Raw genomic sequence first — 72,089 nt, forward strand, 5'->3', positions numbered from 1 at the left:
ACTGCAGCGTAATACGGAAGTTTGAATTTCAGGAGTACTTGAAGGTGCTTAAAATGATTTCTAACAAAATGCAGCTAAATAAAATACTTGTTAAACAGGAAACAAGAAAAAAATCCTACAAAGACATGTGGCTGCCTCTGGGAAAGTGTCAGGTACTTGCTTCTTGTAGAAAATAGAGCATTACTTAACTAATTTAAAATCCAGATAATTTTCCTTACGAAGAATATTAGCAGTAAACCGTTCAGAGGCTGGTGGATTTCTTTTTTTCTTAAGGATGGTAAAGATTTGTGCAGAGACATCAGCAAAGAGCAGCTTTCTGAGCTGTTCCCTGCCAATTGCTGACAAAGGCAGTCCTAATGAATCATTCTGAATTGTGATCATGTGCTACCAGCCCACAGTGAGCTGCCAAAGAGGAAGTGCAGCTTGTTTTCTTTCATTTTCTTGATTCCTATGCTGTAGGAAGATGAAAGGAGAAGGAGGAGGAGGCAACAGCGGCAGCCAAACTTAAATAATTCTGACGATTGCCGATATCAAATGGAGGCCCCTGAGTGGGACCCACTGAAAAATGACACCCTTCCGCCGACCCTGACGCCAGCTGTCCCTCCGTATGTGAAGCTGGGCCTGACCATTGTATATACTGTTTTTTATTCACTGCTTTTTGTGTTCATCTACGTCCAGCTCTGGCTGGTCCTTCACTACAGGCACAAGAGGTTCAGTTACCAAACTGTCTTTCTGTTTCTGTGCCTGTTTTGGGCCTCTCTTAGGACAGTGCTCTTTTCATTTTACTTCAAAGACTTTGTCACAGCAAATTCTCTCAGCCCCTTCATCTTCTGGCTTCTCTATTGCTTCCCAGTCTGCCTCCAGTTTTTCACCCTGACCCTGATGAATCTTTACTTCACACAGGTAAGCAACAGATATTTAGTTGATTAAATCTAGCTGAATAGTAAAGCTTATTATGGGAGCATCATGAGAAAAATGTAATTTATGAATGTGCCTTGGCAATGCAAAATGCAAATTTCAGTTGTTTATTTGGGTATTTTCACTTCTGGTCTATATGCAAGTGATCAGTGTTACAATGAAACCGGAGGCTGAAGTAATCACTGTGAGAACATCAATTAACATGTCTACTGTCTGTAAAAATAATTCAAAGGTTGGAGGAAAAATCTGTAGAAGAGCTTGGAATTTAGACACCCAAAATGTAATTCTATTATTATGCCTTATTATTGTTATTAGGGTTTAAAAACCTCCTGGCTTATCAGACTTGATCTCTGTGTGCAGTCAGAATTGTAATGTCTCATTTTGCCAGCAACAAACCCCCAGTCACAGTCTTTTCATAAGTTGGCTAACGTTTCTGAGTGAGATTTCTATTATGTGTATAACAATTGAAACTGTTGATGGAGTCCTACTGTGGGCCCAAATTCCTGTAAAGATCTGTATTACAAACAGCTTTGACTCTGTTTCAATAAGTGCTAGTTACTGTGCGCAGATATATCCTCTGTTTCAAGGACTCTCTGATATGAAGGTGATTTAGCTGTATAGTGGAGTAAAGGAAATAGTATCTCCATTTCAGGAAGAGGTCTGTAGAGTGTATCTGTGCCATGGACATCTAAGAAACCAGATGAGTTAAGCTGCACAGGGCTCCAGGTTGCTGCAGCTAGAAGTGCTTGGAAATATTTATGGTGAGCATGGCTATCTTACACTTGGCTGAAGAACTGGATATTGGCATTCTCAGACAAAGAAAGGTTGCTGGACTTGCCTAAGATCTTACAGGAAACTTTCAGGAGGGCAGAGACTGGGTTCTTTATCTTCCCAATCCCTCTGTAGTGCCTGGAGCAGGATGCCAAGCCTGCACTCATGTGGCCCTGATCAAAGTCCACTTTCCCAGTGCAGGAGCAGTCGGTCAGGAGAGCATCAGCCAGCCCTGGAGCACACCAGCCAGTGCTCAGGATGCTTTGGGTGTTGCTGTGTGCCCCACTTGGAACCAGCTCGGGTTCCTGGGGGTGCCTGGGGCTGGTGCTTCTGTAGTCCCCATGGTATTTAACAGTGCTCTGTAGTGATGACAGGTCTTATCAATTCTGTACAGCCTGACTGGAGACATCAGGCTGCATGCAAGAACTGCTATCCCAGAGCTGGAAGAGCAGCAATGGTAGGCATGACAGCTGTAAGAAAATCACTTGAGTTGTAGAGTGTATTAAATACTTAGAACCACATACCCAGTTTTATGCTTAGGTTTGCTTTTGTGGATTCAGTGTCTGAAATGCCTGCTAACTCACCCTGCTCCACTCCCTGGTACTTGAGATATATTAAGGGATTACAGGAACCTTTCATCTGCATACTACTCAAATCCAGCTCAGGCATGTGGTGACCTATGTTTTATCCCATAGTTATTGTGAGAGTCATTTGATAACTGTGCAGCTTCCTAGGGCCAAACGTCCATCAGCACACAGTCCATCCAATCCTGTGTTGGGACTAAGTCACAGCCCTAGGTCAGACTCTTCCCTCAGACATGCATATAGGGCTGCTGTGGAAGTCTGGAGGCAGAATGCAGCATCCTGGCTCTTGGCCGAGAGAAGCCTGGGCTGGAGTGAGCACAGGGGGTGCACAGCAGCCTGTGCAGTAGTGTCAGCACTCAGGAGGCTTTAGTGCTGCAGGTAACATTCCTTTTGTCTAAGGAAAATCTGAAAAGACAGCACACAGAATGCACACATATGTCATTTTCATTTATTTTTAGCACTGTTGTCTGATAGTGTTCAGGAAGTATAAGTCAGTGGTTGGAAACAGAAAAAATGCTAAGGCTGTTGGTCCTGCCTTTGAGACAGAATTTCTGCTTTGTCATCCTGAGTCCTCATGATCTTCCTCTGAACCCCTCTGAAAAAGAGTGGAATAGTAACCTATTTTGAAGAGCTGCTGTGGGGCTTTTGAAACAATATTTGCAAGGGACTTTCTGAGTTTGGGATGTGCGTCATAATCTTTAAATATCTTGGGCTACTGTAGACAGACATAAGAATAGTATTTGTTATTTGCTCTAGAGCTAGTTGCTGTCAGTGAAATTTAATCTCAAATATCTCCTCAACTGAAACAAAAGTTTAAATGATACAAGCACAGCCATTCTATGAATATATGACAGAGTAAGTGCATATATTTTTAATTCACTGTTATTAATTCTTCACTTCTAACCATTAAAAGGTGGTTTGGCTTGAAATTCAGCATCCTGTATTTAATGTACATCTAGCTTTCTCCAGTAGGCAAGCAAGGACTAGTGTGAAAGGGGTGGAGAGAGAAAATTTTGTTTTCAGTAATGGCTTAAAACTTCACAGACCTGTTCAGAAACAACTTTTATCCTTTTATTCTCTAGAAGATGGGCAAGAAGGGTCTGCAGCTGTGTGCATTAAACCCCTACTGTTTCACTGGTGCTCAGCTAGAGGGAAATAAATGATCTGTGCGTAGTATAGGTACAGAGCACTGGAAGAGATCTCATGGGTCCCTGGAATTCGTAAGTTTTTAATGTCTGCTGTAGAGTACCCACCATTCCTAAATGTGGCACTGCTAGGAAAACTTTTAAATAGATGTGAGAAGAAAAAAAAGTGATTAAAAAATATTGCAAATCCCCCTGGCCGAACAAAAAACTCATTTGGCAAGTGCCTGAGGGCATTTTTCGAATAACAAGCACCTTTGAACTTGACGGAAAGTTAGCCACAATTATTCTCTTTTTTAATAGGTATCCCAAAGCCATAGGGAATTTCAGCTCTGTTTTATGTGTAGCAAGACAAATAAGCCCTGATGACATCAGCACAGCACAGTTTTATTCCCAGACTTGAGCATCAGCAGCTGCAGCAGAAGAACCTCTAGTGTGTTGGGGCAGGTTGCTAAAGCAGGGGAACTGTGAACAAAAGGGAAGCTAGAATCAAAATAGTTTTGACTCAAAACGGGATCTTTGGGTTAAGAACCAAGTTCAGGTCCTTTGATACAGTTGTAATGCCCTCCTTAGGGTAAGCAGAAAGGGTGCTGCAGATAAGACATATAGAATAATAGTTCCTCTCAGAGATCCCATACTGGAGAAAATTAATATGATTTCTAATGAAATAAGTAAGTGTATTAGAATTTTGAAATCCTATATCTATATTAATTCCCTTCTAAAAAAAAGAATTGTGTGATGTGCCCTCTCAGGAAGGTAGGTCCTCTGCCTACTTGGAAATCATTAAAATAAATCTCAAATGAAGATGAGAGCCAGTGGCACTTTTGTGAAACAGTAGCACAACACCAGCAAGTAACTGCACTGTACCAAGACAGAGCAGCTCCCTGATCCTGATCTACCAGATAGGGAGCCAAAGAGCAATTCCACCTCCAGAGACCAACAATCCCATAGAGATATTTGCCTCACACATGCTGCTTCCAAGGGTTTATTTTCTGCTTAATAACATAACATTTTCCACTTCAAAGGGAAAGAAGTGGAGGATCCCACTGTGAGGGATCCCAGGATAATGAAGAAAGCGAGGATTTCAGGATTTGGGTACTCTTTTATTTATGCCTTGCTTTCTCAAATCTTCCCTGTCCCTGACAAGGGGGACACTGAAATGAGTCCTTAGGCTTTGCAATTAGTGCTGTGCGTAAAAGAGTAAAAAGGGTCAGGGAAAAAAAATAAGTTGCCTTTTTCAGTGCTTGTGAGGGGTGGGCAGAGAAGGACTTGCTTCATTTTGTCCTGTTAGCTCAGGCTTTGCATTTCCCTGGGGAACAGAAAACAAATGAAGCAGGAGAGAGGCTAGGATGGAGGGTTAGAGGCTCAAAGAACAAGGTCAGGGCCAAAGACCATGAGCTATAAATTTCCCTGAAAATCCCAGGCCTCCCTTGTGGCCAGGCACAGAAAACAGTTGGGTGGGCTCTAGGTTTTGTCGTCAGGTTGGGAACTTCTCCAGGATCGAGGAAAAGCAGTGCTGAGCTAAAGAACTGTGAGACAGCATGGGTGGAGAAGGTTGGTAGGCAGATTTTACCTCTCCCTCCTCCCTAACCATTTTCCCTTTTCTTTGGCATCTGGATTGAGAAGCTTACCCTGCCTCCCAGGCAGTGCTGATACAATCAGGGATTTTCAAATCAAGAGAAGTTGTACACAGTGAGACAGTTCAGAGGGGAGCTGGCCATGCCTGGCAGGGTGGGGTAAAAACAGCAGAAGGCTTTCAGAAAGTTTTCATGTATTTCAGTGGAACCAGAGTACATGTTAGCTCTGGGAGGAGAACTAAGAAAATTTCTCATTCTCTAATTACTGAGGATACCATTTCAAAAGTTCTCACCAATGAGAGAACAGAGGGCTTTTTATTTTGGAGAATTTTTTTAGCAGAAATAAATAAATCATATATTATAAAGCTTATTATTATTTTGAAACAAGCTTTAGATGTATGTAGGACTACACATGAATTGCATATGGTAAAGCATCAACAAATATGTTTGGTGTAAAATGTTGCCCTTAGTATTCTATCTACAGGAGACAAATTCTAATTGTAGATTGACTGGCTGTCAGCATCTGACATGATGGATGAGGTCATTTGACTTAGAAAATAATTTGATAGGAAAGCTGCTCTTGAAAGTTTGCTGTGGCTGTCAGCCCCCACAATCATTCCTGTCCTTTTAGGACTATTTTTACCAATTCATGGAAGACAGAGTATGGTAGTGAGTCATATTGTCCATGTCTGTAGGCCTTACAAACTGTATAGCATTTAGAGAGTAGAGGGAAAACTTGCCTGTTTTGGGAAATCTGATCCAAAAGAGTGAACATGGAAGAAAGAAAGAAAGGAGATGGTGGGCCTGAACATGGAAGAAAGAAAGAAAGGAGATGGTGGGCCTGGGACTGAAAGATACACAGCAGAAGAAAGGTAAATGTGCAGATGATGAGGTTGTGGTCTATTTTCAGGTTTCAAAGGGAAGTTTGGAAGTTTGCATGGAGCGTGACAGAGGAGGAGAAAGACTGTGGTGGAAGGAACTGGGAAGGAAAAATGCATGCTATGTTTCTTACAAGGTTTTTGAAGTGAGAAGTGGTAAACAAAGCTGAACGTCATTCCTGTGCAGAGGGCCAGCTTGAGACGTATGCAAGCATTTACCACATATCTGAGGCTTTTGGTAAGCTGAGCTGTAGCTCCTGTAAAAGTGAATTGATCAGCTAGCATTGGAGGTACAGCAGAGGTTTGCGCCAGTCATCACATCACTTCATCTAAATCAGAGCATGGACATGAAAATTGCTCCAGGGAGATTTCATTTTTTCTTTTGGTTTGGGAATATCTCTCTTGGCTTTGACAGCTGTTTCACTGATACTTATAAAGCCAAAGTGTCTCCTGAGTAGCTGAAACCCCATCAGCTACAACAGCCTGCTCCTGTCTGCCTGCTCTGCTGCCCAGCAGCTCTCCAGAGCTCTCTGCAGCCAGGCTGCTGATGGATCCCATGCCATCCCTACCCCTGGGGCCTGGTAAAATGTCTCTGGGGTCAGCTGTTTACATCAGTTCCTGCAATGGGAATTTTCTCTGACTGTATGAAGAGATTTTTGGAGTCCTTTTGAACTGCTACAGTTTTATATGCCAGACATATACCTCAGGGGAGTGGAGGAGGGGGTGTGAGAATCTCATTTGAGGTTTCCAACCCTTTGGCAGAAACAGAGAGTCAAAACAGGATATTTCTCCTTCAAAGAACAAGCAGAAGGGGAAATACTTTTAAGACTAAAAAGTAACCCTTTAAGTATAAGAAAATTAGCAAGGACTTTCACTGCATTTTCCATGTTCATTTTGGGCTTCTCTGGAAGATCTTTTTAAAAGCTCCTGCTCTCTGCTGTTTAGTCTATTCTTAGGAGTAGTCTGGTTTGCTCTGGTTTGCTGGAAGACTTACTTAGATGACTCAGATATTCACTGGAAGCTTTCTCAACACTGCTGCGAGGAGGGGCCATTGAGCAACCAGCCTCTTGAGCTAAATGCTAAAAGCAAAAAGCTGTACCCACGCATGTAATGTATATTGAGATCAGCTTCTGACATCCTCACTCCCACTGAACAGCCCTTTATTCTGTGACAATCCATTGCTTCCAGCAGAAGTACTCATGAACTAAGGTCCCATCAGTGTTTAAGCAAAGGTGGCAGAATCTGGCTGCCTGTGCTCCTGCCTAGCGGTGAATTGGTGAGAATTTTCCATGCCTTAAAGTGTGGCTTTCATTCTATATAGCATCTTTTTTTTTCTTTTTTTTTTCTTTTTTTTTTTCTGTACAGTATTTATTTTCTTTCTTAATGGTCATTTTGCTCTAAATATTTCAGAACATAAATCACCCTGGACAGGTTCACCAAATGCAGAATCATAGTAACAGCTGTTTCGGTGATCTTGAATCTTGACATCCTGTTGGATCTGTAGCAGGAGCATTGCATTTGGTTTTACCTAAGCTAGCCATGAAGATTTTGCTGGGTAGTTGTCTTGGGTTGGTTTATGTGACAGGACTTTGTGACTTAAGAGGGAAGAGTAGATAGTTTTGGGAAACCACTGGGGATGGTATTTAGGAACTTGATATTTGCTAGGTTTTGTGAAACCAGAACAACTCACCCACTGCAAATTGCTTGTCTTGTGAAGTTCTTCACAGAGGCTCTGAACTCTTCAGTGCAACTCCTGAAAGGTGTCAGAGTTAATGGTACAGTCTGTATTAAGTGCTACTCACAATAGGTGAGGACTCTGGAATGGCCCTAGAGACAAGGATTACTTGTTTAGTTTCATTGAGGTCAGGAATCTGCTTCCTCCCTCCCTTCCAGAATAAGAAGGGTAGGCAATAAATCTTGTACAAAAAGTATCTGGAAAGTATTTTGAACCTCATCCCTTCTCTGAAAATGACAACTACTCTCAATGCTAGGCAGAAGCGCAGAACATTTGCAAGCCCCTCGTACCTTTCCTTTCAAAAGCAAGTAAATTAAACAACTTAAAACTTCTTCCTGAACTCCTGTGAGATTTCATGATCCAGGAGTTTGCAGAATGAATCACAAAACTCTTCCATAAGGGATACTATCAGAGATGTTATCTATTTGAAAGTAGTGTCAATGGTTGCAGAATATTTTTAGACTATTTTTTCCCCCAAGTTTTCTATTTTATTCTCAGTTTGCTGAAAAACTCAGTGTTCTCTGCTGCTTCAGCTAGTGCTAAGCAGGCTGATGCATCACAAAAATAATTTCCATGTCAAGGCAGCTGTTTATGGTGAATAGGAGTTAAATGACAAGTTGTTCCAGGAGCTCTGGAACAAGTTGAGCCTGATTTTCTCCAGATCTATGTCTCATGATTGACTCTCAGTTGTTCCCATAACTGGAGAATTTCTTACAATATTGTGCTATGCAGACTCTCTCCTATTGGTTGATGTAAAGAATCATTATTTAGGTTTCTCCTCACGGAGAACATATGTTAGATACATTTGTAGAGTTCCTTTTTTCCTTTGAGTTATTTTTAGAAGTGTGATAAAGGATCATGTCTTTGATACTTCAAGATACTTTGATACTTCATTTCTTTGTCAATTTTTTTGAAGTATTTTAAGATTAGTAAAGGCCAGATAAAGATATTGACAGGCAGAGACGTCTGCAGTCACATTGTTATCATTTAAGTCCCTTTTCCTTGGGAAAGCATAATAATCACAGCAAATATTATGCAAACATTACTAAAGGGCATGCAAAACCAAGGTAAATGGATAAGATAGCATGACTTGAGGAGAAAATGATTGGGAAACAACCCAGAATAAGTTGTATATAAGGCGGTTTTTATCATATGAGTAACCAGTATGCTTTCTTGTTGGTTTAAATGAACATTTGTAAACTAAGTTTGTTTGGAAACCATGTTAGCTTATAAAAAAGCTGTGATTCTTTAAAGTAATTTTTTAATAAATAAGACACAAAACATAGTAATGTATTTTTTGTATAATTTCTGATGATGGTTAAACAACTATGATGGCACCTAGCTACATTACAGAAAACTTGTCAGTATTTTATTTTCTCTGGTACAGCAAGCTGACTGCTGGGCCTGAGCTATCTCTCTGTAAAAGCACATATTGTTGTACAGTGAAGATATAGTCAGGAGAAGCCAAATAATACCTCAGAGTAAAATAATGATTTTGGCTCTCAATGGCATCTTTCTGGCAATGTAACATGAATGTAAATGTATATATCTAATTTCAGGCCAGGGTACTATGATGGGCTCTTCATGAGAGCATTGGGCCTGGTGTGAGCAGGTCTATGAGACATGTCAGGTCATGTAAGAGCCTGTCATAATTTCCCTCTGTGATTATACTGACATTCATCCTTTTGTTAATACTGGTATGAAGGACCTTATTCCTAAGCCAAAGTAAGTTAAAATAATAGTGTAGACAATTTTTACAAGTGCATCTGATCACCTGCTAAGTGGTTCTAGTACTTTGCTTATAGCTTGCCTGCCATGGGTGAGCAATCCATGCAACTCCGTTATGTAACAAACCTGTCATGACATATCTTGTGGCCTGTGAGACAGAATTGCTGTGACTCACAGTGTCTTCCTTTGCTGACATGTATACTGTGTTTGATGCAATATCTTTTTGTTTTGCAGGTGATTTTCAAAGCTAAGTCAAAATATTCCCCAGAGCTACTGAAATACAGGTAAGAAATATGCAAACATCCAATGTGGTTAAGAGGAGCAGCCATGCTGTTTGAGAAACATCTTTTCTAATTTGTGGCATCCATATTTCAGCTATTCATATTTGTATACCAATGTTTTATGATGATGTTTTATGTTTTCTGAAGCCACCTTCTTCCTATGACCTTTAGGAGACTGTGTCCTTTCCCAACACAAGGATCATTTTTAGACAGTCACTTATTTCAAAGGCAAATATTTCAAATGCAAGAGGAAAACACCCACGCTGGGGACTTGTTTACTGGTCCTTAACATTTGTATTACTAGGTAGACTCAGATCCAGTGCTGAAGAAGCGTGATGAAGAAGAGTGATGTTTTGGGGTTTTTATCAGCGATGAGTGGGAGTGGGTCTGTTTTAACTTGTGAGGTCAGTGGTAATAGAAGTTAGAAGTCTTAAAAGTTTTGGGAAGATGACTGACAAGTTGAGAAGAGAAAGAGCTAAGGAGAATAGATTCAATTTCCTGATGTGTTTGGGAGCTTATAGATAACCTCCTCTTACTCCATAGAGTTGAGGTAATGGTAGCCTTGCATTTAGGTGGAGAGATTCATTTGGCATCTTGTTGTGGAGGAGAAGCTGTCAGGATGTACTGGAAAGAACCCCAAAGGGCAGTAATGTCCAGAAAGCTCAGGAAGAGCTCAATAAAGGAGGATGGGGGGGAGAGAGAGAGAGAGAGAGAGAGGGAGAGAGAGAGGGATTGTTTGTCTCTGTTCTAAAGAAAGTTACAATGTGAATTCAGGATAGGAAAACAAAATAATTTTAAACAGCAATCTGACTTGTTACTTGCTGACTGTTAGAACATAGTAATGTATCAACAGGGCAAATATTATTACTGTCCTTGCTCTAGAAATTTGTTATCCTACTGGGTTTTCATACAGCTTGTGGGGCAATCATCTGTCCAAGTGCTTTGGGAACCTTGTTTGATATAAGGGCAGTACAGTGAGAGCAGGCTTGAGGTGGGCTGGGGAGAAATGCAGGATGTGATGGCTGACTCAGGAATGTGGACTCCAGGCTGCACTGCAGCTTTGAACCCCCTTTTGCACTCTGACTCCTGTGGGCAGAAAATCCAGGTGAATGGGCTGGCAGACAAGCAGAGCACAGCCCAGGCAGGTCCCCCGAAGCAGATGTGCCTACCCCTGATGTGGCACACAGGCAAGAGGAACAAAGAGGATTGCTGTGCACAGAGCCTGGGCTGCAGGTCAAGGTGATGGAGAACTGTCTGTGGACAGGTTCCTGCGTGGCTCTAGAGGTGAGAGCTAGAAGCTTTGAACCTCATCTGTTACTGATGCTTGTGGCAAGGCTTTATTCCTGAACACTGCTTGAAAATGTGTTTGTTGAAGCACAGGGAGCTCGTGATATTTAGTCGATGCCTATGAAACGACTACATTAGCAACTGCATGTAGGCTTTGGAGCATTTGTATTCCTAAATACAAATGTACTGTGGCTAGAATCACTCAGGCACAGACCAGCCTTCTCAAGACAGTTCCATGACTGCCCTGACTCTTCCGTACTGGATTTCTAATACAAATCACTCCTGGATCTGGACTAGCTTTTTCTTTCTTGTTCAGCTCTGTTGGTAAGGTTTTTCAGTTGTATTTTGTTTTATCATCGAGATCTCAGCATGGGTGTGGTTAGTCTAAATGCTATATTAATAAAGCTGACCTCGTTTCCTATCTTACACAGGGCAATTAAAGTGATGTAATATGTGCACAACCACAGATTAATTAATTGTAACAAGCTAGTGAAAGAACACAGACTCACACAGGTCTCAAAAATCAGAATCATTTCAGATACAAAAAAAAAAAAGATAAAGTCTTATCGAGGATCCAGAATCTTAAGCAAACTTTATTCAGAGCAGCCTTCACAATATTAGCAAAACTGTTCAAGGTGAAGTCTGTGCCAGCCCAGTTTAATATTTAATCAGTCCTTCAGCCTGTCTCCCTGGACTTGGGGATTTCTTACTGTCACCAAGTTTGGATGAGGCTTGCTGTGCTATGTGTGCATGTCTTGTTACACACAAGCCTCAGACACTGCATACAAAATACAGTAGTTTCAAACAGATTTTCTTGTTAAACAAGGCAAATCTCACTGCATTTATCTGAGATTTTATTTTCAACTCAAAGAAAAACTTACAGGTGCATTCAGCCTGACATAGGAAGAACAGAACAGCCTGGCATATGTCTTCCCCAGCCAAACCAGATTACACACGGCTCCTTTAAAGACTAGTCCCAAAGTGGGGATTAGGCACAACAGGCCTTTGAACTTTCACTTGCGCTTTCACTGGTGCAATCTGGAAGCGCCTCTCCTGCCCTGCTTTTCTGTTTTCTATAAAACTCCATATGCTTCTTCATGCCTTGTAGGTGCCCTTGTAGTTGAATTGTAAAGATACTTTCTTTAAAGATGCCTTTAATCTGCTGAGACCCTAAAACTTCCCTAAGAGAGACGGCCTGCATCTCTATCAGGGCTTTTCCATAAATTCAGCAGCAATGCTTCTGTGGCATTGAAAATCAGGCAGCTGTTTCCTCATCCACATCATGGTAATAAGGGGGCTGGAAGATCATTATGTGAAGAGCTGCACAACTCACTGGCCATGACAGCTCACACTGGCACATATGGGAGTGTGTGGGCACGAGAGTGTGACAGTGCTTTTTCTTTTTCTTTTTTTTTTCTTTTTTTTTTTTTATGGTAAAGTCTGCAAGGGAGGAGTCTGGCCTGGAAGCCTCTCAGGCTTGCTGATTGCAAGCCAGCTTGCTGCTGCAGGCCAGCATGCAGGCTGTGCTGCAGCAGAAGGTCCTTCTGGCTAAGGTGAGCAGAAGGAGGGCATGTACTTACCGTCCCACAAGCAAGGCAGATATAAGAGTGTGCCTTTCCTCACAAGCCCCCTCAAGGGGACTAGAGATGGGACTTCTGATTGGGAAAGAAAGCAAGGCATGAGACCACTATTTAAAGACTTCTGAGTTACTAATAAAAGCTGTAAATGTGCCACCATTACAGAGGAAACTGTGTGAAAGAGGAGTTTAAGGAGTGCAAAGTGTCCAGCATTAGACTATGAGGTTTAAAGGAACTACCTCCAGCTGCTTATCCTAAAAACAGAGCCCTGCCCTGGAAAGTTAAGAATGAGCACAATCTTCCTGCTGAGAGGGAATTTCCGTGCCTGGCAAGGAAAAAACAGCATCCTTGCTCACTGCCAGATATAGCTGGAAAGAAAGGCATTTATTCACAAGCTTTTAGGCTTGCAGTTCTCCCTGTAATACAGTCAAAATATCTCAGAGATATATCTCCTCCTTTCCTGCCCTCTGAAAAGAAGCTAGCTATGCTTCAGCTTTGTAGCTGCATTGATGCTAACCCAAAAGAATATGAATGTGTGAAAGGAAGAGATCCCCACTGGGTAAAGTATTGTTAAACAATCAGAACCAGATTCCTCAGGGACAGTCTGTATGTTTGTTGTCAGCCAAAGTCAAAGTTCCCAAAAGGCATGAAAAGCTGTGGCCAAAACTTCTTGTTCAGTGACTGCAGATTATGAATCTTATCAGTAATTGCCTTGGTCAGCAATGATAATGAACTAAGCAAATACTTGAAATGGAAGCATGCTTTTTTGTTGCTTTGTTTTTTGGTGTTTTTTCTTTTTTTTTTTTTTTTTTTATTAATGGAAAGTCCCATAGGGTTTGTGTAGGCATAAGGATGAATTAGAAGCAGTAATAAAAAAAATTACATACAATGTAATACCTTGATTACATGGTATACTTACATTGTAGGTATCAGTGCTGGGTAGGCTGGAAAAGAACTAGATGGATAAAAACAGTCCAACTCCTGGGCTTCTGTCTGTCACATGTTGGTTCCAGGTCTGCGGTTGTGTAAAACACACCTTTTTCCTGGTCTAGATGGCAAGATGCCAGCCCAGAATCACTATGCATAGTTAAATTTCTTGATATTTCTTTCAAGAGGTTGACCATGACCAAATTGTTTAGCAAAAGAGACAGAGATGGAAGCTAGGGAACCAGTAACTTGGAGATTTTTCCTCCTGTTAGACACTTCCCTAATTTGATATCTGATAGCAAACATTAATAGTCAGTGATGCTTTGTATGGCAGTGGTGGTATAGTAAAATCAGGGTCAAAACCAGTCAATTCCAGGCAACTCAGCCTTTGGAGAGGTTTCTTCTGGGAGTGAGTAGGCAGAGGGTTTGTGCTTTGTATGAAGGGGACAGTCTAAGAAGGTACATGTACTTTTTAAAGTCATTTTCAAGAACTGTGCTGTTGTATTTCTGCTGCAGTCTTTCACGTTTTGCTGCTTGATATTAGTTACTCTACTTACAGCTTGTTGTGTAACTGTAAAACAGGTTTGAAATGAGCTAGGTTAATCTCTCCAGTAATCTGGAGCACTTTAATTTTTGGCTCAGGCAGCTGTGGCAGCCCAACACAGGCAGATTTCATTTCTCAGACTGCAACTTCCACCTCATGTTTGACACTTGCTGAACAATGTTGCTAAAATTGTTTTCTTCTTACTCTCCCAGGTTGCCCCTCTACCTGGCTTCTCTTTTCATAAGTCTCCTCTTCCTCTTGGTGAATTTAACATGTGCAGTATTGGTGAGGACACAGAACTCAGAGAGAAAAATCATTGTCTCTGTCCGGGTGGCAATTAATGACACACTGTTTGTGCTGTGTGCTGTTTCACTCTCCATCTGCCTGTATAAGATCTCCAAGATGTCTTTAGCCAACATTTACTTGGAGTCCAAGGTAAGGTACATTTTCAGTTCTTTTCAAGTACCTCCTGAGATACAAGGGCAGTGCAAAACAAAGCCACAAAGCCTGAGAGCTGGAGGCCTTAAACTTCACAGCCTGCACTTGGCTGGCTGTTGTGTTCAGTACATGAATTGAATACTAAATGGTAGCTAGAGAGCTTTTGGTTAAAAGCAGTGATCACACAAATGTGTATTTTTGAGGCAGATTTTGCATAACTTTTTGGCTGGAGTTTCTCACAGCTCTTTTTCAAGTGGACATTGCTTTCTCTGGGTCCTTAGTCTGAAGACCACTTCATTTCAGTACTGCAACATAGAAGTGGCCCATACTTTGAAATCCTTCAGTTTGTCAAATCATTGACTAAGTTAACTGTTTAAGGTAGAGGTAGCACCATGCTCAAGATAAGCCAGACAAATATGAATCTCCCTTTATACATTTGCATATTCTTATATATATTCCTATAGATAATGAGAATGCATTGTAAAAGACTTAATACATCATAAGTTACCTGGGGAAAAGGGTTAGAAAATGTTTCCTATTACAGTAATTTCACTATTATAAGCCGCACTGAGTATAAGCCACACTTCTGGGTGCCAGCAACTTTTCGTTCTTTGTCCATACGTAAGCCGCACCTGATTATAAGTTGCACATTACAATACAGAGTGTGATAAAAGGTATCCGTTCTATCACCATCTGTTGAGGGTGGGGGCAGTGATCCTTATCTCAATGGCAGATATTCTGCTAATGGGCCATCCATTGAAACCAGGCAGGGCATTGTTCTGTATCTTTCACAACCCATCCTTCCTCCAGCGAGTCATTTTCTGCTAATGGCCCACTGAGTCTCACTGTGGGACTGATAAAATTACTGCATCCCACTGGGAGTTGCTCCAGCCAGGGGGAAGAGCCCAACATTTCTTACCAAGATAAAAACAGAGGTTTTGGGACACTAAGGTTGCCCCTTTCTCCACTGGACTCCAGAGGAAAACCGGATTTCTCCACATCACCACTGGACCTCCAGAGGGAAACTGCACCTTCTACAGGAGCACTGCTCCAACTGAATCACATCTGTCACTGCAGGGGGATGCAACCACCATTTAATGGGACTGCTACCAACACCCTGCCTGACGGGGTGTCAGGTTATACTCCGACTTTGTCAGGGTTTGGGGTTTGTTTCTTTGTAGTACTGTATTTCTATTTTAATTTCCCTAGTAAAGAACTGTTATTCCTAATTCCCATATCTTTGCCTGAAGGCCCCTTGATTTCAAAATTATAATACAGTAATTTCACGAATACAAGCCGCACTGTTTTGACCAAAATTTTGCTCTCATACCGTGAAAGTGGCTAATATTCAGGTGCGGCCAATATGTGAATAATTTTCTGACATTTTCGACCCTGGGAGTGCAAACCAAGTCAGTGCAAACTGCAAAGTCGAGCTCCTGCCAGTAAAACCCTGCATTTACGCGGTTGTTACAATTTGGTTGCTCTGTTGCGCCGTGGGTGGAGCTGCTCTGTACAGGCAGCACAGGGGGTGGGGAAGGCGGGGCAGCTCTCTCCTGCTTGGCCCCGCGGCCCGGAGGAGGCAGGGACAGCTCTCTCCTGCTTGGCCCCACGGCTCGGGGAAAGCAGGGGCAGCTCTCTCCTGCTGGCCCCATGACCCGGAGGAGGCAGGGACAGCTCTCTCCTGCTTGGCCCCATGGCTCGGGGGGCTCCCGTCCCCGCGTGCCGCCACCGCAGGAGCAGGCAGGCTCCATCCCCGGCTCCCATGGCCGCCGCGGGTGCTGGCGGGCTCTGTGCCCCCCTGCCGCCGTGGGGCAGCGCCGGGCTGGGGTGACCGAGCCCAGTGGTGGTGGCGGCCAGCCCCGAGTGGCCCCGCCGAGCGGCAGCGCCGAGCTGGGCCCTCTGGCCCTGTCGACAGCCCCGAGCCCTCATGGCCCGAGCCGAGTCAGTAAACCCCGCCCTGCCACCGTTCCATTACTATTTGGCAACTTTGTTGCACGCGGGTCCTCGCTGCGAACGACAGAGCAGTTTATACTCAGGTGCGGCTTATTTATGGACAAAAACCAAAATGTTTGCCAACACCCGGCGATGCGGCTTATACTCAGTGCAGTTGTATTCGTGAATTTACTGTAATTTGGAGGGAAGGGGTTTACATTCTCCACTTCAAAGAGAAGTTCCTGCCTTTCTCAGCAGACAGCTGTCCTCCAAACTAAAACAGCAACTTTTTGTTCTTCGTCCATATATAAGTCGCACCTGATTATAAGCTGCACTTTGGGTTTGGACCAAAATTTTAATCAAAATTGTGCGGCTTATAATTGTGAAATTACTGTACTCTACAGGATGTTATTTAAAGAAATATTGTTGGGTTTATATCTTCAGTGGACACATTCGGTGGTCAAGGAGCTGGGTGGCATCACGTAAGAATGCAGTATTTATTATAAAATCAGTGAAGATGTTTTGTATCTATAAATAATGAAACAGGGCTTTCAAAAGTCCTTGCATTTGCAGAAGACAGTTAAATCTTAAATTATCAGTTTAACCAATAACACATTGTCGTTACCACAACAAATCCTTTAAAAATCTAAATTTCAGCTGCTATTTGGAAAACCTTATCACAGAATTCCTCTCTACATTTACTTAATCAGATGAAATTAGTACATTTCCTGTTTAATCAAATCTGGTCATGCTGCACAACAACTAAAAGTTCAGGGCTGAATAGAAGATTTAAAAACACAACTCAGTTTTGTTTTTTTCAAGCCTGTCATTTGCTGACCAAAGGGCACTGGCAATGGATTACTTTTATTAGTAAGGAAAGTTTTTATTGTGCTGCAAATCACAGGAGCATAAATCTCTGTGACAAAGCGGTGTTAACCTAAAGGAGGCTTTGGTTCTGTTTTTGTTTGGTTTTGGTTTTGTTCTGTTTTCTCCTCTTGCAGGAAACCCAATCTTCTTTGCTCTGACCTATTTCACAAAACCCAAAGAATCTCTAACATTACTGCAGACAGGAAAGGACAGAGCACTCAGCTGATGAAAGTTTGAATGTGGAAATGAGAGTTAAAGAGTGCTTTGCTCTTCCTTTCTGCTGACCTGAAATGGGAGTTCCTCTGAGGACTTCCAGTAGGGTTTGACTGCCCATCCTTTAGGGATACAGATGACTGAAACTGGCAGTAAATAAAACAACCTGCTTTTGTCTGCCAAAAAACTATCTAGAGAAGAAAACCCCATTCTCTGCAGTGATATTACAGAAATAGTGTTGGAGACAATGCATGCTCTGTGGTGCATGTAGGTAGGCATCAGTATTGGCAGCCTTTTATTTGCATCTCCCATTTTCTGGCATGTATCTTCCGACCACAGGTGAAAACACATTCATCTCCATGACCTGCATGCGAACCATCGTGTTGCCCTGTGCCAGGGCTGTACCAGCACCAAGGAGAGGCACAGCCCTACCCTTCGTGCTCATTTGGGCCATTCTGTGCTGGCCAAATGCATCATATGGTGGGGCACACTACCAGTTAGGGCCTCCCCTTCTTTTCTGCAGGGGCATGTGACTGAAAACAATTCCTCTGGATTTACTTTCACTGCTGCCCTCTCCCTTCACCGACCCACTAAGTGTATTTGACTGGAAGCAAAAACAGGACACTTTTATCTGCTTTTTTGTATTGGATGGGAGGAAAGTTTGTTAAATCTCTAGATGTTTAACTATTAACTGTTAAAGAATGACAGCTATGTAGGGAAAACTGTAAAGGGAAATACCAACCCTGTTCTGGTCTTTGCTTCTGCTATCTGCAATCTGTGAGTGCCACAGAGCTGGGATATGGTATGTGCCTGTCAGCAGCTTCTCTCTGCTTTCTCTCCCTCGGTTTCCATGACAGCACCACTGACTTGTTAGTATCAAAGGAGAACAGAGAAGTGCCTAGCAAACATTTCCTCTTTAAAGCATTTCCTGCTTGCTGATATTGCCTCAGCTTTCACCACTGCCAGCTATGGATCTGGCTTCAATTCCTGAGTAGCTGTAGTCTCCTGGCTCACTCCTGACATGGCTGCAGGTTAAGGCCTGGTGAGTGGTGGTGTTTCCAGGCTGTTACAAGCTGAAATTCAGAGAATTTTTGACTGCACTGGGTATTTTCGGAGCCTGGCTGTTCACTGAACAAATGTTATTTTGCTGGGAAGACAGGCAAGCTTGTTTTCCACAAGCTTTTTTAAAATACTCCCTGAGCTCCTCCTAACTTAGGCTCACTGTGGGGGGCAGACTGAGGAGCTGGGTCAATAAAGCTGCAGGGTCAATGGGCAACAGCATGGGTGAGCAGCACTGGAGCCCTGGTAGTCTCCTGAAGTCCGGGAATTCAGGACTTGGTGGCTTGGGAAGGCTTGGTGACTTCTCCTGATACTTCTTTAGCCCTTCTGGTATGTCTGCTCTGCCATCCATTGCCTTTGAACCTCAGCCGCAAACCTGGAAGCAGTGTGTGAGCAGAGGGAATAAGGTCCCGTGGCAGAGAGGAGCAACTTCTCTCCTGGTCTGTCTCTCTCTCATATATGAAAGGAACCCATCCTGGTATGGGTCTCTGCCAGGAGAGGGAGAGGGCAGGGCTAGAGAAGCAAATGACTGCAAGGCAGCTTAGCTCTAAATGCACACTGCACTTAAACCCTTCTTTCCTCCTTTGTCTGTGCAAAGCACTATTCCAGAGCCAACTACAAAGAATTTTCTTTGAGTTTCTTTCAAACCCAGTCCCATTTTTGTACATCTGCCTGCCTCTCTGATCAGAGAGATCACACAGATCCCTGTAGCCATGGCTGCTGGATTCCTTCCTTCCATCCTGCCTTCCTGCTACAAATCCTTTGCTGGTGTCTCAGCCCCTGACAGTGACCCTGCCCACTTGACATAGTAGTCAGGCACTTACTTCTCTGACTGCATCAGGCTCTTTCCCCTGCTTTGTCCAGTTTTCTCTCTAGGGCACAGGAACTGTTGCAATTTCACACTTGCAGTCCCATTCCTCCGCTTGTGTCCAAGCTGCCACTCAGACTGCCCTGCCATGGTCACTCTGCCCATAGGCTGTGCTTCCACTTTGTCTCCTCTGTGTTGACATTAGCTAAGGCAGGATGTTCTGTTCCTGTCTGTGCTGTGTTTAACTGCTGACTGTTATGACCTGCTCTGTACTTGTGAAATTGGTGCAAAGCAAGCAGTTGTAAAAAGATGCAAGGTTGCATCATGCTAGCCAGCATCTGATACAGGATGCCCTGTAGCTAATGCAGAGCTGAAGGCTGAATTTTGTCACTCCACCTCATACCAAGTGTGGGTCTTACGTGTTTTCACTGCTCTGAAAATAGCACTTGTTTAATAAAATGTAGAAATTAGTCACAGCCCGTCTTGGTAAGGGCTGGAACTGCTACCATTGCCTGGAAACCACTGTGCTGAATAAAATATAGGAATATACATGCAGTAGAATATATTGGCCAAAGAATGAAAGACAAAAAGTCAATCGCATGAGACAGAGTAGCATGACAACTCTCACAGTCCATGCAAAGCCAATTGTTCTCAACTTCCCTTATGAATAATAATAACCTGTGCTTAAATCTCTTCCAGGGCTCATCTGTCTGTCAGGTGACAAGTATAGGAGTGACTGTTATTCTACTTTATACCTCACGAGCCTGTTACAACTTGTTCATCTTATCGTTTTCCCAAACCAAGAAAGTCAACTCTTTTGATTACGATTGGTACAACGTGTCAGATCAGGCAAGTATGAAAATATTGGCTAATGAGAAAACCTCATTCTCTATTTGATGACTGACTTCCTAAATGCTATCACAAGGAAATAAATATATTCAAACCCTATTTTTTTTTCCTTTATCAATGCACTAAGTTTGTTTTGCTCCAGTATTACAAATTTCTGATAATTTTGGCGTATGGATAAAAACTCCTGTTCTATGCTAAAAGAAAAAAGTAACCACAAGACAAATATTTTTTAAAAATCAATCTTTCATTTACCTTGATTTTATCGTCAAAAGAAAGAGCACATTTTATTAAAACAGGTATTTTGTCCATTATAACAAATGTGTTGTACTTAGAGAAGCAGAAAAACAAAACAGTACTTTATTCCACTGAAATGCTCAGTTCTAAGATATCATAACATCTCCCACTGCCATCCAGGGCTGTGGGGTTGTTTACTTTAGTTCTGGCGTTAGCATGATAATTTCTGTAGTTTGAGGATAAGGCTACTACTCTTCCCAATCTTTAATTGCAACTGGCAATTTACATTGAAAACGAACAGGAATAAAAACACTAAAGAAAATAGCAGGGGATTATTTGTTGAATTTTAATAAATTTCAGCATCTAGTTTTGAAGAATGTATTTAGGTTTCAGTACTTTTCTAGCTCTTTCAAGGCTAGGCAAAATGGGAAGCCTGGGTCTGGATCATGAGTGTCTCTTGTTTGGCCCCAAAATCCCATGTCTCCTCTGCAATCAGCAAGCAACTTCAGATCCAAAACACATTCTCAGCTATTCAAGGACCTTGTCTTGCCAGGCTGGCCAAGCAAACCTGCAGCCATTAACAACTTTCTGTTGATCAGTAGGTAAAACTCTAATTATGAAGTGGGTAAAGAGTAGGATAGGATTGCCCTGAGGACCTTGTTATGAGTTAGGGTCTGTCAAGGGACCTCTAGTTTGCTGCAGTGCAGAGAAGAGGACTGCAGATGTTGCCAGTGGAATTAGAGCACACAGGTTTAGGCAGAAGGGCATTAGGCTCTGACTTGTCTCCCGAATCAAGCATTTTCACTCTTGTTAAGCCCTGAGGAGTTGCTGCTGTTCCTGCCAACCCCTTGCAGGGGACAATTCTTGCTCTGACTCCTACAGTCTGGAGTAACAGGGGCTGGTATGGCCAGACTACTTGGTCCTGTTTGCCCTCTGGAGGCAGAGGTTGTTCACTGGGAGAGCACTGGAATGCTTTTTAGCCCCTGAGTTACTACTACATTTTTTGAACATCTATTCTGGCTTGTGACATTAGAATTGCATGGATATTGGGGTAAGTTATTGTAACTGTATGTAAAGAGCCTGGAACTGAGGAGTGGATACTCAATTTGGTACCAGAATCAAAAGTGACTTTTAAAATTACAGCCCAATAAATGTACTGTAGTATTGCCTCAGGTCACTGGTCAGAAACACCCTTTTCTCTTCTGCACAAAACACATGAAAGGACAGGATTTGCTCTCTGTAGCTATGGGCAATGGTGGACATCTAGAGGAAAGATCACAGCTGGTGCTGCAGTAACAGCAGGGTTATTCAGCCTTAAAATGTGCACCAATTTGAACAGACCTAAGCCTTTAATTTTTAAAAGCAATGCCCTTGACCACTGATTGTTCCTTTACAATTATTTTCAGCAGGAAAAGGACTGCAACACTAGTTTCTCATTACCTGAATTTGATCAATTCATCAAGTGATTGCTTGCCAGGCTTTTAAGCTGGGAAGACCCCTGCATGAAACTGATATTTCTGAAGGAAAGATAGCAGGAGAGGGAAAGGGAAATCGTGTACCCAAAATAGCATATTGATTTTTTGAGTATGCCTTTAATCATTAGCCAGGTTAATCTAGCTCTACTGCATGGAATTTCTGGCATCGCTTCCTGCACCTTTAAATGAGCTGCCATCTTTATTTTTAAACACTTTACTCTTTTACTTTTCAACAGGCAGATCTGAAATGTCAACTGGGAGATGCAGGTTACATAGTGTTTGGAGTGATCCTTTTCATCTGGGAGCTCTTGCCTACTTCCTTGGTTGTGTATTTCTTCCGTGTCCGAAACCCTACAAAAGATCTAGTAAGTGGAATTTTTTAGTGTATTTCCTAGTGTAATGTCCAGGCAGATCTGAAGGGCTCAGCTGCTGAGGATCTTTTTCAATGTGTCCTCAGCAGAATAAAAGCAACCAAAACTTTCCACTTCTTTATACTAACTCCTCTTGAAAGAAACTCATCAGGTTTATCCAGAAGGAAGGCCAGGTGTTTCTCAGGCAGTTTTTCTTAAAAATCAGGAAATTTCTTAAGGGTAGGAACTGCTTCCCTTTGAGATAGTACAACACATTATTGGAATCGGTGGAAAAGGAGTGTGTTATCCAAACTTGGCATCTTTTATCACATAGCAATGAAACGGTTGTGTGCTAATTGTACAACATGGTTATGAAATAATACATTTAATTTTTTCAGCTCTGTACCCATTGAATTTTTTCCAAGTCAAAGACCAGTGGCCATAATAAGCACTTGCTGACTTGTTGGCCATTTCAGAAGATCAGAGATAAAGGTATGAGTTGTAAAGATAGTTCCTGGTAAGTGTCTGTAATATCTAGGTAGTTAATAGATAGACAAGCTTTTTTATAGGTGTAGGCAATGTCTCCAGATTAGCTGGTTGACAGACACACAGGAAATACCAGCCTTCACTAGGATTACTGAGGTAAAGTCTCTGTTTCTGTAGGCCAAATGAAACCAAAGCTAATACTACTCAAAAGGAATGTGAATGGTAAATACACAAGTAAGAGAAGCAAATAATAGAGTAACTTTCTAGACAAGGTGATGGGTTTTATCCTCATATGTACTTTTCAGAGACAATGATAAAGCCGAAACAAACAAGGAAGTAATACCTGACATTGCACTGAGAAAACCCATGGATCCCAGTGTCCATGGCCAAAAATATCTCAGCCTCACTCCTGCTTAGGAGTTAACCAGGACAACTGCAAAGAGAAGAAATGTTTTTTAAGTACAGGCCAGATGTCCTGCTCTTCTAAAAAGTGACCACAGAGAGATCTTGTTTTATTTAAAGTGGGCTTAGTAAGGCTAAACCTGGTGGCCAAGTTTGGATAGTGTGGGGTAGATTCACAGAGAATGAAAATAAGGGAAGTGGTCTAATCACTCATTTCAAAAAGCTGATCCCATGAAGGCTTGGAATCCTATCAAACAAGAGCTCAAATGGAGTCAAACAGGCAGTATGCTCCCACAAGAGCATTGCAGTAAAACTTATAACATATTTTTGCATTGTGATTGCAGAAAGCCTTAAATCTCCACAATCACAGAGTTCAGAAGAGGCAATCAGTGATACCATTCTTTTATGGATACCTCTTTTAGGGTAAACATTATCTGGCACATGGGTTAGGCCATATATTAATTTTTTTCCCTCACATAGGACAGATATTTAGAGGAAGACCAGAAATAAGTAGAACTGAACAAAAAATGAAGAGACTGAAGGAAGAGAAAACTGAAATACATTATGAGGTTGCCACAAGAGGGAGACTAAGGCTGCAGGATTTTAGGCTAATATATTCAGTAGGCTGCAACTTGGCCAGAAAGTTAGAATTAAAGCAAACCCTCCTTTAGTTAAAAATGTCATAACAACGTCTGATAAGGTAAAAATCAAAATTATTCTTTATTTTTAATAAACAGTCCTGAGAAATAGTTCTTTGGTTTCATGGTTCATTTGGGACTTCAGAAACAAAAAGTTTGAGTAGAGGCATCCTGCATTCAGCATTGCTCAACTATGAAACTCCTTTCCACAAGTGGTTATATCCCAGAATGGGCTGTCTGTTGGCTCTGGTGCTGACACAGGGTAACAGCAGCATGTGGCTCTTTGCCTTGCCATACCTTTAGCCAGAGAGATGCTGGAAATGGGGGCATGACAGAGATAGATTTAATCTTCATTTCATCTTTGTCAAAGTTATTTTATGCATTTAATGCATAAAATAAAGGGGGAGATAAAACTGCTCTCCTTTTTAAGACCAGAGAGGAGATGTCATCCTGGCTTGTCCACAGGCAGAGAGAACTCATCTTCCCTGGGGATGGGGGCAGTGGATCAGTGGTTCAGCAGGTTCTTAGATGTCTCTCTGTGCACTTTCTGGAATCAAGCTGACTTCTTCCATCTTGTATGTTTTCTGTTTTGATTCACAGAGAAGTAAAATGAAAATGCTTTGTAAATGAAAGAGTAAATGAAGGAGTACACTCCTTCCCCTGTTTTGTCAAAGGACCTGACCTCAGGATTTGTCCCTCACAGTACTACACAGTAGAAATTAAAATTGTTTGGTGAGGGCCTAAGGGACTTTTCAGGTGTGGGTTCACTAAGCAGGATGCCAAGCTTCAACATGATCAGTTCCTGTGGTAAGGGAGGTAAGGCACCAAGAGGGAGTGTTAGCAATGTGGGAGGTAAAAATCAAATCTCTTTAGACATTTCATGTTTCCCTCAGCTCCTTGGCTGCTTCCTACTGCTCAATTTAAGTCAGCTGGCTTAAAGCATGAAGTGTCCTGGATGGACAGGAATTCAGCAGAAAGGTTGAATGCAGACTGGAGGGTGTTTTCAGAAAAAATATCAAGTGTTAGCTAAGAAATAAGGATAAATAAAAGCTGTTGAGATCAATATCAGTATGCTGGTAGTGATGAACAATAAATGCAAAATTATTTCTGTTGTCTTCAGCAAATGCAAAACTGCGTGTTTTATTTTGGAAACCATGAGGTAAGTTGGCAGCAACTTCTTCTAGAAGTAAAGCACCAAGTAATTGATAAACAGCTCTTTGATATCTGTTGCAAATACTGACTGAGGTTTCCCTTCCCTCAGGCCAATGCAGGAATGGTCCCAAGCCATGGCTTCAGTCCCAGATCTTACTTCTTTGACAACCCCCGCAGATATGACAGTGATGATGATCTAGCTTGGAATATTGCACCGCAGGGGGCACAGGGCAGGTGAGGCACAAGAGTGAGCTGCTTGCTTCCCAAAACAGAAACTGGAGGAGGAGGAACTCTGACACACCACAGAAGATGCATGTAAATTTTCTAGCTGCAATTGCTGCATAAATCCCAGCAGGGTGAAGGGAAGCAAAAGGGGAAGCTGAAGTGGAAAGGCAGCACTGAGTGACTGTGGGGATCCAAGGGCCCTGTAGACACTATAAAGACAAAAGAGTGAAAATCCTTACATAATTTAAGAATTGTAGCAATGTACGACGTGTTGAAAAACTCGGGTCAGAACTTCATTTCATCCTCCATTTCTTCCAGGAGTGGCTGCAGAAGTGCCATTTACTCATTCAAGTGTGAGAGCAAGACTGCCTAGAAAAACAGCTGTCTCCCTGCTCAGGCAGAGCAGAGAAAAGCTGGACAGCACAGGCAGCAGCTTGTGACGGTTGTAGAGAAAAGCCTCTAAACTTAGGTTGCCCTGTAACATGGCTAAATATCTTGAGGTTGACCTGAAGTGAAGGGAGCATCTGCTTTCCCACATGTTGAAAGCGTAGAAAAATTCACCAAACTGCTGAAATCCCATACAATCCAGAACTGCTGCAAAAATTCTGTCTTTTCTGCACAACTGTGAGTTTTAGGGAAAGATTTCTGTCCAGGAAGGAGCATGAAAATGAGAAAGAAAGGCACTGACAGGACTCTATCCTGCCCTGAAAGGAGTCTCATGTTATCCCTTTGCTGTTCCTCTAGCTACACTGTGATATTATAGATTTATGTAACCACTCAAAATGCTGGCTAAGTTGCCAATCACAGTTAACATAACCCAGATCTAGTTCTTGTCAGTCATTCAGGTAAGACAATATAGTCACTGCCTGTGAGCCCAGACCATGTATGGCTCAGTTGCACACTCACAATTTACAGTTATCAGTCATCCTATTCCTGCATTGTTTTTCACATAGTAGCTAAACCCACAGAGGATGCTGCAGGTGGTTAGAGCCAGCCTGGTATCCCATCCTAGAGCCAGAGGCACCCTCTCTTACATATTGAGCCATCAGGGAACCAGCCACACTGGTAACATGCACAGCTCCCAGTGGAAACCAAACCAGCCACATGCATTGTGTCATGCTGCTCTTGGGAGAAAAGACAGCATAGTCCTGTTCTCTGGGACACAGACACAGGAGATTTACATCTCTGACAGGCCCTTGCAGTGCCAGGACTTGGCAGGGATGAGCTGCATCACTTCTGGGATTTTCCAACACCTTCTAGAACAGCAAATCTGAAGGGGGAGGGTCTTTAGTGAACCAAGATAATCAGGAAATAGATAATGAATATTTGGGCTAAAATAATTGTCAGATCAGGAAAGTAAATAGCTGTCTGTACCTCTGCTTGGGGATTTATTTTATTTTATTTTATTTTTTGCACTTCTTGAGAACTATCTCTACATGATTGCATTTTTCCCATGTTCTCTAACCAGGTGTCTACAGAACCAATCCGCCAGTCACTAATTCTTTTGTTTTCTTTCTAAGTTTCTCTCCAGACTACTATGACTGGAGCCATCAGAACAACAGCTTCATGGCTTACATAGGATCCCTCCAACAAGATCCAGCACTGGACACAGATCGGCCAAGCCCTATTTAACTTCAATCAACTACAGCCTTCTAGGACATTCCAATATTAAAACCAATGTTCCGAAAAACAAAGCTTAGCAACTCTTCTTCACTTTTTGGTTTTTAGAAATTTTCCTATGCACACATAAATGAAGAACCTTACCATGAGCTTTTCATAGTTCAAGGAGAAGTATAAGCTAATGATTTAAACTCTGAAGACTGTTCCAATTAATACCTTGTTCTAAGCCATGGTATTTTGGCTTTGAATAGAGTTGTTAGAAGGTATAATTTAATCATTTTTATGCTCATTTTAAAAGAGCAAATTTCATGAAGTGAAATGGCATAATTATTTTCTAAGTATTTTTATTTTTACACTGTGTATAAAGTTAGAAATACATTATTATGATCAATATACTGTAAACACATGAATAGATTCTTCAAATGCATGACAGTTGCAATTTTTACATGCATATAAAAGCCTGTAAGAAAAAAATATCAACCCAATTAAATACTGTCTTTTCAAGTTATTGCTATGTTATCAGAGCACAATTTACTCTTTGGATATCACTGCTTGCTCAGTGTGGTGTGATAGTTGGAGGCTAGAAGTTATGTGCATCCTATATTCTTCTAAGAAAGTAAGAAAATTTTATCTTCTCACCAGCTTTAGAGACTGATGGGCATCTGCTCCAACTGGAGCACTGTGAACTGCAAACAAACTGAAAATTTGTATGCTTGAAAAATTAAAGTTATGCAGTCATGTCCATCAATTAGATCTATGTAGATTATATAGAAGACTAAGTCAAATACCTCACCAGGAAGAGGGATCTATAAAACAGTAGAGACTTGTGTATTTATTTATTTATTTATTAAGAACCTGGGAATTGCAGTGTGGGAATAGAAAAAGAGCCAGGAGTACATAAAGCAGAAAAACCTCAAAAGTGCCTTTCCGCATAACAAGCAAGCCAGAAAAGCTGTGCTTCAGCCTTGTATCTTCAGGGATAAATGTAGTGAGTTGTGGGGGGAAACGGTGGATAAATACCATTTCAGGATGTGACATTGCAGAGAGTAAGCCTAAAAGTAACTGTTGCTAATCTAAGGCAAGCAGGACTCCAGACTTTACTCAGGTCTTTTTATTATGCCCAGTACTCAGCAGTGAAGAACTCCACATTCCCAGCATCTCTTTCTCCCAATCTATGTGAAACAAATACAGTAACTCAATCCACATTTCCCCAGAAGTAAAACATACTACTTCCAGTAATCTTCACTTTCATAAAAGTATATAATTAGACCATTTTGAGGTGTACTACAGCATCTCCAAATGGTGGATGGGGATGCTGTAGTATGCTTTCCTCATGGTTCACTTGAGAAAGTACAAGTAGTTGAGAATTCTTGTGCACCTTTCACAGAGAATGTACAGGGTGAAAAGAAAAAAAAAGGGATGGGGAGTAGCTCTGATTGGCTTTCAAGCAGATCTAAAGGCAGAGCAGTGCCATACTCCACAACAGGTCTTCCACAGAATCTTTGGGTTTTGGGGTCGTTGTGGTAAAGCCAAAGCATAAGTCTTGTCTCCAGCAGAAGTAAACTATTTGCCCTCCCAAAGCTTACATTGCCTTCTTCACAAATATTCATTGAAGAAAAAAAGTAAATTAAACTATCAGTCAGGTTAAAAGAAGTGCCACAGGGTTGGGAGAAGAAAAGAAATTTTATTAAACCCTTTGGAGTTCTACACTCATGTGTACAAACAAAACTGCCCGAAAACTCAGTGTGAGAGAAATCCGCAGGAATTTCATTTTGCTCACAGTAGTTACAGCTGCACTTAAAATTTAAGAGAATTTCTGCACTTGGAACAAACTGCAGCCCTATGCCACAGTATGCAAAAGAGTGGAATGACAAGTGACTGTAACCAACCATAGTAATGAATTAAATATTCTAAACCACAGGAGATTTGAACAATGTGAGAGGTAAGATCTTCATCATCACCTGTGTAACAGGCATTTACCTAGGCTGGGGATGAAATATGTCTATCAAGTTTTCAGTAAGATAATTTGTTAAAAATGCATACATGGAAGCAAAAATATTATTTCCACTCAGGGAAATAATTTCAACATGAAGACCCTGATTGGATGAACAAACCAAAAAAAAAAATTACAAAATTGATTTTGTAAGCTATTCTGAGAAAGGGACAGAAAAGACTTAATTTCTAAATATGCCTTTTTGTCTCCTAAAACAATTGGACTTAAGCAGGGGTTAAATTTGGCCATATTCATACAGAAACATACTGAAATTCTACAATGGATTCCTGAGGGGCAGGCACACCACAGTGCAATGTAAACAGCGAGAAATATGCAGGTTACCTTCATCTTTTGGATGAAATTTGAGTGAAAATCTGCTGCTCATCATTTTAATCTTGCGTAACTATCACAAAAATAATTTATGTAAGAGCTACCGAGTGTCATTGAAAGGTAAATGAAAAGCAAAAATTACATTTTCAAATGAAAAGCCAAAAATCACATCCACAAAAAGAAGGTGTAGCAGAAAATATTTTAATTTGCATTTTGTAGATTCAAACATAGCAAAGATTCAGAAGTGTTTAGATCCCAATAAGCAGTTCCAACATAGATTTTGATTTTAATAAATATTACATTTTAATAAGCTATCTATATGGAGAAATTGTAAAGTGATGAGTTGCTGATTGCTACTTTATAAACATGAGCATCAAGATTATTTACAACATATTACAGGTCATTTCCCAGAAAAGCACAAAGCAAGGTCAGATAAAGGCAACCCAACCATCAAACACAACTCAAGAAAATGTGGCACAGTGTATTTCATGCACATACAATGACAGCACAGATCATCAGCTGAAAACTAGGAAAACACTTATTATTCCAGCTTACACAAGTATCTATATTTCATTGTTTTAAATTTATATTCTGACCTACCTCCTCAAGCACTGAAGAACAAGTTATTCAGCAACAGTGCCCTGCTTTTTACCCATGCAGTTTGCACCAAGTATTTTTTCACCATTTCACAAAAGTCTTCACGACTTGGGAACAATTAAGCATTTTTGTCTTTGTCTTCTCACTACCTCTGGGATTACAATCATTGTGTCATTTGTACTAGAAAATGTACTGTTACTCTGAAATGAATGGCAGACAGTGTTGAAAAGCTGATCTCCAACAGGGAGCTGGAATTTAAAATAGTTTACAGGTCATGGACTGTGTAACTAACCTTATTCTTTAGTATAAAAAAAAGGAGCTGTAAATTTTTAAAATTTAATTTAACATATAAAGAACTAAGTCATCCAACTCACACAGCAAAACTTCATAGGCAGCATAGTCACAGAATGTACATCAAATACAGTAAAAAAGATGGTGACAGGAAAATTGTTTCAACTAGATTTGATATACAAGAAAAATCTTATAATGACAATGAAGTGAAATGCCTTCCATATTTGATCATCAAGAGATATGTACCTTCAGGTGCAACAGAACGTAAACACACAATTTGCTGTTCAGTTGCATTCCTGTGTTCCCATGACACAAACGAAAAGAAGAAAAACTTCACATCTCTTTATGTCTTCACCCAACCTTGTGCCAACGAGGGCTGCAAGGACCAGGTGTCCAGGATCTGCATGCCTGAATCTCTCACCTGTCCCATGAGCAAGTGCATGATTCTGCTTCAGTGTCTGTTGATTTTAGCCAGGCACAGGTGGAAAAAGAAAAAAAAAATAGCAAGCTGCATCCCCAGGAGGAGGCTGGAAGCAATTCACTTTCCCCACACAGCAAGGGGGGAAAGAAGGAAGAAACATTTCTGAGACTTGGGTCATTCCTGGGGCAGTGCAGTCATACAGTTTTGTTTTTTATTTTAATTAGAAAATCCTGCCTAAAGCTTTAGGCACTATAATATATAACAATGCAGATAAATCCCAGTTATACGGCACTCCTCACACAAGTGAGCCTACAGTTCTAGCCCTTTTGCAGGTCTATCCAAAAGGCAAAGAATGAACAGCCAATTAACAACTACACTCAATATACACAATTACTCAGAAGATTTGGATACTCAGTGTATAACTCATCTACTAAACACGGCTGTTCACATCTGAACTACTTACCTAGATTTCCCACTTCAATTTAATAGAGAGAAATAAACTCTAAGGGTGCAAATACAGAACTTGGAAGAGACCAGATGAATCCACCTAGAAACCTCCTGCTCTTCTGCTTAACAAGAAAAAAAAAGCCTGTGATGACTTGCTCAGACACAGGGGCCCACAGGCCAGAGAGGTTACTAGGGAAAAACATAACATCCCCAAACTGGCATCAGCTTCCCCTAACACCACGTCCAATTACCTATAAGGTTAAATAGAAACTTCCACTGGGATACCAGTTCACTGCCAATTTGTACAACTATCACCAAAACTTCACAAGGGTGGTTTGGATTTTTTTGTTTGTTTTTTTATTTCCCTATTTTTTTTTTAAACTTTCATTTAGCATATCCCGCTTTGACACAAAGGGGTTAACTTTCTTAAGCAACAGCATTTTTTATAAAAGTCAGGTGTCAGCAGAATAGTCTATTTCAGTTCCAGTCAGGTAGAAATTTGAGGATAGTCTGGAAACAAAGGACAGAGTGTATTCCTGCCTTCAGAAAATTTCAGTGGTAAAGGAACACATTATGGAAGCCAATACAGTTACAATCAATTATATAAATAGGTCACTCAGTATCGAATAGGGTGAAAAATGTTTAAGAGCACTTAATTTTGTAAAGACTTGTTTTTAAAAACAAGAGCTGTATCTACATGGCACCAGCACTTCCTACATTCATAACACCTAACTTCATTTTTAAACATGCTGGTTTAAATGAAATTATTACTTCATTTTAAATTTAAACCAATATTTGGTTGCTATTAATGGTAATGCTGTTTCTGAATTCTGTTTTGACACTGGTAAGTTACCACTGACATTGTGGACAATGATACATGAATAATTTCTTATTTTATGAAAGTAATGTTATTAACATACCCGTTTTTTTATGTTGAATATAATTTTAAAGAAGATACAGTAAGGTTTTGCATAGATAGAGTATGTGGTATTAAATGTCAGTATGATTATGAATTTTAAAAAGCGTTTTTTTAAAAGTGACTACAAAAGCAAGTTATTTTCACACTGACCTTTTAACATAGCACTCAAACATAACTCAAAGAGAAATTTCTTTCCATGGCTCAAAGACCAAAGTGTGCTATTTTAACATTTAAGACACTAAAAAGACAACTTTTGGAAACTGAAATTGTGATTACAATCTGGAAAATAATATGGAGTAAACAGAAGTTTGATAGACTAAGGTTTTTTGGCTAGCAGCACTCCAATAACCATCTCTTCCTATCCTGACCCCTACCTCCAAGTAAATGCAGGTAAGGGACTGCAGAAAAGTAATTTTCAACTCTGCTGCATTAGAGACAAGGTAGTAATTAAAAAAAAAAAAGTGCTGAACAGCACAAGACAAGGGCAAAAAATGTTGGTATCACCATGATGCAAAGAAGCCCAGCATGAAATAATTTTCTGCTCCATAAATTTGCTATTTTTAACTAAGTTTCATTATTACAGTAAGAAGCTAAAACTCAGCAAGAGCTTTATTTCCTTTTTTTGTTGTTGTTGTTGTTATTTTTTTCTTTGTTTTTCTGGAGGTTCCCCCCCCTTCCTTTTGACAGTCAGAACTAATGCACCAAATCCTCAGAATCCACTGAAGTTCAGTAAATGAGGAGACACAAGAAGTGACTCCCCTCTTTCAAGACAGACTAAGTCAGGGTGGAGGTACATATGTTTTCATATAAAACAGCTGTCTCAGAAAGACAAGGAAATAAGAAAATTTATGAAGTTTCAGTATAACAGAACTGTAAGCAGAAAACTTAAAAAATAAACAGATCAGCATAATTTACACATTTAAAAACTATATATTTCATTCATAAATATATTTTCTAATTAATAACCATTCCTAGTTTAAACATAAATATTCAAGTTGGGATTTGATTTTATTCTGTATCAGTTCATGTGAGTCCTGTAAGGATCAGCTCCTTCTGCTCAATGCAGTCATGTAAATGATCTTCACTTACGGGTTGTGCAAAGACCTTCATTACCTAGTTTGTTGTAATAAAGCTTTAAAATTCTGCAACTCTTTTATACTCGTGGAAAGCCTGTAAAACAAAACAAAAAAAAAGTGTTACGAAGTCAGCAAAAGAAGTACAAATTATCACACTCGTTTTCCTTTAGATTTTTTCTCAAACACAATTCTGTTCCAAAGATTAATACACTTAAGATACACTTTCTCTCAGAAGGTCTATTATCGGACTCTGTTTTACATTTACATAATATATGACGGGGATTAAAGTTTATATATATGTTTAATTGTCCCAGCTTCATCAAACATTTAAAAATCCCTAACCACAGGTAGTAAAGTTTATTACATCCTTTTATCAGATTGTTTAAATAGATTGTTTAAACAGAAACAGATTGTTACATTCAACATCTGAAGAACTAACATGGTGAGCAAAGCATGCCCTATGTACACTTCTTCCAAAGCTGTTAAAAGGTTTCATCATTTGAAGCTAATACATTTTAAAAAAATTTATCAAATTTAAGAGACTTAAATTTCATCTTGTAGAAGGTAGATTGATGTGACTTGAGATGGAGGGGGTGAATTAGATCCAAACACAGAATGAAGACTAAGGGTAATAATCCACATGCTCAGTTTGAAGGCATTAAATTTATCAAGATCACTGATAGTAGTTTAGCCTTTAAAAACGTACAGCTACATGTACAATATCATCTTTCCACAGAAACCGAGAATTGACACTAAAATTATATATTTTTCTACTATTAAAATGATAACATTTTACCTTCCAAAGGCATTTACAAGAGCAACTATTTCTTGCCGTGTGAGCTGAAAACCTTTTGATGGGCTGTTCTCAGGAAGGCTCTGTATTTCTTTCTCAGAAAACAAGATCTTCAGAGCAGTTCCTAAGCCTTGAGTCTATAAAAAAAGTTCAATGTTTTAACATCAGTAAGATCATTCCTTCAACTACTCATAAAACCATTAAAAAAGACAAAAACACACTAATCTAGGCAAACTTTAGTGCCAATTCTTATATACTAACCCTCAACACAAAAAACTGTAAAAAAAACCAGGGCATTAATGCAAATGCATTACATCAACTGTGTACCAGGTTCAGTCACTTATTTAAGAACATATGTTTCCTCAAGTATACTTGCTCTTCATCCTTGTCTTTTTAATCTCTTCTTTTCCCATCTCTTTTCTTCTTGGTCATGCATATGAAGACATGCCAATTACAACACTTCCAGCTCCCTCCTGCCCTTACGGATGCCCCACTCCTGCATAAGCATATCTTCCCTTTTCCTCTCCCCCTCCTCACTGAAGTCAAAGTAAGTTTTTTTACATGAGGTATCACAACACATGTGCTTTTTCTACCTTCAATCTTAGTGGCAAACCATGCAGTTTCAATTTCAACCCCTATTTTCTATGCAGGACTAGAACAGAAGTAGCTTTTCTTATTTTCACTTTTAATTGGGCTACATAAGCGACCACTGCATTTTGACAAAAAGTGGTTGAAGTTGACTGCAAGAGAACTTTATAAGTCAGAAAATCTGGCCTTCTTAGTGAGGAGGAAAAACAACAATAGATCAGAAGCATTAACTAGGACAGGATAAGCAGAAATTCAGCAGATACCACCAAATTTTTCATGCTACAAACTCTTTAAAAATTGCACTCCAATAAGTTTAATGCAATACAGTGGTATAGTACAGCAGGCACTCCAAAGCAACTTTTTTCAGTCTGGATTTAACATTAGTCTTGAGGTTTAAAATACAGTTGTCAATAAAATAAAAACAGTAAGTGCCAAGAAAATGAAACTGGTTTTCAACTTTCAGCTTTACTGCACACCTTTGCATTCGTTTGCATAAAATGTAAAGATCTGAATTACTTATTTTTCTTATACCTCAATTTGTAGAGTTAATTTGTGCTGTATTTAAAGGAAGGTTTCCCATAAGTGATTCTACAAGGCTTACCTGATTACTGACTACAGATAAGATACTGATTGCTACAATATCTCACCATGAAGCATCTGCTTTACAAGTATCTCTTTTAAGACACAAACCCTACTTTTTAATAAACTAAACAGCTGTTAACTAAATGAAATAAAAAATTGGAAAAATAAAATTAAAATGTTTAATGGTATGGTAAACTAAACATATATCTATTTTTAATATATAGGTAAGGATACCAAGGACCAACCATGTGCAGAAAGCCTGAAGACTAAGGTAAGAGGGGTCCTGCCAAAATTAAATAGATGCTTATCTTGGGATGTGCCCCTGCCAGAACACACACACCTACACAAAATTAACTGTACCTGCAGCTTGCCCCAGAGCCTGCATTTGTCACATCCAACACAGTCCATTATGCGGGAGATGTTCTTGAAATGCAATCTGAATTCTTCCTATCAGCAAATAAAGCAAAATAAAAAAGCTTAAACTAATGTACATCTTAGCTGTACAGAACATTAATGAACCTAGTGCCATTAGAATATCAATTCTCTTACCCAAACTGAGAAAATCATTGCTTTACGTACTCAGGCCATAACAAAGATCCATGTAAACCCAGAATCTGGTTTTCAAGTCACTTCTAACAGCTAATTCTTACCAAAAAAAAATCCCTGCAAAAATACTGAATATGCAGGGTAATGCTTGGATTCTGTATACTAATTTCCTACCAGCTTTCTCCAAGTTTTCTGAGCTACTGTATCTGGGTCCCTGCTCATTTTTTCTTCCATTATTCTAATCCCTTTTTAACCAACCACTTTTTTTGACAAACAGGTTAAAATTCACAAATTTAAAACTATGGGTAGATTTCAAACTAGAGGTAGATTGCTGCTCTGCAACTTCAGACAGCAGGAGCAAGCACAGTGCAGAACTAATTAAGCTGATCTCATTTTTTAAGGTCCAAAAAACACTAGCTGGGCTGATAAAACACTGTCATGTTTCTAATAGCATTTTTTGTAATGCTGATGACATTCCAAACCACTAATGAAATAAGTGTTTTAAGTGTTAATAAATATAAAAACAGACCTTCATTACCAAGCACCACTCCAGTTGTGGAATTGCAATTTATATCAGTGGCATGTTAACACTGGAAATTGATGGTACAGCATTCCCATTTAGGTTCCCACGTCTAGGAATTATGTTTTCTAATGGAACATGTTATGAGAATACACTGTATATTGTGTTACATAAGTCAGCATTTTGTAAAGCAAACATGACTGGGTGGGTTCTTTTAATCCAGATAATTATGTTGAACAGATACTCTACTTAAAAATAAGCACCACTTTGTTTACTGGTAATACTCATTTGCCCCACCACAGTCCTGATGCCAGACTCAAGGCACAAAGCCAGAGATTTCAGTCTGCTTGGGTCAGAACAGCACCTTACCATAAAGTTGATTAAAAGGCCTCAGATACAACTCTAGAAAACACAGGGATAAAATCTTACTCTCAAGCAGCATGTTTGTGGTAGGCAGAAGGGCTTTCTAAAATAACACAGCCTAATTTCAAAATGGGTATTTTGGATGTCATTCAAAAAACTAGATTTACCTTGAGCGATTTGGCTCCTTTTTTATCTCCAGCAAACATGGACTTTTCATCAAAGTGCATATGGAAGGACCTAATAAAGACAAAATGCAATCAAAACAAATGCTGGTATAAACGACAGTGTTCAGTTAAACTTGGTGAGCAGTTGATGTCACCAATGTAAAATACTTTCCTGAGTTCCTAACTTTTGCAGATTAGGCCTTAAAAAATTACTCAGTGGTATTGGTTTTACTATTCAATCACTGTAACTTAAATTTTGTTATTCAGAGTTTTGCTTAAATTAATACTGAAATTGGCTTAATGTTTGCCTTCCAACTGATCATTGACTACATCTCAATTAGCACGACCATGCTTAGGGACAGCAATGAAATCACACAACAATCACAAAACCTAGCAAAAAGGAGAGCAAAGAAACTGAACTTAAGAACATTATGGAATAAACAGAAGAAAGAAGGGATGGCCAAACCACCAGAGGTTAGGTCTGTGCTAAAAGCTGGATTACTCAGTGGATCATTAAAAGACTGCATGTACTACTTTCCTGTTCAAAATAAATCATGTGCATCTTATGCTGAAGAATCAGAAAAAGCACACAAGAAAACACACAAGGAATAGCCCAAGGTGTTGTGTTGTTAGGGCTTCTTTGAGTGCTTTCTGTTTGCGTGTTTATGAAGACTGATATATGCAAACTTCAAAACAATTAATCTCTCCTATCAAATATATAAATTCCCCTCAATCTCTCCCATTACTTAGATTTTATTTCTTCATTCCACTTTCTTTCTTGCCCTATCCTATCAAGGAGTCACCTCTTCTCACTTCCAAATATAACAGAAAATTTCAAACTACTGACAAAAACACCCCAATGCCTTACTTGGTGTCCCTGAAGATATCTAGTAAGAGAGCTTTAGATTCAGCGTCCTCATGGCCATTGCCGGTGTAAAGGTCGACAACTGCTCGCTCAAAGTATGGAGCAACCTTTGACAAAGCACGCAGCTCTATCAAGTATAAGAAATACAAGTTCTTGAGCCTCCTTGGTCCTTCTCCTTTTGTTTCAGCAGGGTCAAAGCGGCGAGTGAACTCTTTCACATTTGGTCCCCAGCGAGGCTTCCCCCACGTTTCTATACAGAGGAAAAATAAAAGGGGCAGGGGTAGTAAAAGAGATATTTAGAACATAAAAGCAACTAAGCATACCCCAACAATTTTCAGAAAAAACAAAATACATACTGCAGATATTGTAGAGTTCCCTTTAGCAATTTCAGCTAGACATACCTTCAAGAAGATAATTTGCACACAGATGCAAGTTGATGCTAGCATGGAGTCCAGAAATGAGTTTATAAAACACTCTTTTCTCAAGGCACAGACCTGTCCAGGAAAAATGACACACGGATCACAAACTAAATACAGGAAATAATTTATTAAAATCAATATATCCTGACATTTTAGTGATGCAAGTCTGCATTACTGACTTTCAAGAATTATAATTACAGCACTTGAGTATTGTTAATAATAGCCATCATAAGATAAGTTTACCTCCTATTTTTTTAATAAAGCAATACTTACAATGGCATTTGACATTTCTTGCTTCTTTTTTAGTGTTCTAGTAAACACAGTCAAATAAGGATCTGTTCTGTTGGTACAGATAAATTGCTACACAAAAATAAGATGCCTACATTGTTTGAGCAATAAATTTGAAATAATCTTGAATTTTGACAGTCTGGAAATCAGAAATATTCTGTGACCCATCTTAATTACAATTAGAGCTACCACTGAATTAGAGGAGTGGCCCTAAAGAAAAACATCAAAAGGCCCAGAAAACCTTACAGCATGGGAAAACAGCAAAACTAACTCTTCATAGCTGTACTGTAAATTCACTGAAAAATTAAATGCATAGGACAAAACTCTGGAAAATATGACTGGATGAATAAAGAGTTCTATAGCATAAATGGGAATACAGTGGCATTGAGATGTCAGGATATAATTTACAGTAATTTCACGATTGTAAGCCCCACTTCGGGGTGTCGGCAACTTTTCGTTCTTTGTTCATACATAAGCCGCACCTGATTATAAGCCGAACGTTACAATACAGGGTGTGATAAAAGGTATCTATTCCATCACCATCTGTTGAGGATGGGGGCAGTGATCCTTATCTCAACGGCAGATATTCTGCTGATGGGCCATCCATTGAAACCAGGCAGGGCATTGTTCTTTATCTTTTCACCACCCATCCTTCCTCCAGGGAGTCATTTTCTGCTAATGGCCCACTGAGTCCCACTGTGGGACTGATAAAATTACTGCATCCCATTGGAAGTTGCTCCAGCCAGGGGGAAGAGCCCAACATTTCTTACCAAGATAAAAACAGAGGTTTTGGGACACTAAGGTTGCCCCTTTCTCCACTGGACTCCAGAGGGAAACTGGATTTCTCCACATCACTGTGGATGATACAATTCCTCCAAAGCCATGTTCCCCTGGCCCCTGGAACTTGCTATAATAGATAAGGTATCCCAGATACCAACGTTGAGCCAAATTCCTTAAGAATCTGGTCACTCTCCTAACACTTCAGAAGATAATTGGTTAGAAATTAGGATGTGTAATTGGTCAGTTTACCTTTTGAACTTCTCACTTAGATTGGATGCTGTTCTTTGTATAAACTTTTATTGGTTGTAGTTTGAATCCTCCCTGAACCTATAAATATAGCTGTACGCCCTTTGTTCTGAGAGAATCCCTGCTTGACTACCCTTTCGCATGAAATAAAGACTCTTGTGGAAATCGTCAAGTATGGCCTCCGGTCTTTCTCAGCTGATGAAACATGAGTTTTCTGAGAGATAGCTACATGTTAGCACTCTCTGGTCCTGGCAAATACCATCAAGGACCGAAAAAGAAAACCACACATCACCACTGGACCTCCGAAGGGAAACTGCACCTTCTACAGGAGCACTGCTCCAACTGAACCACATCTGTCACTGCAGGAGGATGCAGCCACCATTTAATGGGACTGCCACCAACACCCTGCCTGACGGGGTGTCAGGTTGTACTCTGACTTTGTCAGGGTTTGGAGTTTGTTTCTTTGTAGAACTGTATTTCTATTTTAATTTCCCTAGTCAAGAACTGTTATTCCTAATTCCCATGTCTTTTTCTGAAAGTCTCTTGATTTCAAAATTACAATAATAATTTGGAGGGAGGGGGTTTACATTCTCCATTTCAAAGAGAGGCTCCTGCCTTTCTCAGCAGACACCTGTCCTCCAAACTAAAACAGTAACTTTTCATTCTTTGTCCATATATAAGCTGCACTTCCGGGTTTGGACCAAAATTTTAGTCAAAGTGGAGCAGCTTATAATCATGAAATTACTGTATACGCAGAAATTACTTATAATTCCAATTAGAACCAAAGTTAGAGACTACACTTGAAATTTAAGAGTTTGTTCCTCTCAAAAGTATGTTTGGGCAACTTTCCTGCTGCTCCAATCTCCACAAATGGAAGCAGGAAGAGCTGATGGAGAAGCCTCCCTGTTAGGTTGACATGTCCTCACTTACAGGCATTACATTTTTAAAGGCATGTAAATTTATATGCTTTCCTACAATACCATCAGACAAGTAAAGGTTTAAGAAAATCAGAATTAACTAACTTTAAAATTAAATACATTTGACTCATTTTTCTGCACACCCCCAAAACAGGATTTTGATTGTAACTACTGCAATAACAACTTTCATTTCAACATTAATAAAAAGAAAATTGCTTTGCTTTCTGAACACACTGCATTTATAAACTGGGAACAGAGCCACCAAAATCTCTAATGTTCTTTAAAGCTGTTTCCAAATAATAATGCTTATCAGTATTGCTACTAATAATGTCTCTGCTTAAATGCCTAAAATTCAAAGTAAATGGCAATGAAGTGAAGTCCCTCTTTATAAAAGATAAAACACTTATATGTTTAAGGAGTATGCTGTCTAAGTAAATTAGAAGATTTTTAAAGACCCTCAAGGAAAGAAGCACTTGACAACACTCAGAAGCTCTGCACAATTTACTAACATGCCTACAACATGAAAAATATTGGAAGAGACCAAAAAGTACTACAGTCTTCCTTCTAGTGAATATAACACTATATTAACTCATTCAAGAGCCTTTACCTTCTAGCCATGTGTAGAAAGATTCTCCTGTAAATACAAAGTACATAGTTAAATGAAGAGTATTCATTTTTCATATTACAGCATTTTTCTATTATTATGCATACAACATCAGCTGCCATCTAGACATGAAGTTAAAGAATTTAGCTATTAAAATGAGATTAGGCACTGTGGCAGCTAACTTGGAGGTTGGTAAAATCTGCTGGGGACAGAACAGGAGAAATACAAGAATGAGCATGTCTAAGCTACTGGTCAGGGCATTCAGCAGTGAATGGAAGCACAAGACTGATTATTTGCACTGCTGGTGAAAGACATGATAGCAGAATGCAATTCCAACTGCCTTCACTTTACCCTGCCCAAACGTTTCCTTTAGACTTAGATCTTTTGCCCAAGAACTTTCACTTGACTGAAAAATCTTGAAGTCTGCCTCACTGTAGGCAAATACTTTCTCCCCAGTCTCTCCCAAAATCAACGGCATTCAAGAAAATATGCCAAAAATTGGCATATCCCTCTTCTTTTAAGGGATCTGACATCAGTATCAATGAACTAAAAGAACTAATAACATTATTACAACACATATCCTGTTACAAAAATAAGAAACCGAGAATTGTGTTTTGCTCTTGTCCACTTCTTCCCCTTACTCCAAATGAAAGTATGAGTCCATTAAAAACATTTTCTAATCAATAATCTGCATAAAAACATAACTTTCCTGCTCTCAATAACAGTAAAGTGAATAAAATCCAAAATCCAAAACTCTCTACTGCTAGTTTCATTTCTGCAGGTCAAGGAAAATACGATTACTTACCATCATCTCCTCCTTAGAGGGGGGGAAAAAAGGAAAAGAAACGCATAAGCATTAAAAAGAAAATTTCCACAGCAAAGTAGTAATGTAACACAATCTTTACTATCAACACTCAAAAAGTGCAAGAAACCTTATTTGATTTATAAAAAATAGGCTACTTTCCTTCCCTCCACTCTTTTTCCTTAAGACCATGTAAGAACACACATTGGAATCATGAAAGTCACTAAGAAATTGACATCTTAGTAGCAGGTGGTTCACATATTCTTGAAAGCTGTATTTTATCTTCACAAAGATGGTTAGGAAGCCATAGTCTTTAGTTTGCATTGTTAAACAATCAGTTCACTGTTCCTTCCTGAAATTCTGATCTCTGCATTAAAGCATCCTTACAATTCTTTTTATTTGTGTGTATCAGCAATATATCAGCTTTTAGTAATTATAAATATTGATGTATCTTGTCTTTTTTAAGGGATGATGATATTCCTAACTGAATCTATTGGCTAATAGTTAATTTTTAAGGGAAGTGAGACACACTGAAAAAGGAAAGCTGATTCATTTGAAACACCAGGTTATAACTTTCAACTTAAATTTGAAAACAACTCCCAAGTTATTAGAATACTTTTTTTAAACACTTTTCACATACCCGATTCTTCCTAAGTGTCCAGTCCTTCACATAATGCAGTTATTTGTACACTTACAATATATTACACACTATGGATGAAAAATTTGCAGCTATATTACACCAGGATAAGTATGAACTGAAGTGACTAAATTAAACACTTCTTGGAAAAAGAAACAAGAACACAAATTGCATTCAATTTGGAAAACTAGTGTGACACTTAGTAAGCAGTTTGAGACTTACAATTTAGTTTTCATATCAGCTTACCTGACATTAATAGGGATAAGATTAAGCACGTATATAATAATGTACCACAAGCCTTAGTCTAAATATTAAAAATGCACAGCTACTTCTACAGAGGAAAATTAAAAAGCAGAAAGCACACCTACAGACTGAAGATTGTTATTTGTATCACTTGTACTGCAACTATCACTCTGTTAAAAGAAGTGCATTGGAAAATAAAACAGGCAAGACCCACCCCTACTAGGTGCCAGTGGATTTAAAGGACGATAGACAGATCGAGGCCTAAAAAATAAGTGAGAAAACAGAGATCAGTTTTTAGCTAAACTGAAGTACAAGAAACAAGCTTCCTCTCCCTCCCAATTACTTGAAGCAGTTTTCTTCATAAATGCTGTTCCATACTCTCCAAGCAGAAGGCCCCTTGTATCCAGTGTAACGCTCTGGATTCAGCAGCAAATCCACATACTGTGCATCTGGAGATCTCTCATCTAAAGAGGAAAAATTTTGTTACATATGCTAAGTGATCAATAGAAAAAGATGTAACTTAACCAGTCATACGGAACTGAATACAAACAAGAGGTCCCATAATACTATTCTGTCTTTCAGTTGCATTTTAAGTGCCATGGATGTAAAAATGCAGCAATATACATGCTAAATACAAAGCTCAAAAGACTATAATCTATTTCAAAGTCTCCTGTGTGTCTCTAATTTCTATAATGTCTGATTATTATCCACTTGGTTTCTTTAAATCTACCATAAGCACTTGACATGAATTGTATTCCCTGACTCTAAGCTAAGACAAACAGCATTTTGTTTTAAACAGCCTCCAAATCTGGGGTTTGTCTGGCAGTACTTGGATGAGGGGGTTCCTTTTATGAAATGGGTATACTGCATACACTAGGTTTTTAATAAAGACAAGATCAAAGCAGTACATCTTGTCACTGGTACATACTGTAAGTTTATTAGCTAAAGCCATTTTTCCTCCAAATACTCTTGTATACTGGCAGAAAATTCTGAATCACATTGCTTAACTGAACAAAACTTTCAGCATATTGCAGAAGAAATCTCTGGGTTACAACAAGAAGCATGTTACTTAAACAGCCTTTCAACAAGCTATACCCTCATCTTGGAAGTTCACTATAAATTTCAGTTAACTTATCCACAGAAAATTGTGAAACAGGATTCTCTCTGCTTAAAAACACTGCAGAAACAGAAACAGTTTCAAGCCACAACCAGTAAAAAGTAGGAGGAATTCATCCCTCTTTGTAATTCTAGGTCAAGACCAACCATGCTTAAACAAACCCCACATACAAGCCCGAAGTCCAGAGACTTATTGATAGGAATAGGCCAAGAAGTGCCACATAGTACTTCCTCAGATACCAAAAAAACCTGCAGAAACAGAGTGAAACTTCTCTAAAAAAGATGATTCTGCATGAGCAGTTAAGCATTGCTTCAGCAGCAAAAACAAAGAAAGGAGACTGATACAAGACACACAACAATGAGTGCCGGATGAGACAATCCAATTACATCTTTATTTATTTATTTGACAGTGTGGCTAACCTAAGCAGTTCCTACACTCCCATATCATTTTAGGGTTAATTTCTCTTCTTGTTATCCACATACAGCTGAGTCTGTGTGCACTGTGAAGCCATGCAACAAATATGGAAAGCTGACCCAGGTTACTAAGTTTTTACAGAGAGATCATTTCCCTTATCTAGTTTATGATTAAGCCCAACAGGAAGAGAGGAGAAGACAGCAAGGGTTTCTATTTCCTCCCCATGACTCCCAGTAGTTATTTTCTTTCACTCTCCCTGCTCCAGATCACAAACTCACCCAACAAGCCACTTCATCACAACAGTGTGGGAGGTGGCAGGGAGAGGGCAACTTACTTTCCCGCTATTTAGGTAAACCTAATCAGCTTACCATGCAGAAAGATGCACACCAGAGTCAGTGCAAAAAAAAAAAACCACACTGGAAGAACACAGCTGGGGACATCTTCCTTCAGCAGGGCATGATATAAGGAGACATGGAACTAGAATCAGCAACTACTTAAGTTAGCATTACTTCTAAAAGAAATGCTTCTCAACTGTACCTTTCACAGCTCAGTATTACTAAAAAAATGTATGTAGACTACTTGAAGATAGTAGAGACAACAGCAGATAATTCCATATAACAGTTCAGATCTACAGTAATGCTCATCAGCTGTTACAGAAACAGCTCATATAGAAAGCGCTAAGATCAGACGCAGCAGAAGTGCTGAAAGAGAACTGCAGCTGCTAAGTCCACTGCAGCTGCTACTTTCTCAGGTGACACCAAACTAAGCCTAAAGGTAGATAAAACATCTAGCATTATGCCCTAAGTATTCCTAGCATAGAAAGCTTTCTAAGGTATTTATTAAAAAGGACTTCAGTAGTCAATCCTGAAGCTGGCAATTCTCACACTTACTGAAAAACATTCTTTTGAGCTTTGAATGTTACAAGCAAATAAAAAGACTCACATTTGTGGAGTAGAGAAAACACATTAACCTAGTATCCTAATTTTTAACAATAAGAAAGTCGTTACAAATAAGGGGGCAGAGATCATTTGTGAACAGTAAGGTTGGAAGAACAACAAACTCAGTCCAAGCACAGTAAAGTAACAAAACAATATGATAGTAAGAAACAACCAGGTGCAAGTCATTTGTTTTATATTTGTGCTGATGCAATTTTTTTTTGTAAGAAGCTTTTTTAAGAAGTGCTAGCCTCCTCCCATTTCCCATCTTATTTACATAAATATGTCCTGTTCAATATACTAAAAGGAAGAAATGGTGAATGTGTACCATGCAGGCTACCAAACACTCCTTATAAAATTGCAAAAATTTGCACTTTGTGTGTATCATACGATCAGTCACATTTCTGTCAAAACTTAAAATTGGCTATTTGTACAGAAATCATGATCTTTTGCATTTTTATGAGACAGCAAATAAAACAAACACTTTGAAAAAGCTTAAACATTTTACCATCAAGTTCACAAAAATGATCCTGTGAATCATCGTATCTTGCCCAGTCAATGAAAGCCTCCTTACTTTGGTTACTGAGGGGAAAAAAATACATTCCATTTTAAACTTTTTAATAAACAGTATCAATTAGAGCTTTGAAAGAAATACAACCCACATATAGCTTCTGAGACAATATATCTGAAACTTGAGAATATATGGAGCTACCCCTTGTTAATTGCACTTAGATTCAAGCAAGCATCACCTGCAATACTTTCAAAAGTCAATGTTGAGACAAAGATTTCACCATTATTTGAACAAACTGCAGCTTCTCCTCCTTCAGTAACAGCTTGGTAAAATAAGTTTCTAGAATACATTTTAAACACATTTCAAAGTACTACTGTAGCAACTGTCACTTTGAGGGTGGGGGAGGGAAGACTCACCCTGTTTTCATAACCTGTACTTTCAACAAAAGCTACAATTTTTAGTGTCTTACTTCTTACTGGGAGACTAGAGGTCTAAATCCCTCTTCTAAGCCAAAGTACTCTATGAATATGATTTGTCCTAAGCCCATTTTAATAATAATGGTATTCCACTCTAGCATTTTCAAAGGTGCACTGTACTAGAGACACAAGTAGTTTGAAGTTCCCACACTATTAAACAGTGCAAAAATCTTTCTTCTGTGACTGAGTGCAGCACAGAACTACTGATGCCACACCACTGACAGCAAAATGTCAGCAAAGTTAAGATGGGGAACTCTGCTCCAGATGCAGGGAAGCACCTTGGAAGAACAAAAACAACCTATTCCATTTGATCAAATTAGCACCAGCTCAACTCTAGAAACAGAGGCAATTCTACAAGATACATTTCTAACCTTCTGCAAATCACAATAGGAGACATTATATTTGGCATTAGGTGAGGAAAGTCTCTGGTAATTACCAACAGATAAGATTTGATAACCACAAGAAATACAACTTATAAAGGAAAACAACTCAAAACAAAGAGGATAATGCACTGCTAGGTGGAGAACATGGAGGTTTACAAACTTGTCCTCCACTTGCAGGATCCATTACCTTCCCTCTCCCAACTTTAATCATCTATCCTACTCTCATAAAGGCATTTCCTACAGTTTTCCATTTACAGTTTTAACATCTTTACCAGGTAGAACTGCAATTTGTGGGCAAAGACACCACACCACTCCATTAACAGTGAATAATTGATTTTTCTATTTCTATTTTTCAAAAGTGGGTAATCCAGTAGAGTACTATGTTTTCTAGATGCTGTTCCACAGACTTTTGTACCCAGGGGCAACATCATCCTACAGTATTCCTCCCACCCAACCTCCAGAGTGCCATGTAATAGGTAAGATCAGAGAATTGATCCAAGCTAAAAATAACTTTGCCAACAAAAGTAACTCAACTCCTCGATCTGGTTCACTGAATGATCAGAAATAGGCACATCAATGCAACAGTGGAACAAAGCAGGACCAAACCCCTTAATCCAGCACAGTCATTGAGAACAAAGAATAAAGAAAAGGTGGTTTTATTTGCAAGTTGCTTCTGACTCTTGATGCTGTAAGATACTTCTTAAGCAGTATCAAAGCATACTTCAAACAAAAAAGGTCATTTATTATTATTTTATCATTTAATACCTTTGCATTTAGATGTTCTTGCATCATTTCCCATTTACTTTTTAATGGGTTATGGGAAGAACGAAGAACAAAAACCAGCACATCGGATAGAGAAAATAAAGTGTTATTTTCTTACTATTTTTTGTGCTGTTGATGTAAATCACAGCATACCTTAAGGTACTGTTAACTGCTCCCAGCTTGTTAGCTTGCTCACAGTCTTCCAATTCTTTGGAATTATTTGCTGCTTTTGAATACTGTAAAAAAAAAAGTCACATTTAATATGCAAATGAATTACTGAAATCCTCAAGAACAGGTGTTGGGTATTTCTAAGTTTAGCAGTGAGTTCCTTAGTATTAGGGGAAATCTGCTTATTCTAGAAGCAGTATATAGTTCTGGTACATTTCTTACTTCCACTTTTTTTCACTTAAGTTCATCAGGCTGATTTCACTCTGTGAATTTAACTGCTTCAGGGAATTCAGCTAAAGATGTCAAAATTTTGTTTTGCCTTTTGTTTAAATTGAGTTCTTTTGTTATGTAGCATCCTACATGGAGTGTTTCAGACACTTATTTACAGTCTCATAAAATGACCTTGAAAGACAAGCAGTGCCATACCTATAAACATACTTTTTCTTTTGCAAGTATAATCATAGCCCAAGTTTCATCTAATTTCATTTCTGTAGGTGTATTTGTTAGTTTTGGCCATTTTCCCCCATGTTTCCTTTAATCCAATTCATTGGCTCACTTCAGGTCTGCACAGGTCTGGAAGACAAGCTTTTTCAGCTGAACTTAAATTTTGCTTATTTTAAAGACAGAATTCAAATATATAAGCTTAACTTTGATTCTGAAGTATTTTTAAGAAAGTAATCCACTAAAATACTTACTTCTGGAACACTTCTAAGGAAAACATTTGAAGAATTAAAGATTGAATTCCACTATTCTATAATAATGTGGTTATGTAAGCAGGGAATTGAAGACTGTCAGCTTAAAGCTCAAAAAATTCTTCTAAGTTTTGGAACTTAAAAGGTAGTAACAGTGCTGTCTGAAAAGATAAATTCAATTTCCTCCTTTTGGAGGTTTTTTGATTGGGACGGGGGGAGCAGCAGTATGTGTCCTTTTTCGAGACTAAACCTTAGGTCAATTAAATAAAACCAAATAAATGATAAATTTAAAAAGAAAGAGTGATTCATTTCTGAGGACAGCTTTGTGGTCAAGATGCCAGAGGAAAAGTACCACTACAATATTTATCACTCAAAAAAAGGAAGCATTTAATTAAAACTGTTAAATGAGTAAGTAAAATTATTTGCTTTTTAAAAATGTATTTGCCTGAATTAACACAGGGAAAAACAGCAGAAGACCTAAGAAGTGAAGGAGGTAAGAAAAAACAAATAATTTAAAACTTGTTAGGGCCCTTGCCCATATGTAGTCTAGAAAGAATATATCACCCAATTTTCTTGGATTTGATAGGCATGGAACCTCATTCTTAAGCATTGTATGGATGTTACATGGAAAAATGGGAACAAGGAATGGCCTTAACCTAGACTGAAACAGATACTGCTGATGAAATAACATACTAAGATGCTGAAGTAAACATTCTGCATGTCTAGAGTTGCAAACCAATCCCTATCCTGAAGGGAAAAAAAGTTACTGCCAAGATTAGAATCCTAAATTTAAGGTTTCTAACAAAATGAACTTTCAGGTCTCAAAACATGTTTCCAGCCTTTACTATTCTCCAGTGTTTAATTGCAACATTTGTTAGATCAGTGCTCTGTGACCCCTGACAAGATCAGGACAAAATATCTGTTCTTGCCAACCAGGATCTCCTAAGGCCAGTTACTGGGAAAAAAAAAATATCAGAAAAGAGAAGGGCAGGAAGTGAATTACAAAGTTGAATGTTGTAACCTGGAGTTACTGTATTCTGTCCCTTGCTTCAAAGATTAATACAGCTTTAATGTCTAGCCACAAAATACACACTCACCACTCAAATGCAACAGAACTGTAGAAAAGGAAATTACTGTGTGCCACTACAGCAAAAGGCTTATAGTGGTGCCAAGAATTAAAAAGACACCCTCTATTGCTAACTGCACTCCTATGGAGAAGCTGCACAAGTGTAACCTTGGTTTTTGCAGCTAGATGAGCATTCCAAAGAACTGTTTTCTTCATTGTTCAGCAAACAAAAAATAAAATCCCCCACAAAAACCTAAATAAAACTAGAGGGTTACAAGCTCCTCTACATTAGGAGAGAAAGGCAATGGGAAACTGAACAGAAGCCACAGAAAACCTCTCCACAGGATTCTACTGTGAGTGTATCTATTCAAGAGATTATAACTCTTATTATTAAAAAGATGGCTTTGGTTATTTTCAGCTTTCCAAGACCAACTATTAGGATTTAAGAGAGAAATTAGACATATATGTCCTTGGGGAAAAAAAATACCTCCTTTTTTTTTTAACCCAGTGCTTTACAGATAAGCCATAATGTGCAAGACTTACCCAAATGGGAAATTAGCACAGGTTAATAGTACAGTACTTGCACAGTCCTTGAAACAAAACATTCAAACCAAAACAAATTTGATATTTCCTTAAAAGGGATACTGAATTAAATTACCAATTTTTAATTGGCTCTACAAAAGATCATTGAACAGAACCATAAGAAGTAATAAAATGGCATGGGTGAGATTTATGTTTGTTCTGAGGACAATTTTCATCCAGAAGTATTTGCTTCTCTAACAGAAAAACAACACGCATTAGTGTCTTCTATTGCAGATTAAAGGTACAGAATTGCTTAACTTTCAGTACTATAGCTGGTTTCAACAACCTGCAAGGCAACTCAAAGGAAACCACAGCAGCGAGCATACAGCAAGTGACAGCTTCCCAAAGAATTTATCCCACGTTCTTCATTGTGGTGAAAGCAAAAGGCACCTATTTTATCACTTCCTAAATCCAATTAGATATGCTCATGTGAAATATCTAAAGAAGAGCATACTCTTTGGTTACTATTTAACAACTTATTTATGGCTCTCAAGATTAATCAATCAGGAAGCTCAAATGCCTGCTACAAGAACCCTTCGTGAAACAGTCTTTAAAGTCTTAAAGTCCCTCTCTTCAGGAGGCATTACGCTATTCCAGGAGTCATTTTCTCTACAATCAAGCTTGGAATATAAGTTAATGAAAAAGAAAGCTGGCAACAGATAATTCAGCTAAAACACAAGATCTGCTACCCAGAGACACTGTCAGCTTTTTAGAACAACTACTGCTGCTTGTGCTGGAATGACAATGACTGACATTTAGATCACGTCAGTGAGAAAGGTTTTTCTTCTCTGATTACCAGGTACCTTTAAATGAGTTAATGTATGTATAAAAGAAACAAGACTTCCTCTTGAGCTAAAGCTAGGACAGAGTTGCCTGCTCTGTTCCAGACAGCATCATACAAGCCATCAATTCACAATGAAGTATTCATCTCAGCTATCTCTGATAACGTTTCTTGGCATGATATCTAAACCTAATGCAAACAGTCCTTTTCCTAAGTCCTTCATGATATGGTGAACTACACTCAGTCTTGCCCAGTGAGGTAGACAGCACTGGGGAGGATGGAGATACGATAGTTAATCAAGAGGTAAGTGTCCACAACAGTCAAGACACTCAGTGGGGAAGATCTCTCATTTGGACACTATTATCCCATCAACTGCTATAACCCTCGTTCTTGGGCACTGTTGGAGATGTGTGGGTAGCTGCTCTGGCCTCTTTTTCTAGGCATATCTAGCCTCTTGACTTCTTTGGCTTTGCTAAGATCACTTGGTGACGGCTCGGAGAGATGCAAGCAAAAGCAAACAGCACAGACTCACTGCTTAAGTTCGCACTGGTCACTTTGGCCTTAACTGTCTTTAGACTAACAACCAAATAATTTCTGGAATAATGACCTCTTGAAAACAAGGCATAGCAGAACTCCATGCAATCATTTGGGTTTTTTAATATTAGATGTGATTGTTTTTGATTGTTAAAAAAGATTGCACTGCTACTGCCTCTGTGCATCTTTGGCTACAACTTTTTAAGAGGTGACCTGTACTCAGAAATGAAGCAACAATTTTGCATCAGGCATTCTGTGGTCATGCACTGCTGTCCCTTGTCATCCATTGGGTCAGTCTGCACCAGGTCTCCAGCAACAACAGACTCAAAATGACATGACAGTACCAGCTATGTCAGAAACACTATTATACATACAAGTGAAAAGGTAAAGCCACAAACAGGAATTGATCACTTATCTGAACTGTTTCATCAGTATACAAACACTGATGATTTGCACTAAAAAGTCACAGCTGTTACAAAATTAAGATTAAAAAAAATCAGAAAGAATTTCAAAAACAAAGGAGTACTTACTTTATTAGAGCTCCCAGCCTTAATTCCGACAGGTATTTTGCTCTAAAAAAAACCAAAACAACACAGCTTTTACACTGCTCATAGAAATGTTTATGCTTGATTAAAATCTACAAATTAAGTATCATTCCTATAGAGGCCAGAGCAGATTTGGTTTTTTTAAGAATTAACTTGCTCCTTTACCTTCTCAACATGTTATATACAAAGGGGTGCTAGGGATTAAAGAGACTTATTCTTGAAGCTATCTGCTTTGTTCATAAAATGACTAAGACCTTAAAATATTTTGGTTGTGTTTCTACTTTTAGAATGGAAATTTGTCACTTTTACTTAAATTTAAGTTCTCACTAGTAAGTATTGTTACTATAGTACTAGCCACTTCAAATTGGCAAATTTTTAGCCCAAACCCCTTTTTCTATTCTATATGATTTGATCCTTACCTCAGGACAAGGCTCTACATGACAATCTTTGATAGAACAATGGCCGTCATCAGCCCAAAATGGGCACGGTCTCTTCAGGTTGACCTATAAAACATATAAAATCAGAAGTTTACAATCCGCATTTACATAAGGAAACTGTAGAAGAAAGCTCTTAGTATCAGGAAATCCTTTAAAATAAAGGAGAGGATACAGGGGAAAAAAGTGTTATATGAAGTACTTTAAGTCTAGGGGGATTTGGGGGAGTTTGGTCTTCATTTGGTATCTTTTAATTGGTCTCTTTAACTACATAAGACGAAGCTTTGTGCAGTAAACCTGCTAATGATAATGGTCTCCAGTGAGTGAACACAAACACACAGTATATTAAAGTAAAATTAAATCTCTCACTACTAAATTGAAATTGAAACTTACTAATTCAAATAAGTGCTTGGATGTTTTTGGATTTCAAAATCAAACTAAAACCAGATTATTATTTTAAAATGTTAAAGTTATTCCTCAGTCAAAAAAATCCTGACAAGACATTTAGCAGATGGCACAACTTCTTAGAAGTGATGACAAATATCTTCTCATTACAGCTCAAACCCTGCTAGCACATTTGCAATAAAAGCGGAGATTTTAGTTTGCTCCCCCCATCTCCTCTACTCAACGCACAAATACCATTCCTAGAAAAAAAAATGCAAAAGTATTTTTTTGTACTTGTTCACTCACATCTTTTTAAATAAAGCACAAAATAATTTTACATTCTACATCACCTCACAGTAAGACTATTATATAAAACTTTCGCCTCCCACCAACTTCTACCAAAAAAGACAGTTAACATAGCTAAATTACAACCTCCTTAAAAGTAAACTATCACAACAAAAAATGCTTACACACTGAAGAAAATATAAGTAACTAGGCAGCCGCTGGTTTTTACCCAGAAAAATGCTGTAAATAAAAGAATACTGATGCCTAAACTTCAGATTAATTCAGAAAGAACACATGCAAATCAAGATGAACTAGTCCCAGAATGACTGAAAAGGACCAAAAACGAGTATACACACAAACTGAAGTTGTATAGCACTTGTACTTTTATCAAACCAATCAAGTAGTGTCTACATTAAGCATCTGATGTTCTTCAGAGTATGAGGTATTGGATTTCATTATTATCACTCAGTATTATTCAGTCCTTTCACAAATTAAAAGACATTCTTGATCATGAGGTTTCCACATTTTGTGTTTTCTGATTTATAAAACTAGAAACACAAATGTTTCATTGGGAAGCGTTCTACTATTTACAAATCATCTAGCACAATTTCTGCAAGACTTTATGATGTTTTTTCTGGCCTTTAAATACAAACTACCTCATCCATTCAGTATTGTACATTCGGGTTTGAGTTCTCCTATACCAACTTACATCATTGCAAGGGACAGGGGAAAAGGACTTTCTTCCAGGGAGAAGGGGTTCTTTCCAATCGAGAAAATGTGGCAGAGGAAGTAATCTGATATTATCTATTATTTTTTCCCCTCCATGTGAATAACTTCTTTTCTTATGCCCTCTGCCATTAGTATTGTTGCTGTTACTGTTCATTTTCTTATCTCATTGCTGTCTCCAGAAAACTGTTCTTATCTCAACCCATGATCTTTATCTTTTGTGCCTCCAATTCTCATCTCCATCCTGATGTAGCATGGAGAGAGAGAGGAAAACAGAGGAATGAGAGTGAGCGGTGCATGGTTTGGTGTGGAGTACCATTCCTAAACCAAAACACCTACCCTCACAATTTCCACATCCATTTATGTGCTTAAAAGCACTTTCACCATTCTGCACAGAGATATCAAAAAAGCTTATTGAAACAGGAAAGGGTGAAGAATGTTCTGACTTACTCTGTTTGTTCAAAACAAATTCTTCCCTGTCACCCCTAGAAGTACTAAGTGAAGTGTGATGAAGGGTAGACTGCACACAGCCCTTGGAACTGCCCATGTGTTGGGAAGATCAGTTTAAAAGATGAAGCAGGACTGCAACACACCTTTAGAGTATGATCTGCAGAACTGCTGTTGAAATGAACATTAGCTCTAAATTTGCAAGATAAAATTACTGTTGTATGAAGTCCCATATACCTGTTGCTCTCATCTTCATGTACTTAATTTTGTATCTTTCTGTTGCTTATGGAGAATCTCATTACCACTACTACGTGATGTATTAGTACTGAAGTTGCACATATCCTGTTTCTCCTGAAAAGTGATTTTAGAACTATATCATGTAGCAGGAGATTCAAGGTGCAGTTGCACGTTACTGCTTGCTCAGGCTAGAAAGGGAAGAGTTTAGTGCTTTCTCCTCCTTTTGCACACTCATAACTCAATCTTGTGTGAGTCTAATATTTGTCTGATTCCAGATCAGCTAGATGACTTTTTACATCCTAAAAAGATGGATGAAAAAGGAGAAAAAAAACCCCAAACCAACCAAAAAAACCCCAACAAAATCAACAAAAGATCACCTTACCAAAGAAACCCCAGATGACAAACTGAAACACCCAAACTAAATATGTACCAGGTTAAAGAGATGCGTTGGCCTAACTGAGAGCTAAAAGTAGCAAAGTGGCAGGATGCTGCCCTAGAGGAGTGTGAGTTCCTTTTTCCAGTGGCAGGAAGCCACCTGATTAGCTCAGTCAAAATGCAACTTCACTTTAAAGTTAAGCATATCTGAAGACAGAAGTATCAGGCTTCAAATCATTTGCACATCAGATAGAGAAAGAAATGCTTCACATAATAAAAAGTGATATTACATACTACTTGAAAAAGAAACAGTTTTACCTATTTCTCAAAGGAATAACAGTTCTCTAGATAGCAAACACTAAAACCAGAAATAAGACAGCAACTTATTAGAAAAGTAAATCATGGCAATATTTCTATTTCAAATTACACACATTTCTTAGAAGATAAGCATTCCATGCTGTCATAAAATTGCTAAAATATGATCCTTTTCCAGATGCAGCAGTACAAAGGCACCATCTTTAAAATTACCACTTATCAATTGAATGAAAGCAGTCATGATTTACTGACACTGACTCCAGGATGAACAAGACTTACTACCAACATAACTGTCAGGGACTGAAAACTTGCTTCAACCAAATTAAAGAGCTGTTGGCTTTCACTAGGCAGCTTAACACTGGCAAATTGACTTGATATGCAAGCCTTCCTATATTTTCTGCATTTTATTTACATTATTCAGGAAAATACCACTCTAAGTGTACCTTGTAATATCTGAAGTAATCACGTTCTTGCAGTTTCTGTATTTTGGGAAATATCTTGAAAGTATTGAAGTCATCAATGCTTTCTATGTCACATAAACAATCATCCAGGACTCCTGTGAGCTATTGAGAAAATAAACATTTTTAATATATAAATAGAATATTAACTGCAGAAAAATCCTTTAAAGAGAAAAATATGGTAATTAAAAGAAATACTAGCGAAATGCAGTTCCATAGCAAATATTTCTCATCACAAAATACCCTGTAACATACCTCAAACTCAAAGTAAAACTGTAGCACTTAGAGCTCAAGCCCACCTCCAAATGTATTGCTAAATCAACATTTGCAAGATTAATAATTTCATCCCTGAAATGTGCTGACACTTTCAGCATATAGAACTTTCTGAAGAATGAGCAACAAGATTTTCCAAATTACAAACACGTGGTATATTAGCAAAGTTGCGTATCAACTGTTCTCCTACCAAATGATCACGAGTCGAATTGCCTAAAAAAACCCTACAATCACACACTGTCATTTTATTTTCATATATCTTCTCAAAGTGTGAAAACACTCCATCTAGTTTCCTTAGAGGCATGGGGAAAAGAAGTGTAGGTTCTTCTGTGCCCAAGTAGTTTACAATTCCACAAATAAATTCAACAAATGAATACCAGGAAAAGGAGGCACAGGGATCTATATTACAATGCTGTGAATCTGTCATGAAACTGAGTATGACTTTTCCAGGTCCCATCCCTCTTCTTGTGCCAGGACAGCAAGCTGTACTGCTACTGCAGTAGGTTAAGACCACCCCCATGAAAAGCAGCACACACTACAAATGCAGAAGTTCTGCTGCCGACACAGAAAGAGAGGGCAGGACTGTGCATGCAGCGGAGAGGACAGCTCCAACTAGGCCATGGCAACACTCTTGCTGAGACCTTGGCAGTGTCTTATTGAAAGGTGGAAATACTCAAAGAGTGGTTCTATGAACAGTTATATAATAAATTTCAATAAATCTAAACTAACTCTCTTAGGTATAGCTTCTTCAACTACTACAAACATGTCTGAAGGGTTTAGTGGTGCTTACTGCTTCTGTTCTTTAGCCAGACAGGAAATTCATTGACATACATTATGGCCTATAAATTATTTAAAATAGAAATGCCCACACATCTTATATCTTGTATGGGATTAGAAGAACTTCTAGCTATTAAAATGTTATGTGGAAAAGGAGACAAAAAATATCTTCTAGCTTTTTTTTCCTCCACAGATTTCACATAGATGAGATTATGAAATCATCTAATCTGTTTTATGCATGATAAATCACTCCCGTACTTTACAGAACAGATACCCTTATATAACCAAGCTTGATGTAAGAGCCACTAGAAACCAAATAGTAGGCTTCTGCTCCTTTATGAAGCATAAAGGAAGCCTGGAAAATGGATTTCCCCCAACTCTCTGTGAGAATAAAGGGGTGATGATATAGCATTAAAGCACTTAAGTGGAAAATTCACCTTACGTAGATCCTACTTTTCCTGAGGCACTAAATAGGCTGTTACAATTCTGTAGAGCAGATATGGCAATAAAGTAAAACTAATTTAAGAAAAGTTACTTTAACCAAAAATGTTTCCTGCTGTTATGCTTGCCTTGTTAATGTTATCTGACTTCAAACCTGGGCAAACAACGGTCAAAGAGCCAATGTGTAATTACAGATTTTTCACAGACCACATGACTGACAACTTCAAAGTCAGAAGAAAAAACTTGTTATTAATGGTGCTTACAGAAATAAAACCTCCATTCACCTTAATATATAATAATTTAATTTCAAATTTTCTTATTGATCCCACATGGGCAGAAATCTGCAAAGGTGCAGCCCTTACAGGTAACACCATACCGTAGAGCAAACAGTAGAAAATTTCATTATAATATAAAAAGGCAAAAAGATAACTCTGAACATTTTGCTCAAATATTACTGAACTGCATAAATACGATGATACAAGAAAGTTTTTTTTGGATTGAGAAGATAAAGAGTAGGAAACTATTTTGATGACCAGCTCATAAGGCTATCCACTGCTTACAAAAATAATTCTACCATTTATGCAAAACAGAAAATGCTTTTTTGGGGCAAAACTGTCCCAGATAAATGCAATAATTACACTCAGTGTCAAATCCTCATGGAAAAATAAAAAGCTGCAGCCTTTTTATTTAACTAAGACCTCAATTCTAAAAACATCTTTGAAAATGCAGTACAGTTTACCTAGATCAATGAATTTTCAGAAATGAATCCTCCTCAAAAACTGTAACTGATTCAGGAAATTATGAAGAGAAAAATTTATTCACAGTACCAGAGCAACCAAACTAACTTTTCCATTTTTTTCTCATAACTTTTTCAGAACTAGAACAGTTAGCTCCCTGTATACACAAAATAGCAAAATCAGTGTACCCTTGGAAAGTGTGCTCTAAAATTAAACTAAGCTGTATCTGTACCAAACTACAAATTATAAAATACTTTAACAGCACATATGAAACACTAATACCGCACAGCAGTGGAGTCAGTTCACAGCACAGTGATGCACCAGCATCACTGGCTTCAAGTACCCCAGTCAGAGGTTTCTTTAATTAGTCTAAGTGCAGGCTTCACTGCTCTCACTTACGATGGAACAATGAACACCCCAAGAATATGCAGAAAATTGTTTCATTTTTGTCAACGTCTGGATGTTCTAATGAATTTGGCTTTTTAATTTGGGACATCAAAATAAAAACAGTGTACTACAAGGTTACAACTACGTATTGCGAGACCTACTCTGTTATTCACACAATTGGTACTTTGCCTTTTTTAAATTGAACTATGTTTGTTAACTTAGTCCACAAATATAAAGTCAAACTGCACTGTAAGTTATCACACTTTTATTACAATGGACAAGTATCATGGTTTCTTTTCCATCTCTTAATTACTTTGAACTCTATAACAAAATCTAAAAGCATTAGCCTACTATAATTGGTGTTCGAGAAGTCATCTGACATTACGTAGTTGCAATTTTTTCTACATTTCCAACATGCTTATCAAAGTGCTTCCAGGTATTGTCAAACCTAGTTTAGTTCTTAAACAGATATTGGAGCTATACTGGAGAAGTGAAACTTTTAACTTATCTTCTCCAAGATAAATCAACCTTTCAGAAGAAAAGGTCAATGTCCAACCTGCATCAATTTCTCCTTATGAAATCTAGAAAGAAAAACACAGTCAGCACTTTAATATTAAGGAAAAAAACCTGAATAAATGCATATAATAATAAGCAATCTATTAATACAAACAACCTTATTAATGTTATCAGGTTGTTGTACTTTAATTGCTTCAACAATTAGAAGACCACCTGGGACACCTTGTTTTGTTCCTTAGAGGTTTTACTTTGCCATAGCTGCAGAATGAGAGAACAGAATGAGGTAACATGACTCCAAGAACTATTGGTTAGCTGATCTTTCCCTGCACAGGCCAAACTCTGAACACAATATGCTAACAATTTTATGAAATAGCAACAACCAATCTCTCTGCCAAGCATCACAAAAAAACCCATGCCATCTTATTAAGTGCTTCTTTAAAACTCCGTTTCAATTAGCACTTAGTTACACTAAAATAGTTTGTTAAAATTGTGTAAATCAGAGACAACCTCAACGTATAACACAAAGAGCTGCAATAAAAGTTATCTATGCTGTCATCACCTCTTTGGGTGGCCACTTACAGTATAGCATACTATACACCACAGAAATTTAGAAAATAAAAGAAAAATAATAATCCAGAGGATAAGCTTTGCTCCACATGGACGGTGTATTCCTTTATAAACTCACTCCAAGGGCTTTGGCCCAGCTGCAAGCCTCTCCTACTTGACACCAGCTATCATTTCAGTCAAGATCACACACTGGATGAACAGCGAGCTCCTAACCACAGACACATGTCCTCCTAAAGCTGTGAAGGCAGTTTACAGAAGGAAGGAGTGTTCTCATCCTTCCCTGTAATGTGGGCAAACAGACACGACCTAAGCACAAGCCAATGCTGGGCATTGGCATCACCATTGGAACATATGGCGTCTCACAGGCTTCATCAGGGCACCGACCTTTCTGCCCGAAGCCACGGGCATGACCCAGCCCAGAGCTACCCAACACATCCCACTGACTGATGCTACCCGTAGTTCCCAGGTCAGCCACCTTCTCCCCGCAGACCGGCGGCACCGGCCCCGTCCTGGATCCCGGCAAGCGCCAGCCACAGGCTGTGGAAAGGGAAGGACGTGGGCTACAGACTCCAACACGAGATTCCTCGACTTCTCCGCGGGGAGCTGCACATGACACGGCCCAGGGCTGCCCTCTCCCCGAAGTGACCTCAGCTCCCGCCTCTGCCGGCTGTCCCTCCGGGAGGGCTCCAGCCCACAGCCGGCGGGCATCCCTGCCCGGCCACGCTCCCACCCCGCCGCACCGTCCCGCCAGCCGCCGGCTCCTACCTGGGCCTCCGCTGTCAGGACGCAGCCGAGCACCGCCAGCAGCCGCGCTGCCAGCCGTGCCTTCGTCGTCGCGCTCCGGCCGCCACCGCCGCCGCTCATGCTGCCGCTGCCGCCGCGACTGACGGAGGAGGGGGCAGCCCGCGCCCCGCCGCCGCCGGCACAGGAAGGAGAGGGACGCGCCGCGGGTCGTCGGCGGCAGCGTCTCCTCCCGGCGCGGCCGCTCCTGCGGGCGGCGGGACCCGTCTGGGCGGGGGCGCCGCGCTCACCGCGACCTGTCCGCGGCACCGCCGCGCGCGCCCGGGATTCCCTCGCTAAGCAGCAGCGGCACCGCCACCACCACCACCCGCTCCAGCGCCCGCCGCTCCCGGGCCGCCCCGCGCGGCACGCCGGGAGATGTAGTTCCCCTCCCGGTGCCGGGGCCGGGGCGGGGCGGGGCGGCGGCGCCCAATAGGAGAGGACCACGCGCGCCTCCAAAACAAGTGGCGGCGGCGCGCGAGGCGGCGGCTGGGCGCGTGCGCGCGGCGCCGGGAGGGCGCGTGAGGAGGGGCGCGCGAGGGCCGGCGGCGGAGCGGGGCTGTGGAACCGGTCGGGCTCGGTCCGGACCCATTAGAACTAGTCTGGCCCAGCCGGACCTTTACGAACCGGTCTGGCCCGGTCTAGACCCGTATGAATCAGTCTGGCTCAGTAAGCCAGACTGGGCCCGGTAAGTCCCAGTATTTCCCCGTTCATCCCAGGCTATACTTGAGTCCAGGCCTGTTTATCGCAGTCCATTCCAGTATAATCCAGTCCAGGCCAGTAAGAACCAGTTTAGCCCAGTATCACAGAATGCCTGAGTTGGAAGGGATCCACAAAGATCATCAAAGTCCAGCTCCCAGCGCTGCACTGTGCCATCCCCGAGAGCAACACCACATGCCCGAGAGCGTTGTCCAAATGCTTCTTGATGCCTGTCAGGCCTGCTGCTGCGACTGCGTCCCTGGAGAGCCTGTTCCAGTGCCCAGCCATCCTCTGGGTGAAGAATCTTGTCCTGATATCCAACCTAAACCTCCCATCTCAGCTTCAGGCCATTCCCTTCAGTCCTATCCTTGGTCGTGAGAGTGAAGAGATCGGTATCTGCCCCTCCACTTCCCTTTTTGGGGATGTTGAACATCACAGTGAGGTCTTCCCTCTCTCTCTGCTTCTCTAGACAGAACAAACCAAGTATGTTCCAGCATATCTCCCTATCACCCCAGTCTAAACCCAGTCCAATCTGCACAACCTGGTCCAGACTCGTATGAACCAGTTTGTCCCACTATATCCCAGTGCACTCTCCAGTATAACCCAGCGGGCTGGGCTGTGCTGCCCTAGTGCTATGCGGGTGAGTTGGGCAGGGCCACAGGACCCCCTGCCTCACTCTTAGGGCAGCTCAGAACCAATCTTTTGCTCCCAACAGTTCGATGTTTGCCTGTAATTCATTTCCAGAATTGCAAAAACTCATATTTCTGTGAAAAAATTGAGTGTTGCACTTACTTAATGTGCAGGATTGCTGAAATTAGGATTTTTCAATTCAGATGCTAACTCAGGTTCTTCTTATACCCCTTCATTTGGATAATACCCCTTTACTGGAGTGTGGAGACAAGCCTTAAGTCTAGGGTAACGATGTCAGAGAGCTTTAAGATTGACCTTTGTTATTTTCATTAATTAAAAAATTAATTCAAATTAGCTTTCCATTACATTTGTCCTTAAGGGGCCAGTATGTCACAGATTTTTGCATTGCTGAAAATGTCTTGAAGGGATGGTGTCTAGGAATTACAGAGATGATAAGAAGAAGTAGGCAGTAGTTAGCCTCGTTCCAGAGAGATCATGTAAATACTCCTTTCTTTCTTCTGTGGAGTACAGGCAGTACAACTATAATTTGGGAACAAATGACTAAATGAGAAGCTATTACTACTTCCAGCATCATTGGAGCAATACGTTAGTTGGATATTTGAGAAGAATTTAGCAGAACAGTTAATGTTTACATTGCCATAGTTTGCTCTCAGTATCAGTACTCCATACTTTATCATAAGTGGTTTGTACTTCTCACAAAGAAACTGTTTCTGTTCAGCAGATTAAGGTGAATTCATTGTATTTGTTTACATTTTGTACCTTTGATTTTGGAAAAAAAGTTTCCATCATGAGTATTTAGAAAAACCCTAAAACCTTGGAAAAATAAAGCACTGTCACATGCTTGGGCTACATAAAGGACTCTAAAAGTTAGAAGTAAATAGTCATATTTTTAAGTCATAGTGTTCACTCAGTTTTCAGTTCAGAACACTTTATGTTAGTTACACCATGGTATTGTATTTCTTCACCTCTGAAATGCTTGTATCAGAAGTCAGTTGTGGTTTAGCTTTTTACTGCCATATTAGAAGGATAAGGAATTGGCTGTAAAAATATATAATGGATAATTTTAAGAGGCAATAAAAAAAAATTATTCCTTTTATAAATAAGTGTTATCTAAGATGGCAGAGCTAAATGTACCTTAACACAGTTTTCTAAACTGTAGGGTATTTTTAATCTTATTTTTTGTTTATTGTCGATTTAAATCTATGAATGCTACTCTGCTAGTGGTATAAAAATGTCTAAAAAACCCCGAACATAAAAATCCTAATATAGGATTTCTGTGTGAAATCTATTTCAGGAAAGATCTGCAGAAGAAGCAGTCTTACAATTTCAATCAAAACCCAACAGCATATTACAAAGCTATGAGTATCTGCTAAGCCTCTTTCTTATAAAGAAATCTGCCAGGATGTTATAAGATTTTAGCAAGGGCTGAGGACAAGCCCTTACTGGGGAGACGGATAATCACAGTTTACAGTTTGCTGGGGTCATGCAGAGTCTGGCCTATATATTAAATTTTACAGTGTGGTTGTCATAGGAACAAACATCTGTGATTTCATAATATGCACCGCTGTTACACATGTTGACAGTTTCATTTGCTAACATTTGCTTTGTATGTCAAAGCAAAGAAAGCCTTGAGCACAGGAACTAAAAACAGTATTCTGTATTCTTAAATAAAAATTAAGTAAAGCACACCAGAGTCACCTCTTCCTCGTGACTCTGATGTTCTCTAGCATAGGCACAGGTCTGAGTGCACAAGAGAGAGACAGTCTTTTAGTGGGTGCAGCAAATCTGCAAGTACCAAACTTGCCTCTGGCCTGAAACTGCTCAAGTCCTGCAAGTTTTATTGTATTACCTCCATTGGTGCTTTTTAGCCAGCTCTTATTTGCCAGAATTGAGCATATGGGCTCTGGCTGTAGACAGAAATAATGAACTATGGACATCAACTGTGTAAAAATGGATCTTAGAGATTATTATGGACCGATTTAAGTGAACATATATGGTAAAACAGGGTGGCTTCACATTTCCCTTTAGAAGAAACTTGATAAATACCAGCTGTTAAAGTCATTAACTAGATTTCAGTAATCTGAAATGTGGGGTTTTATTTTGAAACTTTTTGCCCTTGAAACTTTTGCCTTTATTTATTTTTCCAAATTAACTTTTGAATGAGTCCTTCCTAAACTTAGGAGAGTAAACCAGAGGAATCAATATGTTACAAACTTCTGTTTAAGTCTGGCAAACAGCAGCAGTGGGAAGGCGGTGCCTGTTGAGCAGTGGAACATCTTGTGGTTGCCTAGACTTAAATGATACCGCAAGGCACAGCTGTGGGTACGAACTTTCAGTAAACCACCTGATATAAGTACAGAAAGCAGCCAAGTACCAGGGCACATGAGTTTTGTTGTCTGCTACCCTGGAGAGCTTGTATACCCTCACCCCTGTTCTGTCCTGCTGTCATTAGGCCTGACACAAGTTGTCTCCTTGCAAGTCATGCCTCACTGACATCTTGTTCCCACCTACTGATGTCTGCCTTAAAGCCACAACCTATGCTCTGTGGCAATGGGTGCAAATATCTTTTGAAAAGTACCTGTGGATGTGTAGGGTTATCTCAGGAGTGTGGCCTGTAAATGGCAAAACAATATGTCAAATTCAGTATGGTGGAAAACCAGGCAAATTTTAAACCCGAAAATGCAGCAATATTTTCACAGTGACTATGAGGGAATAAAGCAAGAAAGACAGAATGCAGTAAAATATAAAGAATAGCAATATAGGGAGGAAGTACATTTTTAAGGAAGTTTTTGTAGGTGGTGAAAAACTAACCACAAATCTTAGCTGTACTTCTATATTCTCATTTCCCTGTTTCATGTGTGTTTTACAGCTGGATGTTAACAAAGTGCATTGTGTAGTCTAGAACAGCATGATCTGAGTGAAGAGTAGAAGTAATCTGTAGAGCATTATTGTCATTCCTGTAGTACCTATACTTTTTTTAAGAAGGAACCAACATAGGATTGAGTCTAGTAGCTCTGCCAAACTTCTGAGTGTAGTGGGTGTGATGAAAATACATAATCTTGTTTAAAAAACACCTAAGATTTGTGCACTTGCTCTTTCAGTGTGTGTGCGCGTCTGTCAGCAAATCTGACCATGAGGTATAGATCTCATCTGAATTGTACATTTATGGGAACAAGCAGCTGGGCAGGGGGACTGTGCTAATGTCCCTGCAGAGATGTAAGCTGCAGCCTGAAATCAATTGTATTGGGCTGAGTTTCAACATGTCAATCTAGAGAAAGCAAGATTTCACTGTTTCTGTGGTGTGTGTTTGACTACGACACAAGCACAGCTCTGGAGTGGTGGGAACATTTCCATGTCATGCAGTCCTGTCAGGCAAACAAATTATCCACAGGCTTACATAAGCTGGTCTAGGTATGTGTAATTTCTTACATTTTCTCCATATAGTGCTGTTTCTGTCAATTAAATGTCAAAATCGTGATGTTCCTGTAAAAGAACTGTAAAAGAGCAGATCAATATCATTATTGGCAAGGAAAGTGGTTTTAACTTTTTTAGCTGCTGGTTAATTATTCCTACTCCAGAGCAGTCTCAGAATTTTCAAGAACTTTTCTAGCAGCAGTCTGAAGCTTCTGACAATTAAAAACTGCATGTAGGATATTGAGAGAGAAAATGCAGGGAGGTTTCTTCCTAAATCTCCTGAAATACAGGAGGGGTAGAGAGTTTATGTTGAAATAAAGGTATTTTACTCAATGTGAACTTCCTTAAGTGAAGATGTTTGAAATGTAGAAAGCAAACAGATGAGGAAGAATAAACAAGGTTGCCATGTGATTCTGGCAGGCCCACAGTTACCATGACTATTGACAACCTGTGGGGAGGCATGGGGAATATTACTGATCCCCTCTGTTATAGTAGCATTTGTCATCTGGAACAAAAGCTCTCCATATCCATGTGGAAAAGCTATAGAGGATCAATTAAATGTCTTGGGGTTTTTTTTCGTTTTTGTTTGTTTTCTGGCGAGGCGGGGGAGTTGTGTGTGTGTGTCATTTTTGTGTGTGTCTGGGTTTTTTGGGGGTTTTTTGGGGTTTTTTTTGGTTTTTTTTGTGGGGATATAGAAGTTATTTTTTTCTGGAGAGGACTATATTATCCATGGTTTTGTCTGCAGTCTTGTGCTCAGAAGAGAAGCCCCTTAAGACTGTGTTAATTGCTATTTCAAACAATAAATTCAGCAGCTATATATTACCAGATAGTTTGTAGAACTTTGAGAAAAGTCTCTTGTCCTCATCAAATATGACTGGGTTTTTTTGATGTGACCAAGAGGAAAGGAGTGAGAAGAGATCCGCATAGACTTGATTTGTGGAAACTATTTGAAATTACTAATTCTGCATTTGAGTGGAAATTTACAAAATTCTGAACTCTTCCCATTATGATTAGTTATGCTGAATTTAGTAGCTTATAGGGTTACAGCAAGATAAGATACAGATAGTACTTAGGTTTAGAAATTTGATGAGAAAATTAATCCAGCATTCTATGGGATGCCATTGCCTAGTTATCTCATTCTGGACTTAGTTTTTATGATACAGTTATATTTAGTTTTTCCAAAATAATTGCTGGCTTTCTGCACTGGTCAGTTAACTAGGTAACAAAGATTTTGACAATACTCATTAAAGAATGGTACAAGAACAGGCATGCAACAGCCAAAATAATCTGTACTGTTATGAGTAGTCTAGAGATACTTGCAAGTAATTGCAGTCTCCTCCTTCAGTACTATGGAAAAATTGTTAAATTATGATTACTAACCTAAGCTTTAAAGCAGTAATATTATCTAGACTACTCATTTCTATTATTAAATTTCATTATTTTAAAGAGCTCTCTGTAAATAATTAAAAAAAAACCTGCTTCAAATTGAAAGGCCAATCCAATTTATAGATATTCTTCCTAAAATACATGATTTTGAACAACATTAAACAGTTTTGGCTGTTGGCATCAGTGTTGTTCCACTAAAAATACTTTGTTATCGTTTACTGAAATAATTTTCTAATCTTCACGCCGGAAGATTTCAGGTTGTAAGTTATGAGAAGAGTAAATGCAATGTTGATTGTAAAACCTGACGTAGCCCCCAACACTGGTGTTTTGTAGCCTTCTGTTGTTTACAGACTTCAGTGTAACAATAGTACACTAGGGATATTTCAAAGGAAATCAATGGATACATTTTTATGTAGGTTGTAAATCAATTTCCCCAAAGTTTTTGCAGTCACTGTGTCTATTTTTGGGGTAAAGTCCAGTAGATTTTGAACAGCACACGGAGGCAATACATACATGGAGGTCCTCAGGCTAGACATGGCATTCTTTTAATTGAAACATAAATTTGACAGGTTTGAGTCTAGAACATTCTTAGCTCTACTCGGGGTGTGTCACTCCTTACAGTTATAAAAGATAAAAAAAAATAAAATTAAAAAATAAATAATAATTTTAAACCCCCAAATTATTAGTACAGCATTTGTGCAGATCTGTGTAGGTAAGAATATACTTCTGCTCTCAGCCTAATTATCCATCACCAAAACCCTTGTGCCGCTAAGGAAATCTAGGGAAATGCACACAGTCAGCAGTTTTATTTCTAATTAGATTTGGTGTTAGCTTTTTAAAGTAAGCCCTTATTCTTTGAGAATGAGTTTTAATATGAATGTGGAAGAAATGAGAGGCAACTGACCCCTTGAACAGTTGGACTCCAATGATAGGCCTAAAAAAATTTTCTTTGTTTCTTATACATAATGAGTTGCAGAAATCTTAATTACCTGTTACCTGTACCTTGGAGATTAAGATAGAGATAAATGTATGTTTATGTGTATAACTCAATGGTGGAGCCTCCATTAATCTCAGATGAAATAAGATTAATTTTATCTGAGGTGGAATTCAGTAAAAAAGTAATTGAAAAACATCAATATTAATGATGTTAGCTAAAAACCAAATAACAGGTGTGATGGTGCATTCCCCCCGCCCCTTTCTAGAGCTTGTTCATGGCAACAGGATGACAGCTACTGTCATCAATTTAAATTGGGGAAATAACAGCAATTTTATCTTTATCACTTTTTAAAAAAAATTATTATTTGTAACATGCACAAGAGATGAAAAATAATCCATGGAAAATCACTCAATTTTAATGCTTCATGGACCAAAGACTACTTTTAGTTATTCCAGTGTAAGTCAGTTGGCTGAATTGGAGCTCTCTCAGTTTAACAGAACAGAATCTGTCAATTTACCTCTTTAATAAATGAGCCAAGTGGCTCACAAAGGTGATCTTTGTAATGGCAAATTCAGTTATGCCAGCTTCTTTTGCTTGCATTGTACACTAAATAGGAATACATAATATTTATTATTTAGAGAGCGTTTTAATGCACCCCATTTAAGAAGCCTGTGTTTACATCGACACCGTGAGAGAATTTGCCAGAGATGACAATGGGGTTCCAAAGCAATTACATCCAAAGATTTGACTTCGTCGTGGTATCGGATGTGCCTGTAGCATAAGAGGACGAATGTTAAATATCTGTGAAAAGGCAGGGCAGTTTATGATCGCTGCTCTGCAGTACTTGCGTTTGCAAACTCTGTCCGTACACGTTGAGCCACCTGCAGATGGACCTTGAGCAATAATGGAGACCGCCTTTCTCTGTCGAAGGCGGTGACTGACGCTCGTAAATGTCCGCGAACAGGAAAGCGAGCGCTTGATTTCATATTGCTGAAGTAACTCACTTTCAGATCCAAACTGGCATTCTTGACAAGCGGTATGAGCACCCCTTGTCCGTGGTCTTGGCGAAACAACGTTTTCCCTCAGGAGAGCACCTCCCGCACGGAGGATTTAACCCGACGTATCCGCGGGAGCGCGGTGTTCCGCGCTGGGAAGTGCGGGCTCCCGGCGGAGGCGCTTTCTAGCGCGGCGGGACGGCCATGGGTGGGACCGACCTGCCTGGCTCCGTCGCTGCCGGGAGCGCCCTACCTGCAGCGGGGCGGCGCAGGAAGGGGGCGGCGCGGCGGGGCGGCGGTTCCGGGCACGTCGCGTTCCTCGCCCCGGGACCCGCCGCGCCCCATGGCCGCTCCGCAGGACCCGCTGCCCCCAGGTGAGGCCGGCGCCGCGGGGAGCCGGGCGGGTGGGCGGGGGTGTCCCGAGGGGTCCCCGGGGGTCTGGGACAGGCGATGCGCGGGGTGCGGCCCGCGGCTTCCATCTCGGGCCGGACAGAGTCGGGGCCGTGGCTCCTGGGAGCCAGGTGAGGAGTGCAGCCCCGAGTTTTTAAGTTGCTCCCTTCCCCCTCCGCACACGCCAGTTAAGTACGGTAATAATTTATCATGTGCTCTGCTGATGTGATTTAGTGTAACTTGTCTTGTCAAGCCTGCTCCAGTATTTAGGGTCTAAGTTAGTTTGCGCTAGTTAGCAGCATGTTCAAAATATCTTTTTGAAAGACGTTTTCTTAGAAGCCCAGAGCTTCGTAGTCCACACGCATTAACTTGCATAGTAATGGTAACTGTGCAAATTGCTTTTAAGCACCTCACCTGTGGAGTGCCAGCATCACTCCATACCTATCTGCTCAGACAGGGACAAAGTTTTGAGTAGTTAACAGTAAACAAAAGTGCACAAGTGCTGATGCACTTGGGCTTTTCAGAGTACTGAATATTCTAGTATAATTTGCCATGTCTTCTTCTATTCAAATCTCTAATTAATGTGCCTCAAAGCAACATTTTTTTAATTTGGGTTTAATCAAAGAGTTCATATCTGTGAGCAACATTAGTTTTAGAGTGATTACTTGTTTAAGTTGTGCTAAGTTAAATTATTCATGTGTATGCCGAGCCTTGGTGTGAAAAAGGTCTCAGGTGCATGGTTGAATTATGTAACTACAGCCGACCTTAGGTGCTTCACTCACTGCTAGTGGTGTCAAGACTGAGTTAAAGAGAAAAACTCTAACAGTGGGGAATACTGTCTCTGCTACTTGGTACTTTGTGACCGGCCTCCCCCTCCGCTTAAAGGTCAAAATGCTGAGGTCTCTAAAATTCGCTTTCAGACTTCCTTCCAATGCAAGGGTGAAAAGCAGAAAAACTGTTTGCACTGGTAGATGCAGAGCATTGCATCCCCACTATAGTAGCAGTATTGAACAGAGAGAAAAGGTGGGCATTCGTACAAGTCTGCTTCTCTTCTTGCAGACTGGTCATACTGGGTGGGCCCTGGCAGAGCTGTGGCTGCTGCTGAGCAGCATGCAGGTGCTGCGTGGCAGAAATGAATCTCAGGAGCAACCATTGAACCTGATTTATGTCTCTCCAAGTCCATGTACACATGCTGATTTATGTCCATCTGAGTCAACTCACTTGAGGCTCCCTGCTAAAGTGTGGGGAGGTAAACGTAGTCCAGTGTCTGTATCCTGTTGGTGTGAGTACGGTGGTAGTGATTTTGTGAGGGACTCCAGGTAATGTTGTTATAAAGCTGTCTGTCAAAGTAACCATGAAATCAGTCAGTTAGTCAGATGATACCCTCATTTCCTGTTGGCCTTTCAGCATGCAAAACTGTGCATGGTTTACATGAGATAAACACAGAACTTTCCTCCCTGCTGCTTAGTGCACCTGTGTCCAGCTCTATGACATGAGCTGTGGAATGTTGGGGCAGATGCATGTGGGAAGGAGCATAAGGACATTCAAATTGCCTTATTCACAATAAAGTACTAGATCTGTGGTTTTCAGATTATGTGCCTTGTGTCAGCAAGACTCTGGTGAATCATCTGCAGCCCAATATGTGGAGTCTTTAATCTTAGGTGCAAATATTCATACACATACATGCCACTTATAAAAAAACCAAACTGGGGACTTGGTAGTGCTCTGCAACCTAAACAAAACAGTGGAAATTACTATTCTTCATAAAGAACTATGAAATAAAGGGAAGCACTCGAGGCATAGGAAATGAAATACAGTTTTAAAATATTTTGCAGGATGGATGCTAAGCAAGAAAAATGCAGATTCCCATGATTGTGTTTGTGTGTGAAACCTAGAAAGCAGGAGTGAGAAGTACTACCTTTGTACTCCATCACCTCTTGTAGAGGAACCCTTGGGTCTGTCAAGTCCTTGTTTGAAAGCCTGTACTCTCTGAGCTTCTCCATTTTTTCAGTGCTTCCCTCTGGATTGTGGAAAGTAAATTACCAGTGTCAAAATGTACGTTGGTGGTGTCACGGAGATGTAACAGAGAATAGGGGAGAGAGCCCTTACCATAGCTACAGTGAGGTTCACCAAGGCATGGATGTTCTGTGGGATGTTTGTTTTTGATCATTTCCGTTTTTAAAATTCATCTAAGAATCTATAAGGAGGGGCTGAAAGGCCTCCAAAATAAACCAACAATAAGGTGCATGCTTTGCCACTGGCTTTGAGTGGAAAATCAGTGAGACTGGGGATGCTTGGGCTGATCTTCTTCCCTAGAGCCTTTCTTTGGCTCCCAGTGCCTCCTTGTTTTTCAGCTTTCCTTTACTGGGTGGGCTTTTCTTTGCCCACTTTCTCTGCAGCTTTCCCTGCAGTTCCTGCACTTGAGAGTTTATGCTGGCTGTTGGTATCAGGGCAGGCTTTATCCAGAACATTTCGTTAATGTTATGTTTTTGGAGCAGGGATGTCATATTTACCAAAAAATACAAGTGACAAAACCATTTGTTTTCCTCTTCTGCATATGCTTCCTAATTTGCAGTGTGAACTGCATGCTCAACTGCAATTTCATAGGCCCCTGCCTATTTTAAACATGCAGTGTGCAAAGACTGTGCTCAGCCCTTGTCATCTACCCCTCTGATCATGTGCCACCTGCCTGGACAATGCCTGTGGATTTCCTGGGGGCTCTGGCTTTACCTGGAATCTCAGGGACGCTCAGGAACTGTTGCTGGTGGGGTGCCTCACAGAAGCAGGAGGGAGAACAACTCTGTCCCACTGCTGCCACCCTTTTTATTTATTGTGATGTCTTGCATTGGTTAGTGCTTCAGCTTGTTTTGTTGTATTGAGTGGATTTGTAGGAGTGGGTCCCCAAATAAGCAACTGTGCTAAATTTGAGCTGGCTAGAATGGTGTCTGTGTAATTTCTGTTCTGGGGCTCAGTGTTTATAAAGTGTACTTTATATTTCATTTCTGTGACTCTGTTCTAAATCTACTGGGTTTTATATTCCAGAGAAGATAATCACCAAATACTGATTACAATTGTGTCTTACTGCTTGCAGCTGAAAACTTAATGTGTACTTGCAGTAAGTGACTTTTAGAGTAAGAATGACACGAATTAAGATCTTACCACATAATTTTAAAATGTTTTTCAAATTTTGAAAACATTTATACTTACCAATAGTGGAGATTGCAGAAAAATATGACAGGATGATGTTAAATTACAGGAGAAGTTTTGTGAATCCTGACTTCTGTATGACATTTATTTTGGATTCTCTGTGCACTTCTGGTCAGTGTCCCACTAGTATTTGTCAATTTAGCCATTGATGCAGAGGGATTAACATTTCATGATTCACCTGCAGGTACTTTGAAGATTTATTTTTTTATTCTCTTGATATTAATATAGTTGAATTTTACTGTTCTATTGTATACAAATAATTAGCATTTCACTCCAATATTTTTTAATTAGTATTTTCCATTTTCTGTTGTAATCTGGTGTTCGTTATAGTATTAATTTCTGTTGTAGTGGGTATTTTTGTTTCCTGTTTGAATTATTTCTTTGAGGAAAAAATGGAATGCTGTCACTAGGAGAACAGAACTTAGCTTTTAGAAAATTTACTGAAATTTATTATTTATTGCTGACATGTTTTGTGTAGGATTTTAATTGAAGTCTATCTTAGGTTAGAGTTGGGTGTCCTTATTGCATGTAATTTCTCATCTCTGTGCTAGTTGCTCTGACATTTTCCAGTTTGTCATGTTTTCTTGTGGAAGTATGACATAGTGCATGTAATGGCTGCATAGTTGTGTTTTATCTTGGTCAGACAAAGAAGCAAAATACGAATTGGCAGAAATACTTTGATGATTATGCAGTGATAAAGTTTTCTCTTTTCCATCAGATCATGCAGCAAAAGAGCCAGTGGAGGATACGGATCCAAGCACTCTTTCCTTAACAATGGTATGTGCTTCTAGTCTAGTGCAGTTGAAATCATTATAGCTCTCTATGGTTATGTAATACCACAGTGAGAAAATACATTCAATGATGCTAACCCAAACTGTGAGCTTATATATGACTGCACAAGCAAACTTTAATTTACTAACCTGTGCAGTAAAAGTGTAAATAAAAATACTAACAGGTGCATCAGCTGAACTGGATGGTATTACCAGTGGAGCTGTCCATGTGATAACGTCCAAAGGCTGTGGCAGTGCCATCTCTTTAATTTAAAAAAGCCCCAACAACTGAGAAAAATTGGTGCTGGTGTTCTTCTCTCTACACGGTTTGGACGGATTAAAAAGCCCACCTAGGGCTTAAAATTTCAACAGTACTAAGCTGTTATTACTTCCTGTAGCTGATTTGA

General features: G+C 39.7%; 3 protein-coding genes across 5 annotated transcripts in view; 2 read left to right on the forward strand and 1 right to left on the reverse strand.

The window, feature by feature from the left end:
* Positions 1–328: 328 nt before the first annotated feature.
* Positions 329–27,205, forward strand: GPR137B (G protein-coupled receptor 137B). 3 transcript variants are annotated; one of them, XM_033056069.1, is made up of 7 exons: positions 329–903; positions 9,568–9,617; positions 14,162–14,384; positions 19,966–20,115; positions 22,061–22,189; positions 24,962–25,086; positions 26,598–27,205. In XM_033056069.1, the coding sequence occupies exons 1-7, from the start codon at positions 535–537 to the stop codon at positions 26,707–26,709; spliced, it is 1,158 nt and encodes a 385-aa protein (XP_032911960.1). In that variant the 5' UTR covers positions 329–534; the 3' UTR covers positions 26,710–27,205. The 3 variants fall into 3 exon arrangements, with proteins under 3 accessions (XP_032911960.1, XP_032911961.1, XP_032911963.1); XM_033056070.1 differs by having other exon boundaries at positions 26,609–26,704; XM_033056072.1 differs by lacking the exon at positions 24,962–25,086 and having other exon boundaries at positions 26,598–26,704.
* Positions 27,206–29,205: 2,000 nt separating this feature from the next.
* On the reverse strand, positions 29,206–59,332 carry ERO1B (endoplasmic reticulum oxidoreductase 1 beta). Its single transcript, XM_033055782.1, has 16 exons — positions 59,219–59,332; positions 54,741–54,860; positions 51,514–51,597; positions 51,080–51,121; positions 46,880–46,962; positions 45,103–45,176; positions 42,472–42,592; positions 42,343–42,389; positions 41,252–41,263; positions 40,450–40,476; positions 37,594–37,686; positions 37,196–37,442; positions 36,331–36,400; positions 35,095–35,181; positions 33,568–33,701; positions 29,206–32,865 (listed from the first exon to the last, which is right to left on the reverse strand). Exons 1-16 carry the CDS (start codon positions 59,315–59,317, stop codon positions 32,805–32,807), a joined length of 1,401 nt encoding a protein of 466 aa, XP_032911673.1. The 5' UTR covers positions 59,318–59,332; the 3' UTR covers positions 29,206–32,804.
* Positions 59,333–67,608: 8,276 nt separating this feature from the next.
* The window catches only part of EDARADD (EDAR associated death domain), a 16,342-nt gene continuing 11,861 nt past the window's right edge, over positions 67,609–72,089 (forward strand). Inside the window, exons 1-2 of the mRNA XM_033056589.2 lie at positions 67,609–67,689; positions 71,631–71,689. Coding sequence (XP_032912480.1) covers positions 67,659–67,689; positions 71,631–71,689 — 90 coding nt within the window. The 5' untranslated portion in view covers positions 67,609–67,658. The remainder of the gene's footprint in view (positions 67,690–71,630; positions 71,690–72,089) is intronic.

This window comes from Catharus ustulatus, chromosome 3 (assembly GCF_009819885.2).
Source record: "Catharus ustulatus isolate bCatUst1 chromosome 3, bCatUst1.pri.v2, whole genome shotgun sequence".
Taxonomy (NCBI): Eukaryota; Metazoa; Chordata; class Aves; order Passeriformes; family Turdidae; genus Catharus; species Catharus ustulatus.

Bases quoted from the DNA above. Each gene is read 5' to 3' on its own strand.
- ERO1B (XM_033055782.1), bottom strand. From the start codon at position 59,317: ATGAGCGGCGGCGGTGGCGGCCGGAGCGCGACGACGAAGGCACGGCTG. The intron at 51,598-54,740 runs GTACACTTAGAG...TATGTTTTATAG, and splicing joins ATTACTTCAGATATTACAAG to GTCAACCTGAAGAGACCGTG. The intron at 51,122-51,513 runs GTAAGGATCAAA...GGTTTTTTTTAG, and splicing joins ATGTAGAGCCTTGTCCTGAG to AGCAAAATACCTGTCGGAAT.
- GPR137B (XM_033056069.1), top strand. From the start codon at position 535: ATGGAGGCCCCTGAGTGGGACCCACTGAAAAATGACACCCTTCCGCCG. The intron at 9,618-14,161 runs GTAAGAAATATG...TTACTCTCCCAG, and splicing joins CCAGAGCTACTGAAATACAG to GTTGCCCCTCTACCTGGCTT. The intron at 22,190-24,961 runs GTAAGTGGAATT...CCCTTCCCTCAG, and splicing joins GAAACCCTACAAAAGATCTA to GCCAATGCAGGAATGGTCCC.